At 39.2% G+C, this 71334-nt stretch overlaps 13 protein-coding genes across 13 annotated transcripts in view; 6 read left to right on the top strand and 7 right to left on the bottom strand.

Annotated features, from left to right (window-relative positions):
* Positions 1–1085, top strand: part of MRS44_008435 (uncharacterized protein) — a gene marked incomplete at both ends in the record, with an annotated part of 2037 nt that extends 952 nt beyond the window's left edge. Inside the window, one exon of the mRNA XM_065620919.1 lies at positions 1–1085. This exon is cut by the window's left edge and continues 952 nt beyond it. Coding sequence (XP_065476991.1) covers positions 1–1085 — 1085 coding nt within the window.
* Positions 1086–4431: 3346 nt separating this feature from the next.
* On the top strand, positions 4432–5554 carry MRS44_008434 (uncharacterized protein; the record flags this gene model as incomplete). The annotated part of the gene is made up of 2 exons (XM_046272467.2): positions 4432–4443; positions 4598–5554. 2 exons carry the CDS (start codon positions 4432–4434, stop codon positions 5552–5554), a joined length of 969 nt encoding a protein of 322 aa, XP_046123309.1.
* A 503-nt stretch (positions 5555–6057) lies between these two features.
* On the bottom strand, positions 6058–8686 carry MRS44_008433 (uncharacterized protein; the record flags this gene model as incomplete). Its single annotated transcript, XM_046278078.2, has 3 exons — positions 6058–7584; positions 7636–8010; positions 8120–8686. 3 exons carry the CDS (start codon positions 8684–8686, stop codon positions 6058–6060), a joined length of 2469 nt encoding a protein of 822 aa, XP_046123310.2.
* A 24599-nt stretch (positions 8687–33285) lies between these two features.
* MRS44_008432 (uncharacterized protein) lies at positions 33286–34109 on the top strand (the record flags this gene model as incomplete). Its single annotated transcript, XM_065620918.1, has 3 exons — positions 33286–33448; positions 33499–33943; positions 34091–34109. The coding sequence occupies 3 exons, from the start codon at positions 33286–33288 to the stop codon at positions 34107–34109; spliced, it is 627 nt and encodes a 208-aa protein (XP_065476990.1).
* A 1127-nt stretch (positions 34110–35236) lies between these two features.
* On the bottom strand, positions 35237–39154 carry MRS44_008431 (uncharacterized protein; the record flags this gene model as incomplete). Its single annotated transcript, XM_065620917.1, has 2 exons — positions 35237–35920; positions 35972–39154. 2 exons carry the CDS (start codon positions 39152–39154, stop codon positions 35237–35239), a joined length of 3867 nt encoding a protein of 1288 aa, XP_065476989.1.
* A 3325-nt stretch (positions 39155–42479) lies between these two features.
* On the bottom strand, positions 42480–42824 carry MRS44_008430 (uncharacterized protein; the record flags this gene model as incomplete). Its single annotated transcript, XM_046279246.2, has 2 exons — positions 42480–42577; positions 42635–42824. 2 exons carry the CDS (start codon positions 42822–42824, stop codon positions 42480–42482), a joined length of 288 nt encoding a protein of 95 aa, XP_046123260.2.
* Positions 42825–44491: 1667 nt separating this feature from the next.
* MRS44_008429 (uncharacterized protein) lies at positions 44492–46103 on the top strand (the record flags this gene model as incomplete). Its single annotated transcript, XM_065620916.1, has 4 exons — positions 44492–44546; positions 44656–44765; positions 44933–45058; positions 45111–46103. The coding sequence occupies 4 exons, from the start codon at positions 44492–44494 to the stop codon at positions 46101–46103; spliced, it is 1284 nt and encodes a 427-aa protein (XP_065476988.1).
* Positions 46104–48116: 2013 nt separating this feature from the next.
* Positions 48117–49191, bottom strand: MRS44_008428 (uncharacterized protein; the record flags this gene model as incomplete). Its single annotated transcript, XM_065620915.1, has 3 exons — positions 48117–48163; positions 48283–48376; positions 48766–49191. 3 exons carry the CDS (start codon positions 49189–49191, stop codon positions 48117–48119), a joined length of 567 nt encoding a protein of 188 aa, XP_065476987.1.
* Positions 49192–52453: 3262 nt separating this feature from the next.
* Positions 52454–55007, top strand: MRS44_008427 (uncharacterized protein; the record flags this gene model as incomplete). Its single annotated transcript, XM_046284458.1, has 3 exons — positions 52454–52474; positions 52856–53691; positions 53756–55007. The coding sequence occupies 3 exons, from the start codon at positions 52454–52456 to the stop codon at positions 55005–55007; spliced, it is 2109 nt and encodes a 702-aa protein (XP_046123257.1).
* Positions 55008–56169: 1162 nt separating this feature from the next.
* Positions 56170–57540, bottom strand: MRS44_008426 (uncharacterized protein; the record flags this gene model as incomplete). Its single annotated transcript, XM_065620914.1, has 4 exons — positions 56170–56415; positions 56462–56827; positions 57415–57456; positions 57505–57540. The coding sequence occupies 4 exons, from the start codon at positions 57538–57540 to the stop codon at positions 56170–56172; spliced, it is 690 nt and encodes a 229-aa protein (XP_065476986.1).
* Positions 57541–57816: 276 nt separating this feature from the next.
* Positions 57817–58993, bottom strand: MRS44_008425 (uncharacterized protein; the record flags this gene model as incomplete). Its single annotated transcript, XM_065620913.1, has 2 exons — positions 57817–58560; positions 58715–58993. 2 exons carry the CDS (start codon positions 58991–58993, stop codon positions 57817–57819), a joined length of 1023 nt encoding a protein of 340 aa, XP_065476985.1.
* Positions 58994–59008: 15 nt separating this feature from the next.
* Positions 59009–60969, bottom strand: MRS44_008424 (uncharacterized protein; the record flags this gene model as incomplete). The annotated part of the gene is made up of 3 exons (XM_065620912.1): positions 59009–59945; positions 59990–60765; positions 60913–60969. The coding sequence occupies 3 exons, from the start codon at positions 60967–60969 to the stop codon at positions 59009–59011; spliced, it is 1770 nt and encodes a 589-aa protein (XP_065476984.1).
* A 5685-nt stretch (positions 60970–66654) lies between these two features.
* Positions 66655–69615, top strand: MRS44_008423 (uncharacterized protein; the record flags this gene model as incomplete). The annotated part of the gene is made up of 1 exon (XM_065620911.1): positions 66655–69615. One exon carries the CDS (start codon positions 66655–66657, stop codon positions 69613–69615), a length of 2961 nt encoding a protein of 986 aa, XP_065476983.1.
* Positions 69616–71334: the final 1719 nt, after the last annotated feature.

Raw genomic sequence — 71334 nt, 5'->3', positions numbered from 1 at the left:
GCATCAACTACATCTGGTCTCCAATCGGGTCAAAGAACGCTGCGCAGCTTGTTGGTTCTCTGGCAGCAAAGAACTACAAGTACATCCTGACAACAGACGATGATGTCTCTCTCCCCGATAACTACCGCCACCCCACGCACCTCATGGACGATCAGATCAAGGCAGTCGCTTTCCCCCTCATAGGCATCGACGCCGAGGGCCACACCCCGCTAGGCATGGTCTCTTGGCAGGACTGCGAGTACCGCATGGCCGGCCTCACCAAGCTCGCCGAGTACAGAACCTGCGGCGTCAACTTCCCGCACGGCGCCGGATGGTTTGTCGACCGCGATACCTTTGTTGAGCTTCTCACAAAGTATCACCCCATGGACTTTATCGCCGAGGACGCCAACGCCGGCTTTGCCATGATGCGCCTCAACAAGCAAATTGCCTTTGACGCCCAGGTGACTCTTGCGACAGAAGTGCCCTCAACTCTGCTCGGTCCGGGCTTGAACTGGTGTAAGCAGAGAGTCAAGTCTTGGGAGATGGGTCGCCACAGTCTCATCTGGAAGCTCTTCCGCCACTTGTTCCGTATGAATGGCCAGCGCACCGTCTCGGGTATTATCGTGCAAAAGTTCCTCTTTCTCTACACTTTGACCTGTCTCGTCATCGACTGGGTGCGCATTCCCGTTCTGGTGGCCCTGGGAGCCCACAAGGGCTACTGGATCTTCTTTTGCAGTCTTGCCTTTGTGGCCGCCGTTCCGCCCGTACTCTACAACTACATTAGTTGTCGACACCGCCCGGATATGCGCATCGGCCTCGTCACCGCTGCTACCTATCCATTCTACAAGCAGCTCTACGCATTCATCTCCGTTCTGGGCGCCGTCCGCTGGGCCCTGTTCTACATCGGAGGCCACGTCCGGGCTAAACCTATCCGCACAATGCTCAAGGATGGTGATGATGCCTGCTTCTGGTTGGATCCTAGGTTCGAGACGAACCCTGGCTGGCTGGCTGATGAGAGAGAACAGCAGCTGGCCAACGAGTCGGCATCGGCAACTATTGTCGACTCAAGCCCCGCACATAACCGAGATAATTCTCCGGCACAGTAGATATATATAATATATAGCAATTCGAGTCACTCGGTAAGTACTTAAATATTAATACTATGAATATATCATATTGTATTTTTTTTTGCCCTGGTAGCCTGTGGCGACGTGTGGCATTGCAAGCACGGTTATATCTTGTGTTTGTATTGCAAATATGAAATACGACAACCATAGGCTCGCATTAGGTAATAAATACGACCTGGTTAGTAAAACCATAAATCCTTAATATATTAGAGACGTTATTAAATCAGGTGCCCAGCGAACACGTACGACACTTGATGGTGTTGTCACAATGGCGTCTACCTCACGTAGCAGCTCGGGCCGTGAACTGATATCAATGTGACCCGCAAGACACGCGCAGCCAGAACATTCACTCCCTTGTGCAACAAGGGCGTGGCGTCGACCGTCTCGTAGTTCTAGTGCAGAGGGGTTCCCTTGCAAGGGCCGATGCTCAGGCTGTGGCCGTTAAGGAAGAGCCGGTACCTTGAGTCGGCTGAGACATGGATTGTCACGGATTTCTCATCATGGGGGAGGACGAACTCGCGCCGGAAGAGGGCAAAGTTGCCAGGGTTGCGAGTATCATGGTAGTCAGGCAGCCAAATTCAGTTGGTGCCAGTTTCCTAGGGTCGTTCTATTCTCAAGATGGCCGGGTTGTGCTGTTTCCGGGTGCATATACCTTGGAGGCGTACATATGAACCAGGTATAGTGTGAGGATGGATAGGTGGCGTCAGCGAGGGTGCTTATACTTTCCTGATGCTGATTGCCGTGGCTTAGAAGGATGGCGCAGGATTGCGCTCGGGCTTAGTGCATGTTAGGGGACCTTTCAAACCCCTCTTCGGCGTGAGATATCCCGATATACGGCGCTGCAAGAGGATCGGCTTGTCAGGTTGTGAGGCCGGGTCTGATCTAATCAGGGATTTTACGCTAACTTGACGATGTTGTCCGAAGGGGCAGTGGGCCGTTAGGATTAAAGCCAGCCAAACCAGGACGCCGGTAACTTGAGTATGATCTGCTGGATTTTTGTGCGTGGGTGTCGTGGATGAAAGAAGCAATGATAACTCTCTTCTTGGCTCTTCGACTTATGGTTTGATGCCTTTTGCTAGCTCGTGGAAACTTGCTTCTGACTTGGGTGCCTTGAGCCTAAGGAACTCGACCCGGAGAATACGCTGCTTCCCCTTATTATGTGGAGCAGACTACTAGGCATAAATCTTAGCTCGGGTAATTAAAAAAGTGAACCTCGCCTCTGCGTTGGGGTGAAGCGGATGCTGCGGACACTTATCTTCAAAACCCCCTTCTCTCCTTTCACGTCGCGTTGACTATTTCTCGCTCCGTGCTATTATTGAGTCCTTTCTGTTAGATACTGTTCCCTTTAGACTTACCTATCCACCTCACCATTGGCGGCTTCACCATCGATATCATGGACGCGACGACGAGTGCCAACGTGCTGACCCTGGAGCCGGCCTTCCCGAGACCATGAACCTTTATGATCTCCGATATTCTGAAGGAGCCGGATGATGAGATGTCACTGGTCTGGTTCCTCCTTTACTCCAACTACTTCGACGTCTGAGGTCTTTGCGCTAGCACCTCGATTAGCGTATAGAATGAAACGCACCCCGAGGCTATGACCTTTTAAAAAGTAATTTTAAGAGGTTACGTTAGATATAGAATAAGGGGAGTAAAGGTAATATATAAGAGAACTAATAGCTAGCTAAGATAAGAAGGTAAATAGAGGGGTTATAAAAAGAGCTAATAAGGTAAGATTTATACCCTAGGGTATAAATTAAATAAATAGCTCTAAAGTCTTATTAAAATCTTAGAAACTTTTAACCCTAGGGTATAAGTCTGCTCAATAGGGTTTAATCTTTTATATTTTGATTTATAAAATAAAAGCTATTAATCTTTTCTTAAGATTATTTCCCTTAATAAAATAAAGCTTTTTTACCTTAAGGTATAAAATAAAGTCTTAACTCTTTTTTTATTAATATTATTATTTATTAATTTTTATTTAAGTTTATTTATTAATAACATACTTAACAAGCAAGTGTCTCAGACAAGTAAGTGTCTTAGCATACTGTGTACCTAAAAATAGGTAATTTAAAATTTCTAAGAACTATTATACAATAGCTATAAACTTAAAAAGAGTACTTTTATAAACCTAACTCTTTATTAAATCTTGTTATACTTTTTTTATATTTTTATAAAAATTCCTTTATAAAGAAATAGCTTTTTATATAGTGTGAATATACTTTTCTCTAAACTCTTTTATTAGAAATTTTTATAAAAATCTAAGAAAATTAGATATTATTTTATTTTATTTAAATAAGGTATTTAGAAAATATAACCTATTTTAAGCTCTTATTTATATTTTTAAAAAATCTTAATATAATTTTCTCAAAGGAGGATATCTTACTATAGGGTAATTTAAGACACTTGCTTATTAAGTACGTTATATAAGGTTTAAAGACTAAAAATTAAAAAAAGTAATAAACTTATTATTTAAAGCTAAATATAAAAATTAAAAATAAATACTTATATATAATAAGAGGGTAATTCCTAAGGGATAAACTAGTTATACTGGGTTTATATTAGCAGAAGGGATACTAGTATTATCTTAAATAAGGTATAAGTTATATCTAGTAATATACTTAAACATATTAAGTATAACTAAGTTATATTAATAGCTAAGGTAGCTGGTATATAAGAAAGTATAATAAGCGTATTCTATATATTTAATAATACTTATTAGACTAACTATAAGTTAGGGCCGATATTATTCCTAGAGCGTATTAGTCCTAGACCGCCGTCGTTCTAGTGGTTAGCGGTCCTCCTCTGATAGGCCCGTCGGTACTCCGAAATATAAAGGCCACGTGATGTAACCGCCAGGGTTATAACAATTTGGGGGGTAAACCGGGAAGCACAGATAGCCCAAAGCCAACGCCGATGGCAGTGAACCCATGTATTCTTCATGGACCTACAGAGTAGTGTCATCAAAATCAAGCAATTCGCTGTCACTGGAGAGAACCAATCACGTTCGCTCGGCCATCGGACTGCCTGCCCCGGAGCCCCCAACTGACCCTTGTCCAAGGCCGAAGGCCGAGCACCGAGTGGGGCGAGCACCGAACGCTTCATTTGGGACTCCATATAATAGGCTACACAACTGCTTCCTATAAGCCACCTGCTTTAGACCTTTCTCCTTGGATCCTATATTTATGTCCCATCTGCGATCTCACCGTACCTATCCTTCCCCGCCTTCGTCACGTTTGGCTTTTCTGCAGCCGTCGGTGAACGAGACGACTTGACTATAGCAGAATTACCCTTAAACTAAGGAAGAAGCCTGGGATTTGGTAAAATGTCGACTCTGGTATGTATCGCCTTGTTCTTCGGCCATATAAAGCCATCTTGTAGATGGAAAGAGTTTTTATCCGTGTTGATGAAAAGCACCTGTCAGGGTTTCTAGTATCCTCGTAATAAACGTTGCAATACTTTCATCTATATCGACTGACTGTTCGACACAGGATCTACGCGTCGGTAATAAATATCGCATTGGCCGAAAGATCGGCGGCGGATCTTTCGGCGATGTATACCTCGGCACCAACATCATCTCGGGCGAAGAGATCGCAATCAAGCTCGAAAGCGTCAAGGCCAAGCATCCGCAACTCGAATACGAGGCACGCGTTTACAAGTCACTTGCCGGCGGCGTGGGAATACCCTTTGTACGATGGTATGGCACCGAATGCGACTATAATGCCATGGTATATGACCTTCTCGGTCCCAGTTTGGAAGATCTCTTCAACTTTTGCAACCGCAAGTTTTCCCTCAAAACCGTCCTTCTCCTCGTTGACCAGTTGATCTCTCGGGTCGAATACATCCATGCCAAGTCCTTCATCCATCGGGACATCAAACCGGATAACTTCTTGATGGGTGTCGGCAAGCGAGGAAATCAGGTCAACGCAATCGACTTCGGTTTGGCCAAGAAATACCGCGACCCAAAAACCCATTTCCACATCCCATACCGCGAGAATAAAAACCTCACCGGGACCGCGCGTTACGCATCCATCAACACACATCTCGGCGTTGAACAGGCACGGCGGGATGATATGGAATCCCTCGGTTATGTTATCTTATATTTCAGTCTCGGCTCCCTGCCTTGGCAAGGTTTGAAGGCAGCGACCAAAAAACAAAAGTATGATCGCATCATGGAGAAGAAGATGACTACGCCAACGGAAGTCTTGTGTCGTTGCCTGCCCAACGAGTTCGCCATCTATCTCAATTACTGCCGATCTCTTCGCTTCGATGACAAGCCTGATTACAGCTATCTGCGAAAGATCTTTCGGGATCTCTTTGTCCGAGAGGGCTTTCAGTATGATTACGTGTTTGATTGGACTGTCTACAAATATCAGAAAAATACCGAGGCCATGGCCAAGGCTGGTGGAGGCAATGGCCCGGCTGCAGGCGACCGAACTCGACACTGAATGGAGTTGGCTTTCAGTTGTACGCCTCCCGAGATGTAAAGCGCAACCAAGAGATCTCTACAGAATTGACCTCTTATTCAGAGTGAACCAGCAGACTACGTGTTGCCCAGAACGGGCTTCTAGAGGTGAAGGTGCTTCCAGGTGCCGACTCTCTGGGAATGTCTTGCTCCAAGGCATTAATGTCATGCACACGCCAATGCCAACCCCTAGCTTCGAGTACACTGGCTGCCACGACAATGGTGGGTGGGACAAGCCATCTCTGTCTCGGACTTGGCCTTGTCTGAGCTGTTCCTAGAGTTGAGAGAGTTGGGCAGCAAGATTGCCAAGAAATCCTTGGAGAACTGCTTGGGAGTGATGAATAGTGCTGGCCTTTCCTCTATGAGAGGTGGCTAAAAGTAGCTGGTCAAAATCTGGTCATCCTTGGTAGTATTTCTCGAGATCTATAGGTCCTACTACGACCATGCTAGAATCCTTCTATGACGCCAGACGAGTCATAGCTCATGTTACATCTCAATATCACCAGCCAAGCCATTCCACACCGCCCAGTATTCCGTCATATTGTCAACTGATGGCTCTGTTAATGCCTGGCTCGCATCCCAGGAGGCATCGTTCTCCGTGAGCCACAATCCCGAGAATGCGGGGTTCGTTGACAAGGAACCTTCTGATATGGGCAGATTATCCGTAAACTCGCTGACTGATTGACTGCCGCCAGATATAAGCTGCTCGCTGAATTCTGGGAAGTTGGGTCTGATAGATGATGTCTCGAGCGACATTGCGTCGTCACCTGAGCGGCCGATCCGAGAGAAGGAGTTGGGTGTTTCCGGGAAGCTATCGGGAATAGAGTGTAGCTCGTGTCTCATGCTACTGACGGAACCTCTAATGTCTGATAGGTTCGAAGGGGCGGTATCGACTTGCCGAGGAAGCTCGGCGCTCACCCCGATACGAGTAGTTGACGGTGGAACGGCTCTGCTCTCGTCGTTGGGTCCCTGGCCATCAAAGACTAGGCCAGTCTCATGTAATCGCTTCCCCCTTTCCACAAGTTTTACGAGTGCAGACCATGGCTCACATGCCCCACGGGCTCCAAAGCTTGTGGTCCAGAGGCCCAGTACAAGTCCCAGGGCATTCCAAGACTGTCGAGCAACGTCCGTATCATGAGGTCTGAGATACAAGCTTTCCAGTAGGAAGGCGGTTGCATGCCAATGTATATAGGTGCCAAATATCCAGCCTCGGCGGTGAGGCGGCGACATCGTCTCCAACACGTGCAAGCACTCAATAGTCTCGATCGAAGCCGCCACTAGACGGTCCCGAAGGTTGTTTGAAACGGAGTGCCGCAACTCGGAAGACAAGACATGATGATAGATAAGAAGAGGTGCCGTGGCAAGGGATAGCTTTGCATTAGTAGCTGTAAGCCATTCTAGGCCGTCATCTGCGCAGTGCCGAAGATAGCGCTCTTGTATCTGCTCTCTGCGCTTTGCCACTAATTCTTCCATTCCCTCTTCGTTGGGGGGTTGAGGGCCCTTTTGCCCTCGTGCATGTGTCAACTTCTTCAACAGCAAGCTAATCTCATACTTGACTAGCATATGGGTCATGTCGGTCATGCCTGTCCTTGAAGGTGGATGCTCCCTGTACGCGGGATCAAGGTCGGAGTCGTTGATATTTAGCGGAGGTCCGACATCGATACAGTCGTCAGCTATCAACCAGTCGGTATTCAAATCCAGAGCTGTCCTCAAATCCAACATCCAGAGGCAGAGCCATAGTCTCCTTCGGGTCTCCAAGTGGAGTGGAGACTCTTGAGAATTGGGGCCCAGATGCACACCAATGCCTTGCGCCATACGCACAGCGAGTGCAGTGAGGTTCCAGGTCGACCGTGGTTGCACGTATTGCCTTAGAGAATAAATATACAAGACAAAAGCTTGCAGTGTCACTAGGTCCGCAGATGTCATGAACTCTGCTCTTGCAAGTGCCTGCTCTGAAGCACAGCGGTACTGATTGATCAGCGTCTCCTTTTCTCGACCCAAAAGCTCCCGCACCTGCTCCATGTCAGTCGAATTCGTAATAAGGATGGTGGGAAGTAAACATACCTCTTCCAGAGCCATGGAACCTACAGCAGCGAAGTAGATGGCGAAGATCAACGCTTCCTCGGGTGGGCTGAGCGAACGAACCCTACCTTGAATGCTTCTGATCGTCTTGCTCAACGTCGGAATATGGAAGAGTTTTACCAAGGGATTGACGTTTTCAATAAATGTCTGCCAGTAAAAGGGTATCTGTGACGGAGAAGGATGCTGGCTGCTGAGATTCGAGTCGCGTGAGGTATAGCACAAAACCAGAGCATGGGTACCAGGAGGAGTTGGAAAGTCTTCTAAAAACCGTTTTGCCGGATCGAAATTGCGAGCATCGGGGCCAATTGTGATTTCTCCATCCCCATCAGTTGCGACAAGCCCACCGGCCTTATGAACCTGTTGATAATGTTATTGGAGAACTGTTGAACAGGAAAGACCCCTAGACAGCTATGATTGAGGCGAAAGTTGAACAAGAAAATGTGCGTTCTGGAGGGAGTTCGCATACCAATTCGTTTAGCTTCACCAGGACTGAAGTATACTCGCAGCTGGCCTCTTCTTCGATATGAGTTCCTGGCTTCGCGTCGAACATGTAGAGTCGCCTGGGCAGCCTCTCCCCGGTGTACCACCATCGATCAATCCACTGCTCTTTAACCAGAATACCCTCATCGAGTCGAAACTGTATATCTGACTGACTCAAAGTTGGGCGTTCCTTCGAAACGAAAGCCGCTGTCTGATGGGATACGGGCCTGCCTCCTAGGCCTCTCTGGAGGATGTGCTCGGTGGCTCGAGCGCGTGGTTTCGGCCGGGCTCGACCAGGCGGTGGAAACATACATTTGGTCCCATGCCTGGCGCAGTTGGCGCACGGAATTGCCTTGTCGCATTTGACCTTCCGACGACGACATGTCACACACGACCGCACGCTCAAGAATGGCTGGCCGCTGGTTGAGGCTACTGGTGGTAGGTTTGACTCAGCGGGGCCGCAAGCAGTCGAGGGATTGTCGGATGGAGTATCGTTGGAGTCGAGATTCCTTGGGCGTGTTTCTGGTGAGGTATCGCGCAGATTAAGATCCATAGCTCTCACTTTGATAAGCAGGTTCGTGGCTCAATAGCGAGAATCATCAGCCTGACCATCTTGACGTAATAGAGACTTCAACCGGCGGCTCGGATATTCAGTTTTGCCGAAGACCACCGAACCAAGGGAGAAAAATCCAGCACAGTAATGACAGGGGGCAAGTGGCTCTGTTCCGAGATGCAGTACCCGATACCACCCACGACCACTTAATGGGCACCCCCGCTTAATGGACCAGTGGGTTCCACCAAATGGAGGGACAGCGACGACTATGTGATACCTATTGGATTGGACCCTATACAATAGCTCAGAGGGTGGTCACGTCCCTTTAATATCAGGCTAGGTAATCTCTAGATTATTAGCATATTAGGTCTAATTAAAAAGGCTATATTATAGCCTAAAAGGGAAAAAAGGGATTCTTATAAGAATATTAATATAAGTAATATATATAAGTTTAAAGATAAGTCTAATTTATTAATAATTAAGAGTCTTATATATAAATTAATAATTATTAATTATAATATTAAGTAAAAAGTATTTATTAATTACTCCTTAAATAATAATAATAAATATAAATATAAAGCTAGCCTTTAATAATAATTAAATTACTTAATTTAATATCTTTAAAATAAAAATAAAAAATTAAGATTTATAAGTTTATATTAATTTAGTAGCTAAAAATAAGCTTAATCTTATAATAATTATATATATTCCTAAGGGATAAACTAGTCATACGGGGTTTATATTAGTAAAGGAGAATATTATATTATTTTAAACGGGGTATAATTATATCTAGTAATATACTTAAGGGTATTAAGTATAACTAAGTTATATTAATAGCTAGGTAGCTAGTATATAAGAAAGTATAATAAGTATGTTTTATATACTTCTTATAATATAATAGCTCATAATAGATTATAGCTTATAGGGCCTAAGCTATTATAATCTATCTAGCTAGCTTAGAGGGAATTATAGCCTACGAGGCGTGATTTATCCTAATTAATGCGTGGTTAGCTAGTTAATATAAGTCCTTTCTATTACGTAGCCTAGGGGTTGTGACGATCGTGGGATTCCCAAGGGATAAACCGGTCGTGCTGGTTTATGTTGGCAGAGGAGAATGTTGCGTAGCCTTGAAGGGTGGTGTAAGTCACGTCTGGTAATGTGCTCACAGGTATTGAGTGTAACCAAGTTGTATTGATAGCTGAGGTAGCTGGTACATAGGAGAATGCTAATGGGCGTGTTCTATATACTTGGAATGAGTCCGGGGACCGACGTTGTCCATACTCGGTCCAGGGTAGGACCGACAGTTGTTTCGTTCGGTCCTGGGACCGGGGGGAGCGAGGCTCGGTCCCTTCGGTCCCTTCTGCTTAGTCAGTTGGTTCTGCCGGGCTTCCCCGCCTGGTCCATGTCATGGCCGTGACAGGGGTCTTCCGAGCTATAATATAATATCTCCCCTCTATTAGTCTTATCCTTAAGGCTATATCTATAACCTTAATTATTTTATGTATATATACTAATTCTAAACTTATAAAAATCTTTTATTAATATATCTAATTGTCTTGCCTTATTACTTATAAAAACTATTAGTTAAGCTATTAATTGTTTTTTTCTATAGGAGAATTTTTTTATGCTAGCAGACTATGGGGCAGCTAATAGTTTTTTTCTTAACTATAGTGGGTCTCAAAAAGTAATGATATATTTTCTTATACCCCGCTCTTACTTTAACCTCTACTAAATTCATCACTAACTTTAATTATTTATTACATAGTTAATTTACGTCTAAATGGCGCTAACTTAGTATTATTCTCCTCATATGAGAACGAGGATTATTTAGAGGTATAACTCGGGCGTATTGGCCGCCTAGATCATATGGGAAGAGGGTATCTCTCGGTATATAATTTATGGTGTGGTCTAAAGATATTATAACTAAGAGAGTGCCTGGGACTAACCTAAGTGTAGTCGGCTATGTATTATTAGAGCGAGGGAAAGAAAGAGAATTTTAAGGGTTATTGCCTAAGACCCTTATCTTTAGGTATAAGAATTGATCGAGAAAGCCGGGCTGAGCTACTATAAGGTAACTTTAATCTTATACCTTTGGAAGGAAGGGATTATATATTATAAGTCCCTTCTTTAACCTTTCCTTAGCGAGAATCATACTAGATAGCATCTATGCTTTGCCCGGCGGTATATTTATATAGCTAAGGACTTTTGGGAGAAATGGACCTTCTTTAATAAGGTTATCGTCGCTCGAGGAGAGGGCCAGAGGCATATATAGGTCTTCTATAAACTAGTATTTCTTCTTCTTATAAGTATAACTCTTCTAACTATCCCTAGCATAAGAGACTTTTTAGAGATAATATTTAGACTCGCATTACTCTGATAAGGCACTTATAGATATTCTTTAGTGCCTTTAACCTTTATAGACGCCTCCTGATAGTCCCCTTAGCCAGCGATCTAGATAGCCCTCGCGGCGGAGTAACTGCGAGGATTATTCTTAAGTGCTTATAGTAATTCCTTCCCCGGATCGTGATAAGGAATAGTTACTTTTAGTATAATAACGCTAGCACCTTTATAGCCTATATTATTAGAGACTAGATCTATAAGTAGTATAAGAATCGGAGGGCCGAGGTTATGGATTAGCCGCCTTATAGCCTGGATCTTAACCCTATAGAAAACCTATGGGCAATCCTTAAAGAGAGGATTTATAAGCGATATTTAGAGCTTATATATATGCCTAAGACCGAGGAGTTAAAGTAGGCTCTTATTGTAGCTGCGGTCGAGCTATGGGAAGAGATTAAGCCGGAAGTTATTAAAAACCTTATCTACTTAATAAAGCAAAGAATATAGGCTATTGTGTATGCCCACGGCTAGTATACTAAGTACTAGATATATCAAAAGATATAGCTCTTAATTATCTATAGATTGATATATAATAAGATGTAATTGGCCTTTATTTGGCTGTGCAATAAGGCGCTGAAGATATAGCCTCATTTAGTGGTAGTACTGATATAGCGGGGAAACCCGGGATGTGTTGTTACTTTTTGAGACCTACTGTAGCTAATAGTTTTTAAACAACAGGGTTCTAATAGGATTAGGATTACGCAAAAAGGATATATATAACTTTAAGCTACGAGGATTTTAGAAATAAAGTCTGTTTTTAAATAGCATTTTTCTAGAATTAGTTATTAATTTTTAAAAGTTATTTAAGAAATTTTTTAATAAGGTAGTTTATTCGCGGCTATTTCTTTTTAGGAAAAGTTAGGGTAGGGAATAACTCGTAAATAAGCTTAGGGTAGGAAATAAGCTAGGTATAAGAATCTAGGGTAAGAAATAAGCTAGAAATAAGAATTTAAGATAAGAAATAAGCTAGAAATAAAATTCTAGGGTAGGAAATTATTATAACTTAATAAAATACTTATTATATAACTAGGAAAGACCTTATTATTATTTATTAACTAAGATATAATTACTCTTAGAACCCTAGTAATTATAGTAATTACTTTATAATTACCTATAATTACTTATATAATTACTTTAATTAATATCTTAAGAATAATAATTAAAAAAGACCCCTTAAGTATATAAATTATATTTATTATACTTTTTTATATAATAGCTATCTTAGCTATTAATATAAATTAATTATACTTAATACCTTTAAGTATATTACTAGATATAACTTATACCTTATTTAAGAATAATATAATATTCTCCTTTATTAATATAAACCTAATATAATTAGTTTATCTCTTAGGAATATATATAATTATTATATATTAATAGCTCTTATTTAGAGGATTACTTATATTACCTTAAATAATATTAAATATAATAATTACTTAGGTAACTCTTATAAATAATAACTAATAAGTCTTATTTATTAATTACTTATTTATTATATTTACCTAGGCTACCTTAATTAATAAAAATATAAAAAATAATAATAATAATAAAAAAGATATTAAGTAATTTTATATTTAAATTATTACTATAAGTACTAAAATAAATAAAATATATAACCTTATTAAAAAAATAAATAAAACCTAATATATTTAAAATATAATTTACTTAAATAATATTTAAAATATTAATAATATAATAGCTATTTATTATAGCTAAATAATAGACCAGGCGGTCTAATAAGGTAAAACCTTACTATATAATTAGTTTACCGCTAAAGTAAGTAAGACTTATTATAGAAAGAGTAAATACTCTTAGGCAATGCTTACTTATAATAACCTTATCTAAGTAAGTAAGTAAATACTATAGGTTTTATACCGGTAAGTACTCTAAGTATATAAAATATACTTATTATATTTTCTTATATAATAACTACCTTAGCTATTAATATAACTTAGTTATATTTAATACCTTTAAGTATATTACTAGATATAATAACCCTTTTTATTTAAATATAGTATAATTAATCTTTTTGCTAATATAAACCTAGTATAATTAATTTATCTCTTAGGAATATATATAATTATTATATATTAATAGCTCTTATTTAATAAATTACTTATATTACCTTAAATAATATTAAATATAATAATTATTTAAGTAACTCCTATTAATAATTATTAATAGGTTTTACTTATTAATTACTTACTTATTATATCTATATAGGCTACTTTAATTAATAAAAATATAAAAGATAAAGATAATAATAAGAAAGATATTAAATAATTTTATATATAAATTATTACTATAAGTATTAAAATAAATATTATATATAAACTTATTAAAAGAATAAATAAAATATAAAAGGTATAAAATGCCTAATATATAAATAATATCTAAGAAGTTAATAATATAATAATTATTATTATAAGAGGTAAGGATATAAGAGAAATCTTAAAGTTAGACTTCTTAGAGAAATTTAATAAAATTACCTATAAGCTATTTATATTCCTTATATAGCTATATGCCTTTATAACTTATTATTTAATATAGTTCAACTTAGTATTTAGTAAGGTTTAATATACTATTTAATAACTTACTAAGTATATTATAGCCTAATTTAAATTTATTATAAAAAAATATATTATTATTATTTTCGCTAAATTTTTACTTAAGACTATTAACCTTTACTTAAGCTTTAAGACCTTTAAGGTTATACTTTAATAAGTATTTAAAATAATTAATAAAAAGGTATAAGCTAAAAGAGAAATTAAGGTATTTTAATAAACCTACTTAGCCTTTAAATATAAAATAAAATACTTCTAATTTACCTTAAAGCTTAATTAAGATTAAAAACCCCTAATATTTTTTTTTTTATAATCTTAAAAAGAAAGTCTAAATAAAATTATATAAGGAGAATTAACTTAATAACCTAGTTAATTATATTAATAAAGTAATTAAGATTAATAATTAATAATTCTTATAAAAGAAACTATAAAACCCTAAGTTTAATAATAATAAGGCTAATAACTTATAATTTAATATTAACTAAGGTAAGAAAAAAAATAATAATACCTCTTATAATATTAAAGCTAATCTTATAATATTAAGAGCTATATAAAAAGGTAAATAAGATTATTATAGCCTTAAATATTATTATTATTATAAAATAAATTATATTAAGAAGGTTTATTATAAGAAATAATAAGATATTAAGAAAGGATATTATTAACCTAATTAATAGTAATTCCTCTTAGAAGGTAAGAAATATATTAATATAGCTTATTAAGCCTAATAGAAAGATAAAAAGCCCTAAACTATAATTTAATTAATTAAAGTTATTATAATATTATAAAATAGATATAATATATTAATAAGATAAGGTTAAAATAAATATAAATAAGAACTAAATAAAGAAATAACTTATAATTAAGTAAGATATACTAAGAAATAACCTAAGGAAACCTAGGATATATAATAGTAATTACTCTTAGAATTAATAAGATAAGGGACCTCTATGCTATATATAATAAATAATAAGAAGGTTATTATTATAATTACTTAGAAGCTTAAATAAAAAGAAGAAATAATACTAGCGGGATAAGAATAATAAATACCCCTAATATTAGCTAAGTAAATAAATTATAAAGAAGTTATTATAAAAGGCTTTTATTATAAGAAATAAGTTATAAGATATAATAAATATTTCTTATTATTATTTATTATATATTATAGAGATTATTAATAAGATAACCTTATATAATATAATTATAACTTATACTTATAATATTAAATTAAAGTATTATAAGAATATAATAAAACTTATAAATAATAGGAATAAGCCCGCGATAATAAAAAACCCTAATAAATAAATTAGCTTACCTAAGTAAATAGCGCTAATATCTATAAAACTAGGTTTAAATATAAAATAAAGAAATTATAGAGGGAGCTATATAAATTATATACTTAATACTAAAAGGTAAGAAAAAATAATAAAGAATTATAAAAAGAAAAAAATTACCTTTATTTATATAATAAAAATAATAACTAATATTAAAATAACCTATAAAAGAGATATATTTAAATTATATAAAAATATATAGATATAATAAATATATAAGAAATTTATATTTAAGCTTACTATAAGGAATTAGTTAAAAACCTATAATACTAGGAAGTATTATTTAACCTATAAGATAATATAAGGATATATCTTATATATAAGAAATACCTTAGTATTTCTTAGATATCTTATTAATATTACTAGTATAAGAAATATAAAAAGGAGAAATAAAAATAAGAATATTTTCTTATTATTTTATTAGCTTAATTAAATAATAAACCTTATATATAATATAAAATAAAAGGCTATTAAGTATTTTATTAATATAATACTATTAGTATTATATATATATAATACTATAAAAACCTATACTAAGCTATTTAGAAATATAAATAAACTATTTATAAGTATAATAATTATATATATTCCTAAGGGATAAACTAGTTATACTAGTTTATATTAATAATAGAGAATATTATATTATCTTAAACGGGGTATAAGTTATATCTAGTAATATACTTAAAGGTATTAAGTATAACTAAGTTATATTAATAGCTAAGGTAACTATTATATAAGAGAGTGCAATAAGTATATCTTATATATTTCCTATAATATAATAACTTATAATAGATTATACCTTATAGGGCCTAAGCTATTATAATCTATCTAGCTAGCTTAGAGAGAATTATAGCCTGCGAGGTATAATTTATTCTAATCTATATATAATTAGTTAACTAATATAAGTCCTTCCTATTATATAGCCTAAGGTTATCTTAGGCTATAATATAATATCTCCCCTTTATTAGTCTTATCCTTAAGGCTATATTTATAACCCTAATTATTTTATATATATATATTAATCTTAAACCTATAAAAATCTTTTATTAATATATTTAATTATTTTATTTTTTTTAAGAAATAATTAATTATTATTAAACTAAGTAATATTATTAATTATTTTAAATTTAAAATTATGCTTTATTTATCTTATTATTTTTATAGCTTATATTATATAGCCTTACTTAAAAAATTAGATTATTATAGGGAATATACTTATTATAGCCTTTCTTATAATATATTAATAAATATTTTTAATACTTATTTATATATTCTTACCTATAGGTTTTTTTATTTTATTAATAATTTTCTTAATAAATTATATTTATTAAAAGTGTAATTATTTAGATTTTAAAAAAATATATATTAAAGAGGACTTTTTATATTTATAATAAGAGGCCTAAGAGGCTTAAGTAAGGGTAAATAAGGTTTTAGCTTATTTAACTTACCTTTATTACTAAAAGTATTAATTATATACTAAAGGTATTAAGATAGCTATTTATAGCTTTTATTCCCTAGATAAATTAAAAGAGATAGAAAAGGCAGAGTTAAAGGCTATAATTACTACGTAGTTTATAGATATTATAGATATTATTAATTAAAGTATTATTAGCCTTAAGTTTATATCTCTTTTTTAATATTATTAGTAAAAGTCCTTTAGAAGGCATTATATACTAATAAGGTATTTTAGGGGTTTTTATATATTTTCTAAGTCTAGGTAGTTTTTTTATTTAATAAAATATATTATTTTATTATTAATTTTATTTATATTAAGGATAGCTTCTATAATATATTCTTTTAGTTTATTAGCTTTTATATTAGGCTTATTGCTTAACTTAACTTAAATAATATCTTATATTAATTTAAATAATAAAATATAAAAGATTAAATAAAGCTTAACCTTAGGGGGTAAGTCTAGTTTATAGTTATATTTTAAGATTTTTTACTTAATTTTATAGGGTCTAATATATTTATAGTTAAGTTTTTTATTTTTATATTTTTTATTTTAATATTTTTTATTGCGAGATAAATTATATCTCTCTCTGCGAAGATTAATCCCTTAATTCTTTTCTTATTAGCATAGCTTATTATCTTATTTCTAATAAACTTAAGTTTTATTCTTATTGCCTTATATAGGTTCTTTAATTAATTATTAGTAAGGATTACTTTAGGGTTAATAATAATATCTTATATTTATTAATATATATTTAATATAAATCTAAAATTAATATAAGCTAATATAATCTTTATGCTTTTATTTATAGCTATATTATAGGCTAGCTATATAATTAATAGCTTTTTAACTTAGTTAATTTATTTATAATTAATATAATATTAAAAGTTTATTTATTTATTTATATATTTTATTTATTTATTTCTCCTTATAGTATATAATAGAGAGTTTATAGTTAATTCTTAAGTATCTTATAAGGCTTTACTAAAATTTTAAAGCAAATAATAATCCTTAATTTATAATAATTTTAAGTAATATATTATATATCTTAGTAATATAAAAATAAAAGAGGTAAATAAACTTTTTTATTATTATTAATTCTCTATAAGGTATAAAATAAGAAAATTTTATAAGTTTATTTATAATAATAAAAATATTATTATAAAAGTTTCTAGTAATTAGTTTTTTTAATAAGGGTAATTTAGTAATAAAATCTATAGTAATAAAGTCTTATAGTTATTATATAACTAAGAGTAATTATAGTTTTTTATAAGGTTTATAGTATTATGCCTTAGTTTTCGCATAAAGGTTATATTAATTAATAATTATTATAATAATTTACTTTATTCTAAGAAAAGTAAATATTACTTTAATTTATTCTAGGGTTTTATTAATTTCTTAATATCTATATAGCTAATAATTATATATCTTATATATAAGTCTATATTATAGTTTATTTAAGACTTATTATTTATTTATCTTTTTAGTATCTAAGAGTTACTTATTATATTTTAGGATTTGCTCTAAGAGTAAATTATTTTATTTTACTATATAAGTAGCTTTATTAGTCTAGCATAGTATTTTAATAACTCTAGACTATTTATAGAGTTTTAATTTCTTTTATTATTCCTAAATCTATTAATTAATTTATTTATAGTATTTCTTATAATAAAATATATATCTTTATATTTTATATAAGAGTTTATAGTTATTATAGTATTATTATATAGCTTAGGTTATTTCTTTTAGATTTTTATAATATATAGCTTAATAATAATAATAATTAAAGATATTTTAAAATATTTTATTAGGAATAAAGAGCTTTTTTTATAAATCTAAAGTCTATCCTTTTATTATTAATAGCCTCGCGCATAGCTAATAAAATCTATAACTTATTACCTATATTTCTTAATAAGTGTAAGGTATTTTAATAAGGGTACTAGTTTCTTTATTTACTTAATAAACTTTTATTTAAGGTATCTTTTTAATATAAAATATAATAATTATTTCTTAGCTTTAATCTTTCTAGTATCTAGGTTAAGTTATTAGCTAATAATATTAACTTAGCTATTTTTTATTTCTTTAATATAAATAATAATATAATTAAATTCTAAAAAGTATTTAGTATATTATAATTATTATCTACTAAGTTTTTAGGTTTTTATAAAATAAGTAATATTCTTATAATTTATATAAACCTTAATCTAATAAATACTCCAAAGGAGGTAATATTAAAATTCTTTAAAGGTATTAATAATTATAAGGAATTCTTTATTATAAATAAGATAATTAAGCTCTACTTTATATAACTTATAAGAGTAAAATATAATTAGATATAAAAGTCTTTTATTATCTTATTATTTAAGCTAGGCTCTTAGTATAAAGTCTAATATATTTATTTTAAGTTTTATTAGTTAAGATAAATTAAATATCTTAAGTACTAGTTTACTTAAGATAAGTTCCCTAATTATATAGAAGGCTTCCCGTGCTTTATTCCTAAATATAAATATCTTATTCTTCTTTATAAGATCTATTAATAGTATTATAACTTTTCTAAATTATTTAAGGAATTTATAATAGTAATTAATAATACTAAGGAAGGCTTATACTTCCTTAATATTAGTTAGTTCCTTTTAATCCTTAACTACTAAGACCTTCTTAGGGTTTATATATATCTTATTATAAGAGATAATATATTTAAGAAATTCTACCTTTAAGGCATAAAACTTATTTTTCTTAGGTTTTATTAATAAGTTAATATCTTATAGTATTTATAATACTTTATAGATATATTTTATATATTTTTTTCTATTTTAGAGAAAATAAAGATATTATTTAAATAATATATAATAAATATAACTATTTAGATATTCTTATAGTATATTATTAATTATTTATTAATATAATAAGTATATTAATAAATCTAAAAGGTATAATAAAGTACTTAAATAGTCTATACTTAGTATAAAAAGCGGTTTTTTATTTATATCTTTTTTTAACCTAAATAAGGTTATAGGCTTCTTTAAGGTTAAGTACTATAAAATACTTTATTTTAAAAAGTTAATTTTTTAACTTACTAATAAGAGGTAATAATATATAGTCCTTAATTATAATAATATTAAGTATTTTAAAGTTAATATAAAGATAAAGTTTTTTATTTTTCTTTAAGATAAATATAATAAGGTATTTAATAGATAATTTACTTTCCTTAATATATTCTTTTTATAGTATTTCTTTAATATATTCTTTTAATACTAATAATTATATTATATTAAGTAGGTAAAGTTTATTAAAGCTAGGTTATTTCTTATTAATAAATTTAATTTCTAAATTATAATATATATATATATAATAAACCTATTTTAAGTTCTTTTATAAAGAGTTTCTTATAGATATAATACTTTATTAATATATTCTTAAGGTATTCTTCTTTAGGTATTTTCTTAATTTACTTAAAGTCCTTTTTTAATTACTAGAATTATTATATAATATATATAATTATTTATTAATTTTATTACTTTTATTTATTATAATATTTATATTATATCTCTTTAGGTAAAGAGGTATCTTATATTTGCCTTTACTTAACTTCTTTAATATTTTTAATAAAAGTTTAAAATCTTATATTATTTTTTAAGTTATTATTTATTATAAAAGGTATTTTCTTATTAAAAAAGAGTACTTAGCTAATTCTCTAATTAAAATATAAATTAAATTAATATAACTATAGGTACTTAAGTATTAAGTTATAGCCTTTTATAGGTATAATATTAAATAAGATTCCTTAGTTTTTTCTTTTAATAAAAACTTTAAGGTAATTAATCTCGCTATTAATAACTCTATTATTATAATTAAATTACTTCTCTTTAAGGTTAATTATAATATAGGGTTTTATTTTATACCTCTATAATAACTTAAGCTTATTTACTATCCTTAGGTTAAATAGGTTTTACTTAGCTCTATTATTTATTAAAGTATATAATTATTTTCTTTTAACTTATATTAATATTTTAAAATATCTTTATATTAATTCTCCTTTAATAATATATAGGGCCTTTTATAATATTATAAGTTATTTTTTTACTTATAGCTCTTTTATAGGTAAGCTTATTAGTTTTTTAATAATATATAGCTAATATAATTATATTTATATTTATTATTATTATATACTTTATAATTATATATATTATCTTAGCTATATAGCTAGTCTTAGTATTATTATTTTTATTCTCGCCCTAGGTTTATTTTATCTTTTAACTAGGTTATTAATTCTTATTCTTTTAATGCTTTTTTTTAATTAACTTACTTTTATTAATCTTTTACCTTATAAATAATTTATTTATATTTCTAGATAGCTTAATATAAGTCTTTATAGTATTATATATATATAATATATATATATAATACTAATAATATTATATTAATAAAATACTTAATAGCCTTTTATTTTATATTATATATAGGGTTTATTATTTAATTAAGCTAATAAAGTAATAAGAAAATAGTCTTATTCTTATTTCTCTTTCTTATATTTTTTATACTAATAGTATTAATAAGATATCTAAGAGATATTAGGGTATTTCTTATATATTAGGTATATTCTTATATTATCTTATAAATTAAATAATACTTCCTAGTATTATAAGTTTTTAGCTAGTTCCTTATAATAGGCTTAGATATAAATTTCTTATATATTTACTATATCTATATATTCTCGCGTAGTCTAGATATATCTTTTTTATAAGTTATTTTAATACTTATTATTATTCTTATTATATAACTAAGGGTAATTCTCTTCTTTTTATAGCTCTTTATTACTCTTCCTTACTTTTTATTATTAAGTATATAATTTATATAGCTCTCTTTATAGTTTCTTTATCCTATATTTAAACCTAATTTAATTAATATTAGTATTACTTACTTTAATAAGCTAATTTATTTATTAAGGTTTTCTATTATTATATATCTATTCCTTTTATTTATAGTTTTTATTATATTCCCTTAATACTTTAATTTAATATTATAGATATAAGTTATAGCTATACCGCGTAGGGTTATCTTACTAATAATCCCTATAATATAAAATAAATAATAGTAAGGATTATTTATTATATCTTATAACCTATTTTTTATAATTAAACCCTTTTATAATAACTTCCTTATAATTTAATTACTTAGCTAATATTAAGGGTATTTATTATCTCTATCCTAGGGTCGCTTTTTTATTTTATATAAGCTTCTTAGTAACTATAATAATAACCTTCTTACTATTTATTATATATAGCATAGGGTCCCCTTATTTTATTAATTCTAAGAGTAGTTACTATTATATATCTTAGGTTCCCTTTAGTTATTTCTTATTATATCTTACCTAATTATAAGCTACTCTTTTATTTAATTCTTATTTATATTTATCTTAACTCCTTCTAGGTATATTATATCTACTTTATAATATTATAATAAGCTTAGTTAATTAAGTCGCGGTTTAGGATTTCTTATCTTCTTATTAGGCTTATTAAGCTATATTAATATATTTCTTACCTTCCGGGAGGGATTATTATTAATTAAGTTAATAATATCTTTCCTTAATATCTCGCTATTTCTTATAATAAACTTTCTTAATATAATTTATCTTATAATAATAATAATATTTAAGGCTATAATAGTTTTATTTATTTTTCTATATAGCTCTAAGTATTATAAGACTAGCTTTAATATTATAAGAGGTATTATTATTTTTTTTCTTACCTTAGTTAATATTAAATTATAGGTTATTAATCTTATTACTATTAAACTTAGGGTTTTATAGTTTTTTTTATAAGAATTATTAATTATTAATCTTAATTACTTAGCTAATATAATTAATTAGGTTATTAAGTTAATTTCTTTTATATAATTTTACTTAGACTTTTTTTTTAAGATTATTAAAAAAAAATAATATTAGGGGTTTTTAATCTTAATTAAGTTTAAGGTAAATTAAAGGTATTTAGTTTTATATTTAAAGGCTAAGTAAGTTTATTAAAATATCTTAATTTTTCTTTTAGCTTATATTTTTTTATTAATTATTTTAAATACTTATTAAAATATAACCTTAAAAGTCTTAAAGCTTAAGTAAAAGTTAATAGTCCTAGGTAAAAGTTTAATAAAGGGGGTAATAAAATATTCTTTTATAATAGGTTTAAATTATATTATAGTATACTTAGTAAGTTACCCCGCGTATTAAACCTTATTAAATACTAGGTTAAATTATATTAAATAATAAGTTATAAAAGTATATAGCTATATAAGGAATATAAGCAGCTTATAAGTAGTTTTATTAAATTTCTCTAGGGGGTTTAGCTTTAAGATTTCTTTTATATCCTTACCTCTTATAGTAATAATTATTATATTATTAACTTCTTAGATATTATTTATATATTAGGTATTTTATACCCTTTATATTTTATTAATCCTTTTAATAAAATTATAAAGTCTATTTATCTTAGTACTTATAGTAATAATCTAAGCTTAGAGCTATTTAACTTCTTTATTATTAAAATTATTTATATTATTTATATCCTTATCTTAGTTAGCTAAGATAAGTATAAGTAAGTAATTAATAGGTAAGACCTACTAGTAGTTATTAATAGGGGTTACTTAAGTAGCTATTATATTTAATATTATTTAAGGTAATATAAGTAATTTATTAAATAAGAGCTATTAATATATATTAATTATATATATTCCTAAGAGATAAATTAGTTATATTAATTTATATTAATAATAAAAAATATTATATTATCTTAAATAAGGTATAAGTTATATCTAGTAATATACTTAAAGGTATTAAGTATAACTAAGTTATATTAATAACTAAGGTAATTATTATATAAGAGAATATAATAAGTATATTTTATATACTTCTTATAATATAATAGCTTATAATAGATTATACCTTATAGGGCCTAAGCTATTATAATCTATCTAGTTAGCTCAGAGAGGATCATAGCCTACGAGGTATAATCCGTTTTAATCTATATATAATTAGTTAACTAATAGAGGTCTTTCTTATTACGTGGCCTAAGGTTGTCTTAGGTTATAATAATAAGGTAAAAAATTAATAAAAATAAGTTAGCTAAAAGGAAGTACTAAAAGAATAAAAATTAATAACTTAGTTAAAAAATAAAAAAAACCTAAGATAAAAATAAAAATAATAATACTAAGATTAATTATATAGCTAAGATAATATATATAACTATAAAGTATATAATAATAATAAATATAAATATAACTATATTAGCTATATATTATTAAAAAACTAAGAAACCTACCTATAAAAAGGCTATAAGTAAAAAAATAAGCTATAATACTATAAAAGGCCTTATATATTATTAAAAGAGGATTAATATAAAGATATTTTAAAATACTAATATAAATTAAGGGAAAATAATTATATACTTTAATAGATAATAAAGCTAAGTAAAATCTATTTAACCTAAGGATAATAAATAAGCTTAAGTTATTATAAAAGTATAAGGCAAAGCCTTATATAATAATTAACCTTAAAAAGAAAATATTTAATTATAATAATAGAGTTATTAATAATAAGATTAATTACCTTAAAGTTTTTATTAAAAGAAAAAACTAAGGAATCTTATTTAATATTATACTTATAGAGGGCTATAACCTAGTACTTAGGTACTTATAGTTATGCTAATATAACTTATATTTTAACTAAAGGACTAATTAAGTATTTTCTTTTAATAATAAGGTATCTTTTATAATAAATAATAACTTAGAAGCTAATATAAGATCTTAAACTTTATTAAAAATATTAGAGAAGTTAAGTAAAAGTAAATATAAGATATTTTTTTACTTAAAGGAATATAATATAAATATTATAATAAATAAAAATAATAGAATTAATAAATAATTATATATATTATATAATAATTCTATAAATTAAAAAAAGACCTTAAATAAATTAAGAAGATATTAAAAATAAAATAACTTAAAAATATTTTATTATAATATTATATTTATAAGAAACTCTTTATAAAAGAACTTAAAATAGGCTTATTAAAATATATATATTATAACCTAGAAATTAAGTTTATTAATAAGAAATAACCTAGCTTTAATAAGCTTTATTTATTTAATATAATATAATTACTAATATTAAAGGAATATATTAAAGAGATATTATAAAAAAGATATATTAGGGAAAGTAAGTTATTTATTAAATACCTTATTATATTTATCTTAAAGAAAAATAAAAAACTTTAATTTTATATTAATTTTAAAATATTTAATATTATTATAATTAAGAATTATATATTATTACCTCTTATTAATAAATTAAAGAATTATTTTTTTAAAATAAAATATTTTATAATATTTAACCTTAAAGGAGCTTATAATCTTATTTAAATTAAGGAAAGATATAAATAAAAAATTACTTTTTATATTATATATAAATTATTTAAGTACTTTATTATACCTTTTAAACTTATAAATATACTTATTATATTTTAATAATTAATTAATAATATATTATAAAAATATCTAGATATATTTATTATATATTACTTAGATAATATTTTTATTTTTTTTAAAATAAAAAAGAAATATATAAAATATATTTATAAGGTATTATAAATACTATAAGATATTAACTTATTAATAAAACCTAAGAAAAATAAGTTTTATGCCTTAAAGTAAAATTCCTTAGATATATTATCTCTTATAATAAGATATATATAAACTCTAAGAAAGTTTTAGTAATTAAGGATTAAAAAGAATTAATTAATATTAAGGAAATATAAGCCTTTCTTAGTTTTATTAATTATTACTATAAATTCTTTAAATAATTTATAAAGATTATAATACTATTAATTAATCTTATAAAGAAAAATAAGATATTTATATTTAAAAATAAGGCATAAGAAGCCTTTTATATAATTAAGGAACTTATCTTAAGTAAGCTAATACTTAAGATATTTAACCTATTTTAATTAATAAAACTTAAAATAGATATATTAGACTTTACGCTAAGAGCTTAAATTAGTTAATAAAATAATAAAAGACTCTTATACCTAATTATATTTTATTTCTATAAGTTATATAAAATAGAATTTAATTACTTTATTTATAATAAAGAATTTCTTATAATTATTAATACTTAAAGTTCCCTAAGGAATTTTAATATTATCTCTTTAAAAATAAATACTAAATTAAGATATATATAAATTATAAGAATATTACTTATTTTATAAAAATATAAGAACTTAATAAATAATAATTATAATATATTAAATACCTCTTAGAATTTAATTATATTATTATTTATATTAAAAGAATAGAAAATAACTAAGTTAATGCTATTAATTAATAACTTAACCTAGATACTAGAAAGATTAAAGCTAAAAAATAATTATTATATTTTACCTTAGAGGGATACCTTAAATAAAAGTCTATTAAGTAAAAATAGAAATTAGTACCCCTATTAACGTATTTTAAGCTTATTAAAGATTATAAAGAATAAATTATTAATTTTATTAATTATACCTAAGGATATAACTATTAGGAAAATAGACTCCTTACCTTTAAAGGAAAGATTATTATACCTAATAAAGTTTTTAGATAAATCTTTAATTATTATTATAATTAATTCCCTTATAATAAGAATTACTAATTAATATTTAAAACTATAAACTAGATTTATAATAATTACTTATTTAAGGAATAAATCTAAGGTAAAATCTAATATTACCTAGAATATAGAAACTATAAAAGACCTAAAATCTATAAATAAAATAGAGTTATAGGGATACCTTATTAAATTAATAGAGTAGCTTATATAATAAAATAAGATAACCTACTCTTATAATAAATCCTAGAATATAATAAATAACTCTTAGATAATAAAAAAATAAATAAACTATAAGTATTAGATAAGCTATAATATAATCTTATATATGAAATCTATAGCTATTAGCTATATAGATACTAGGGGATTAATAAAACCCTTAAATAAGTTAAGATAATATTTACTTTTCCTAGATAAAAAAGATTATTTTATAAATTATTAATTAATACTACTTTTATATAAAAACTAAGGCATAATACTATAAACCCTATAAAAAACTATAATAACTCTTAGTTATATAATAATTATAAGATTTTATTATTATAAATTTTATTATTAAATTACCCCTATTAAAAGAATTAATTATTAGAAACTTTTATAATAATATTCTTATTATTATAAATAGACTTATAAAATTTTCTTATTTTATACCTTATAGAAAATTAATAATAATAAAAGAATTTACTTATTTTTTTTACTTTTATATTATTAAAATATATAATATATTACTTAAAATTATTATAAATTAAGGATTATTATTTGCCTTAAAATTCTAATAAAGCCTTATAAGATACTTAGAAATTAATTATAAGCTCTTTATTATATATTATAAAGAGATAAATAAATAAATAAAATATATAAATTAAATACTAAAATAATACCTTTAATATTATATTAATTATAAATAAACTAATTAGGTTAAAAAGCTATTAGCTATATAGCTAGCTTATAATATAGCTATAAATAAAAGCATAAAGATTATATTAATTTATATTAATTTTAGATTTATACTAAATATATATTATTAAATATAAGATATTATTATTAACCTAAAAGTAATTCTTATTAGTAATTAATTAAAAAACCTATATAAAGAAATAAAAATAAAACTTAAATTTATTAAGAATAAAATAATAAATTATATTAATAAAAAAAGAATTAAGGGATTAATCTTAGAGGGAAATATAATTTACCTTATAATAAAAAATATTAAAATAAAATAATAAAATAAAAAACTTAACTATAAATATATTAGACCTTATTAAATTAAGTAAAAAATCTTAAAATATAACTATAAACTAGACTTATTACCTAAGGTTAAGCTTTATTTAATCTTTTATATTTTATTACTTAAATTAATAAAAAATATTATTTAAGTAAAAATAAGTAATAAATTAGAAATAGAGATTAATAAACTAGAAAAATATATTATAAAAGCTATTCTTAATATAAATAAAATTAATAATAAAATAATATATTTTATTAAATAAAAGAATTACTTAGACTTAGAAAATATATAAGAACCCCTAGAATACCTTATTAATATATAATGCCTTTTAAAGGATTTCTATTAGTAGCTTTAGAGGAAGATAAAAAAAAATTATCTAGACCTAATAAACTCTAATTAATAAGATTAGAATATACTAGGGATTATATATTTATTATGGCCTTAGACTTTATAAATATTTCTAGCTTATTTAGGTTATTTATTAACTTAAGGTTTTAATAAGTTATTTTAATTTCTTTTAAGATTAAGGAATAATACTAAGTATATAAATAAGATAAATAAGCTAAGAATTCTTTTAGCTCTTATTAATAAATTAATATTTCTCTCTATACCTATGCTAGGGACTTATATTAAGACTAAAAAAGCTCTTTTATTATTAGCTCCTTAGTATTAATTTACTTTACCTTAGAAATAATCCTTAATACTAAAAAATTAGCTAATACTTAATTAATAATTATAAAGAATATATATAAGAATTTAAAAAGACCCTTATTATATTATAAGGATAGCCTAAATAAGTATATAAATTATATTTCTTATTACCCTTAACTATCTTATAAATAGCTCTATAAGCCTAATAATAAATATAAAGTATTATTTTAAAACTAATATACTTAATAAATTCTATAAAAATATAATAATAATAAATTAAATTAATAATTTTAATATTATTAGATTTCTTTTATTTTTTTAAAAATATAACTAAATATTATATTAAAATATATTAATAGAAAATTTTATTATTAAAATTACTATTAAAATTACTATTATTCGCATATTCATATAAGCTAAGATATACGCATTATACATTTAACCGGATAGGTTTAATTAATTAAACCTATAGACTTCTATTTGCCGCCGAGTCTAGCGCTAAGCCCCGGCGCTGACACTTTTTAGGTTTAAACTCCGACGCCGACTCTAAGAACTAATCCCTCCGAAACCTATAACGCCGATAACCTCTATTTCCCAACATAATTGCGCCTATAGCTATATAGCCAGATCCTAGCTAGCCATAAGACTTCTTTGATTTTCTTATTTAGCGTTGCGGAAGGTATTAACGCTAATGACGAGAGTTATAAGCTATGCCTTGTACGGGTGCGTATTATTATTGTCTCTTAAGCCATTGAGGAAACTAATTTCCTTCTAGGCGAGATGCCTACGTTTCTTTAGCTTCCTTTTAAGGGCCTTTAATAAAGAAAGCTCTTCTCTAATAAAGTTAAATCGACTATCTATATTATAACTAGGTAGAAAGAGGCTAAGCAGAAGAAGAAGAAGGTTATAGCTAAAGATCGCGAGTTTAACCTAAACCTTTTATTTAGTAGGCCGCGTGCCTACCGCAACGCTCCAAATAGCTCCATATAATATTATCTCTCATAGCCTATTATAGGTGCTTTTTGCGCCCCTATGAAGCTTATAGACCTCTTCGGTAAGGTTATCTTAGTTATATAGGAAGGCATGCCGATAGGCATTAGCCGCGCTGCTTTGATCCGCTGGTTAAAGGTCTTTGCGGAAAGCTATTGCGATCTCGTTGGTGTATTATTAATCAGTTGGCCGGTCGCAGATTGGTTGACTGGTTAGTTATGGTTGTTGTTGGTTATGGTTGAACCTCCTCTCACGAGGATAATAGAAGCGATTTTAACCTCTTTAAGTGATTGAGAATTGCAAGGATAATTGGAAGGTTAACGTCAGAGGGGAGCTACTACGCGAAGGGGATTTTAACCACTTTAGCTAGTTAAGATATAAGCTATTTATTATAAATAGAGCTAGTTTTAGCGCGTTATTAAAGCTATTAATAATTATGTGGATAAATCTTATTAATTTAAGCCTATTAAGACCTTAGGCTTTAGGTATAGAGCCTTTATTATTGAAATTACTAAGATATTAATTAAGATACTTTGATCCCTATTTTAGGTAGCATAAAGTAATAAAATAATTAATAGAAAATTAAGAGAATAAGATAAGGGGACTAACTAAGTTAAGGATAATAACTACTTATATAGCCTTAAGGATAAGATTAATAAAGGGGAGATATTATATTATAGCTAAATAATAGACTAGGCGGTTTAATAAGGTAGAACCCTATTATATAATTAATTTGCTATTAAAGTAAGTAAGACTTATTATAAAAAAATAAATACTCTTAGGCGATACTTACTTATAATAACCTTATCTAAGTAAGTAAGTAAGTATTATAGGTTTTATATTAGTAAGTACTTTAAGTATATAAAATATACTTATTATACTTTTTTATATAATAGCTACCTTAGTTATTAATATAACTTAGTTATACTTAATACCTTTAAGTATATTACTAGATATAATAACCCCCTTTATTTAAGTATAGCGTGATTAATCTTTCTATTAATATAAACCTAGTATAACTAGCTTATCCCTTAGGAATATATATAATTATTATATTATTATTATAAATAAAAGGGATATAAAAGATCTCTTAAAATTAGATCTCTTAGAACCTTTTAATAAGATTATTTATAAGTTATTTATATTCTTTACTTAGCTAAGGGTATTTATAATATATTACTTAATATAGTTTACTTTACTTATTAATAAGGTTTAATATATTATAAAAAGACTTAAGAATTATATTATTATATAATTTAAACTTATTATAAAGAAATACTATATAGCCCTAGCTAGCTAATATTTTCCTTATATTTATTACTTTTACTTAGATTATAAAGCCTTTAAAGTAATATTTTAATAAGCTTTTAAAACTATTAATAAAAAGATATATATTAAAAAAGAAATTAAAATACTTTAATAAACTTAATTTACCTTAGAGTATAAAATAAAATATTATTAATTTACTTTAAAGCTTAATTAAAATTAAAAACCTTTAATATCCTTATTTTTTAATAAATTTAAAAAAAAAATAAATAAAACTTTATAAAAAAAATAATTTAATAACCTTATTTAATATATTAGTAAGGTAATTAAGATTAATAATTAATAATTTTTATAAAAAAAACTATAAAACTCTAAGTTTAGTAATAATAAAGTTAATAACTTATAATTTAATATTAACTAAGGTAAGAAAAAGAATAATAATACCTTTTATAGTATTAAAGCTAGCCTTATAGTACTTAGAGCTATATAAAAAAGTAAATAAGATTATTATAGCCTTAAATATTATTATTATTATAAGATAAATTATATTAAAAAGGTTTATTATAAGAAATAATAAGATATTAGGGAAAGATATTATTAATTTAATTAATAGTAATTATCCCTAGAAGATAAGAAATATATTAATATAGCTTATTAAGCCTAATAAAAAGATAAAAAACCCTAAACTATAACTTAATTAACTAAGTTTATTATAATATTATAAAGTAAATATAATATACCTAAAAGAAATTAAGATAAATATAAATAAAAACTAGATAAAAGAGTAGCTTATAACTAGGTAAGATATATTAAAAAGTAACCTAAGGAAACCTAGAATATATAGTAATAATTACTCTTAGAATTAATAAAGTAAAGAAATCCTATATTAAATATAATAAATAAAAGAAGAATTATTATTATAGTTATTAAAAAACTTAAATAAAAGAAAATAATAATATTATTTAAACTAAAATAATAATTACTCTTAATATTAGCTAAGTAAATAAATTATAAGGAAGTTATTATAAAAGGCTTTAATTATAAGAAATAAATTATAAGATATAATAAATAGTCTTTATTATTATTTAGTATATATTAAAGGGATTACTAATAGGATAACTTTATATAATATAATTATAACCTATATTTATAATATTAAATTAAAGTATTAAAAGAATTTAATAAAACCTATAAATAAAAAGAATAAGTATATAATAATAAAAAACCTTAATAAATAAATTAACTTATTAAAGTAAGTAATACTAATATTAATTAAACTAGGTTTAAATATAAAGTAAAGAAATTATAAAAGGAATTATATAAAGTATATATTAAATAATAAAAGGAGAAAAAGAGTAATAAGGAATTATAAGAAGAAGAAAATTATTCTTATTTATATAATAAAAATAATAATTAATATTAAAATAATATATAAGAAAATATATCTAAACTATATAAAAGTATATAAATATAGTAAATATATAAGAAATCTATATCTAAGTCTATTATAAGGAATTAATTAAAAACCTATAATACTAAGAAGTATTATTTAACTTATAAGATAATATAAAAATATACCTAATATATTAAGAGTATCTTAGTATCTCTTAGATATCTTATTAATATTATTAATATAAAAAATATAAGAGAGAAAAATAAATATAAAACTATTTTCTTATTACCTTATTAGCTTAATTAAATAATAAACCTTATATATAATATAAAATAAAAAGTTATTAAATATTTTATTAATATAATATTATTAGTATTATAGTCTACTAGCGTAAAAAATTTCCCCTATATAAAAAAAACGTCGGTAGCTCAGCCGACGTTTTTCATAGATGATAGGGTCGCTCATTCACGCATGCAGCATCGGCACTCTACCTCGTCGATGATCAGCAGGTACTTCTCCTGCCAGTCTATTCGAGACTGGCCGTTGATGGAACGCTCCACTAGATTCGACGATCTGACCCCGTCAATGCCCCTCTCCAGGTCTGTGCGCCACTACTGGTCCTTCGAAAAGCCCCAGGCTGAGTGGATTGTGATGCCGTTGATCCGCGCTGCCGCAGTTCCTGACGTGGCCGTTCCCAGGAGACGATTCGAAATAAGCCCCCCTCTTCTACTCTTCCTCGGGATCTAGACCGTCTGATAAGCGGTCTAGAACGATTATGAGGCCATTGTACGATACGCTGCGTTTGGATGCGGACGTGCTGGCCTGACACGCATACTCGTTGGCCAGAATTTTCCCAATTTTCAGTTGAGGATTGCAACCTGGCCGCGACCGTCCCATGGTGTTACGCCACGTGCTACCATCCGGCAAAGGCCGCCTACATCTGTTCGTGAGTAGAAGCATGGTCTAGACCGCGCTAGGACGTTCCAAACTTTCTGCTTACATCACGCGACGGAACCAGGCACCACAGCTTAGAGCTCAATTCGTTTGTTATTTAAAGAAAGCTTTGGGCTATAAAGCCCACGCCCGGTCTGGGATCAGCTCCTGGAGGTAAGAAGTTCCTAAGAGTTAGACGCTATGAACACGATTCTTAATCGCAAATAGAACGTTAGGGGCTGAGACTTGAATTTAAACTGTATACCGCCGATGTATTAACAGTGACCCACGTTGGCGGGAACGGGTTCAGAATGAGAAGTTGAAAATCGCTCTAGTCCCGTATCCGGCATGGACCAAGCCTCACCGTTCACATGGCGCAGCGCTATCGGCTAAACTATCGACAGAGGCCTAGAGTGGCGCTATGCTATTGAGTAAACTACTATGGTATTAATTGAGGCTTTCATATCACGGTGACAAACTAATGTACTGTCTATCAACCGGTCTAGAACTGCCGAAATAGGACGAAACGTCCTGCCACTCCAATGGTACCCTTTGACTCATGTGGGGCTAGAGCCTCAGGCGAGCCAACCTAGCAAGCTAGGTTGGCCACAAAATTATGATCAGTAACAAAATGTGAGACAGCCCCTCACATCGTGACGTCTTCAAATTATATGCAATCACCACCTAATTTAAGCCTTTCTTACGACATCAATCAGTAAAAAACACTACTCTTACGTCCATCTCAAGTCAACCTTCATAATGCCAAGCGAAGCGAATCTCAAGGCCGCCCGGGAAGTCGTGGACGGAGGTCGGATATCTTACCTAAATGGTGACTTGGACAAGAAACAGCACATTACTCGCCTAAATCTAGAAGACTTTCGCCATGCGCTGGGGTGGTGCTCAGAACCCAAGTTCTATGCAGGTAAGACCGGTTTCAGTGTCCCTCGCATCAGTATATTCTTACTGGCATAGGTTGCTTGACAGGTTCGAAGCTAGTAGACCAACCCCCCGTCAGTCACTCGAGGCTTCCCAAGCCTCACGCCGGGTATGTCCTCGTCAATACATCCGTTTCTGAAGGAAATATTATCTTCAACGGCCCGACCTTCGACTTGGGTGCTAAAGACAAGCCTGTCCAAGTATCTCGCAGTGGCTACATCCCATTGCTCCAGTGGATGGCCACCAAGTTCGTGCTCCTATGGGACGAGGGCGACAAACGAGGCTGGCCCATCAACGGCACGAGTGCTCTATTGCATGTCGTATGGGCATCTTTAGCGCATGACAAAAATGATGATTTCTCATCTGCGTTTCTTTTCGAAGGCCTGCAAGAATTGGACAAGATAGACAAGGCCAACTCTGCCATTCACATGTTGATCAACCGCAGCAACCTAGACCTCAAGCTGTACCGCGAGCAAGACGGGTATCTTCTCCTCGAGAGCCGGATTGAATATTTTTGCAAAACATGTTGGAGAAACTCATCGACCATCAGGCGTTGCTTTCGACAGCAGATGAGCGCATGTACATCGTAGTCAATGAAGAGTTGAAAGATTGCTTAATAATTCCGTAGCCGCAAGTTTCAGCAGTAACGAAATGAATAATTGAAGCAGTATATCCGACACTCTATGAGTAAGCCTGAGGGCTTAGGATAAGGAAAAAACACACCAGAGGTTTGTCTCGATGTCTTGTTGGCATTGAGCCCCTGACAGGGGCCAGGCGGTAGGGCGTTTGAAACCCAACCAGCGTGCACGGATAAAAAGGATGTAATTATGAAGATAATCGTGGCGGGGGTCGACGCACGGACAAAACGTGTGGAATTTAGTAAATTACAAGCTGCCCTTGGTACAGTAGGGATCTAATGCTTCTGGGCGGATTGGTTCTGGGACAGGCCGTTATCTGTGACATCTAGTATGGCTTCAACAACTTCATCCTCATATAAGACACTTGAGGCATTTTTAAGGCAGTTATGGAAGGCTTGTGGAGAGAAACATTCGAATGAGCGTCGGGGAGGCTGGGTGGCGAAGGAGACGTTTTGAGAAATTTTACATTACTGCCATGTAACCATACTGCATGCGTGATCAAAAAATTAATGCGATAATATCAAACGGCATGAAATTCTCAATAAAACAGGCATTGCTCCATGCCAATAACTTCAATCTTGGCCTAACACCGTGTAAGTGAAATTGGGCATTTTGTATAGGGATTTTTTTTTTTTTTGCTTTCCTGTAGGTGGGTGCTGCATGGTATTCACATACGTTAAGCATTTTATTTGACATAGACAATCCTTAATAGCAACGTGGACATACGCCCCACCCCCCGCATTTGCGTGACGGCATTGGAAAAACCCAGTGGGAAAACCAGTGCTGGGGAAGAAACAAATTGCGAATACGAGGGCTACACCTCAATAGACCGAAAGGGTCAGCGCATGCAAAGCGCGGCAAACAGCAAAAGAAAAGAGAAAAAAATACAATAAAGGCCCACAGGAACCGTACATAGGACACAAAGAGATAGGGTCGCTAGACCCTGAAGAAAACAGCCGTTAATCTCCACCACCACGAGGCTTGCCTGCATTTTGGCGTGTAGTTGATTTGAAAGCTTTCCTAAGTCATTTGACGAATACAATTGCAGATCTTGGCTTGTTGCTTGTCCACTATGGCCACCCTGTAGACGCACTTATTCATCCTCGAGTAAGCGCTGTTGCCTGGCCGTGCTGGTGCTATGTCGGCTTTATGCTTGTGGCCAGCATTGTGCGTGTTCTTGTGGTCAGAGTGGTACTACTGGCCTTTGATGTGCTGGTCAGAGTGGTGCTGCTGACCTTTGACGTGCTGGTCACAGTGGTGCTGCTGGCCTTTGATGTGCTGGTCAGAGTGGTGCTGCTGACCTTTGACGTGCTAGTCAGAGTAGTGCTGCTGGCCTTTGATGTGCTGGCCTTTGATGTGCTGCTGGCCTTTGACGTGCTGGTCAGAGTGGTCGTGGTCTTTGACGTGCTGGTCACAGTGGTGCTGCTAGCCTTTGATGTGCTGCTGGCCTTTGACGTGCTAGTTAGAGTGGTGCTACTGGCCTTTGATGTGCTGGCCTTTGATGTGCTGCTGGCCTTTGACGTGCTGGTCACAGTGGTGCTGCTGGCCTTTGATGTGCTGCTAGCCTTTGACGTGCTGCTGGCCTTTGATGTGCTGCTGGCCTTTGATGTGCTAGTCAGAGTGGTGCTGCTGACCTTTGATGTGCTGGTGGCCTTTGATGTGCTGGTGGCCTTTGACGTGCTGGTCACAGTGGTGCTAGTGGTCTTTGACGTGCTGGTCACAGTGGTGCTGCTAGCCTTTGATGTGCTGCTGGCCTTTGACGTGCTGGTCACAGTGGTGCTGCTGGCCTTTGATGTGCTGGTCACAGTGGTGCTAGTGGCCTTTGATGTGCTGGTCACAGTGGTGCTGCTGGCCTTTGATGTGCTGCTGACCTTTGACGTGCTGGTCACAGTGGTGCTAGTGGCCTTTGATGTGCTGCTGGCCTTTGATGTGCTGCTGGCCTTTGATGTGCTGCTGGCCTTTGATGTGCTGCTGGCCTTTGACGTGCTGGTCAGAGTGGTCGTGGTCTTTGACGTGCTGGTCACAGTGGTGCTGCTAGCCTTTGATGTGCTGCTGGCCTTTGACGTGCTGGTCACAGTGGTGCTGCTAGCCTTTGATGTGCTGCTGGCCTTTGACGTGCTGGTCACAGTGGTGCTGCTGACCTTTGACGTGCTAGTCAGAGTAGTGCTGCTGGCCTTTGATGTGCTGGCCTTTGATGTGCTGCTGGCCTTTGACGTGCTGGTCAGAGTGGTCGTGGTCTTTGACGTGCTGGTCACAGTGGTGCTGCTAGCCTTTGATGTGCTGCTGGCCTTTGACGTGCTAGTTAGAGTGGTGCTACTGGCCTTTGACGTGCTGGTCAGAGTGGTGCTGCTGGCCTTTGTTGTGCTGCTGACCTTTGATGTGCTACTGGCCTTTGACGTGCTAGTCAGAGTGGTGCTGCTGGCCTTTGACGTGCTGGTCACAGTGGTGCTGCTGGCCTTTGATGTGCTGCTGACCTTTGATGTGCTGGTCACAGTGGTGCTGCTGGCCTTTGATGTGCTGCTGACCTTTGATGTGCTGCTGACCTTTGATGTGCTACTGGCCTTTGACGTGCTAGTCAGAGTGGTGCTGCTGGCCTTTGACGTGCTGGTCACAGTGGTGCTGCTGGCCTTTGATGTGCTGCTGACCTTTGATGTGCTGGTCACAGTGGTGCTGCTGGCCTTTGATGTGCTGCTGACCTTTGATGTGCTGCTGACCTTTGACGTGCTGGTCACAGTGGTGCTGCTGGCCTTTGATGTGCTGGTCAGAGTGGTGCTGCTGACCTTTGACGTGCTAGTCAGAGTAGTGCTGCTGGCCTTTGATGTGCTGGTGGCCTTTGTTGTGCTGCTGACCTTTGATGTGCTACTGGCCTTTGACGTGCTGGTCAGAGTGGTGCTGCTGGCCTTTGTTGTGCTGCTGACCTTTGATGTGCTACTGGCCTTTGACGTGCTGGTCAGAGTGGTCGTGGTCTTTGACGTGCTGGTCACAGTGGTGCTGCTAGCCTTTGATGTGCTGCTAGCCTTTGACGTGCTGCTGACCTTTGACGTGCTAGTTAGAGTGGTGCTACTGGCCTTTGATGTGCTGGTCACAGTGGTGCTGCTGGCCTTTGATGTGCTGCTGACCTTTGATGTGCTGCTGGCCTTTGATGTGCTGCTGGCCTTTGACGTGCTGGTCAGAGTGGTGCTACTGGCCTTTGACGTGCTAGTCAGAGTAGTGCTGCTGGCCTTTGATGTGCTGCTGACCTTTGATGTGCTGCTGACCTTTGATGTGCTGCTGACCTTTGATGTGCTGCTGGCCTTTGATGTGCTGCTGGCCTTTGACGTGCTGGTCAGAGTGGTGCTACTGGCCTTTGACGTGCTAGTCAGAGTAGTGCTGCTGGCCTTTGACGTGCTACTGGCCTTTGACGTGCTAGTCAGAGTGGTGCTGCTGGCCTTTGATGTGCTGGTGGCCTTTGTTGTGCTGCTGACCTTTGATGTGCTACTGGCCTTTGACGTGCTGGTCAGAGTGGTCGTGGTCTTTGACGTGCTGGTCAGAGTGGTGCTAGTGGCCTTTGTTGTGCTGCTGACCTTTGATGTGCTGCTGGCCTTTGATGTGCTGCTAGCCTTTGATGTGCTGCTGGCCTTTGATGTGCTGGTCAGAGTGGTGCTGCTGACCTTTGATGTGCTGCTGGCCTTTGATGTGCTAGTGGCCTTTGATGTGCTGGTCAGAGTGGTGCTGCTGGCCTTTGATGTGCTGGTCAGAGTGGTCGTAGTCTTTGACGTGCTGGTCACAGTGGTGCTGCTGACCTTTGATGTGCTGCTGGCCTTTGATGTGCTGCTGGCCTTTGATGTGCTGCTGACCTTTGATGTGCTGGTGGCCTTTGACGTGCTGGTCAGAGTGGTGCTGCTGACCTTTGATGTGCTGCTGGCCTTTGATGTGCTGCTGGCCTTTGTTGTGCTGCTGACCTTTGATGTGCTGCTGACCTTTGATGTGCTGCTGGCCTTTGACGTGCTGGTCAGAGTGGTGCTGCTGACCTTTGATGTGCTGCTGGCCTTTGATGTGCTGGTCACAGTGGTGCTGCTGGCCTTTGTTGTGCTGCTGACCTTTGATGTGCTACTGGCCTTTGATGTGCTGGTCAGAGTGGTGCTGCTGGCCTTTGATGTGCTGGTCAGAGTGGTGCTGCTGGCCTTTGTTGTGCTGCTGACCTTTGATGTGCTGCTGGCCTTTGACGTGCTGGTCAGAGTGGTGCTGCTGACCTTTGATGTGCTGCTGGCCTTTGATGTGCTGCTGGCCTTTGATGTGCTGCTGACCTTTGATGTGCTGGTGGCCTTTGACGTGCTGGTCAGAGTGGTGCTGCTGACCTTTGATGTGCTGCTGGCCTTTGATGTGCTGCTGGCCTTTGTTGTGCTGCTGACCTTTGATGTGCTGCTGACCTTTGATGTGCTGCTGGCCTTTGACGTGCTGGTCAGAGTGGTGCTGCTGACCTTTGATGTGCTGCTGGCCTTTGATGTGCTGGTCACAGTGGTGCTGCTGGCCTTTGTTGTGCTGCTGACCTTTGATGTGCTACTGGCCTTTGATGTGCTGGTCAGAGTGGTGCTGCTGGCCTTTGATGTGCTGGTCAGAGTGGTGCTGCTGGCCTTTGTTGTGCTGCTGACCTTTGATGTGCTGCTGGCCTTTGACGTGCTGGTCAGAGTGGTCGTGGTCTTTGTCCTGCTTGTAGTTGTCGTCTTTGTGCTCCCACTTGTAGTAGCTCGGACCTGGCACTTCTTATGCTTGCGATTCCAAGTCTGGCCATGAGGGCATTTGCACTTCTTGTCCCCTCCATGCCATATCTGGCCATTGGGACATTTGCATTTCTTGGTGGTCCGGTTGAACTCCTGGCCTCTCTTCTTGCAGAGGCAGTCGCCGTGCATTAAGAAGGCCTCCCTGCCACAATGGCCGTCTGCTACCCAGGGACCGGCAGCATCATTATTGTCATCCCTGGCCTCAAGTCCGTAATTCCCGGTGTCAAATACAGGGATGGAAGTGACTGCTGTTAAGCCAAGAAGTGCATGAAATAGGACGTGTTTGAGGCGCATGATAGGCGAGTGGTGCGGTCCTTACAAGGGAAGTCTGTGATAGGTAGGCGGATGTAGGCTTTCTTTACTTACCAATCTAGAATCACAAGCAAGTGCGGGAAAATTACTACGACCATGGTTAGGGAAGATTCAAAAAAAGGGGACTAGACAGGGCAAAGAGCTGGGATTATGTAGGCCATTGGGCTTCACTCATGCGAAACTCCCTGTCTGCAAGGTAAACGGGCGCATCATCTCCGTCCCCATTCAGAGGGTAATCTAGTCTTCCCTCCTTCTCATCAAACACGAGTTCCTAACTCTAAAACCAACCCTCTTCTAACCTTTTCAGTTTATGCATGCCTTCTTCTAGCTATATGAAACGCTCACCACATGATGCTACCTTCTAAAAGCCAGCCGTACCAATCAGATACTAGCCTCGAGAAGCCCGCTGATGCACTGAGAGGTATTCCCAGCAGGATGACTCAATACTGACGAAAGGCATCTACTGAGAATACCCCTTCAAGAAGGGGAGCGGCATAATCATCATGCTCCGGAACAAGAGCTCCAGCCATGTAGTTCCATTGGTTCCTTATGGCACGGCGCCACTCGAATAACTGGCAAGTAAATGCTTAGATGGGCTAAGACGGAAGAGTATTCTGGTTAAATGGTGTTGCAATGCATCCATCGGTCGGGAGGGGAGGGGTGGTTACAGCTGAGTTGGCGCCAGGGCAAGGTCTGTCTAGTGTAACCATCACAGACCCTCCAAGCCGTTGAATCCCAAACAACCAGCCATAAGGAACTGTGTCCGGCCCATCCCTAACACTAACTTTGTTGGTGTTCTAGATCGTATCTTACTTGGCCAAATAGAAAATAGACCGTTACATCGATAACAGCTACTTCCGCCCTAGGGTCATTGCGCAAGAACCGTGATTTTGTCGGGCGCAACTTCCAGAGAATTGTTGTAACCCTCGGTCTTCTGTTCTCATATCTGGCTGTTTACTCCCTCAACTGCCGTTGGCATGGATGACTGCCGGGTCAGTTCTCATCAGAGCAACCCCACCAAAGCAGACATGCGGTGATGGTGGCCCCAACCGTTGGATATGCAAAGCGCGCGCAACAGGGCGGGCCGTCGTATTGCGTCCCCTCTAGTCATCCACATGTTACCAATGTCGAAGAGCAATGATTTACCGATGGCGTATAGGTCATCGGTGGCAAAACCACTCCCGGTGAAATATCAGAAAACTGAACATTTCAGATTCAACATAGAGGCCACCCACTTGTTAGGTGTGGAGAACTTAGAGCCAGTCCAATAGCCCCTCCGGCGTCCATGATTTGGCCATCAGTGGGGAATACAGGAAGCTACAGTGGGCACAACTACGCTGAGCACATTTCACCACCTTGCGAATATCCATTTGTATTTTAAGACTCCGCCACTCATTTTTAGCCTCATCATGTGCCCCTTGTTTACGGCGCGATATAAAAAAGCTAACCGCCACAAGGGGAAATATCTCACATGCCACTACTCCGCTCCAATGCGCCTTATGAGAGAGCGAAATCATTTCTTCATAAGCAAGGTATAGTAGGCGCACAGACAGGGGCTTCCCTGACGCACGGCTGAAAAGGCTAGTTTTCACTCCAACCCAATCTTTTCCCGGATGTCTCCGTTTGTTAGTTTCTCTGGGAGTGTTTTTTCGAAAAATGCTGGCTGAGTTTCTACGAGGGGCGTATGTTAAGTTCTATGCAACGCAAGGAGGGAGATCCGCAGCCGACTAAGTCCCTTACTACAACCAGCTAAGCCCTATTTAGACCATTACCAAGGCAGGGGGATCAGTCTGGGGAGGGGGCTATTGTGGTAACTCGGAACAATTGCGCCTCGAGACAAGAGTGGGCTGGGGACATTGAGCACCAACGACGTAGTAATCATTACCGGCTCTTGTAAATAGACATTGATAAGGTTGAAGTTTCATCGGTTAATCGGAACCAAGCGAACAAAAGCTGGGTTTGGGATGCAAGCCATGCGACCGCCCCTTTGTCGTGGCTTAGCGCTGTTGGGGTCCTAGGCGCCACTTAGGTTACATCGTACTGTGCTCCGTACTTTCCAATTAGCAGATACCAAGCCCAGAATGGATTGCTATGAAAGTTTTAGTCCCTCAATATGGCTAATGTAACGGCCAGAGCTGACGCGGTCCTAGTCAGGTCGCAGAGCATGGCTACCGATGATCCGTGCGAGGGAGGGCCGGCTTATCGGCTAATCCTGCCGGAAAATAAACGTTATGAGCTTTAACCTTTGGCAACTAAGGCGACTCTTCATCCCTGCTAATCAATGGAGGACGCTGGTCCCCGTTTCTGTCGTTGACTTTGGACCTATGGAATATTGTTCACTGGCAGATTCGGCATCGGGGTTTCCCAGTCTGCTAGTTTTATGAGGTGGTCGCTTTTTCGCCTCATAAGGTGGTTCTAGTTTGGGCTTGCCATCTGTGTCGATGGCACCAATTCTCCTTATGACGAGTCTATTTTAGAATCCATCTTATTGTAGGACTTATAAGTAGCCAGTTTACCTGTGGAATTCTTGCCGTTGTTAAACAAGACGTCTCATGTTTTCTTTCCACCGCCAAGGTATCTATTCTTGGTAAATCTCGGGAACCCACGATCCGATCGGGGACCCGGCCGCTGGGAACGACAGAAGACCTGGCTAGTGGAGCGTCCCAAGACACGGCAATGTGCCGGATCAGCCGGGGCTGGTGTCATAGTTACAAGGAGGCAGTTGAGTTTTTTAACCTTCCCGAACTTCAGCCTCGTCGCCCCAACTGTCACCAACATCTCAATTTACGCCGAGTTTCACAAGTGGGTGAAGGGAAAGACCGCCGGCCCGAAGAGGCAATTGTACCTGATCAACGAGGGAGAAGAAGGTCCTATTCAGTACTACATCAACCTCAGGCCAATAGAAAGGTGTGAATTCACCTTCCTAGGGTCTTTTAATAACAGCGTAAAAGGAGTGTAAAAATGAAAGTAGCCGCACTCTAGCCCTACGTCGCCGCACCACCAAAACCGTTTGAATAGGGAGGCATCATCTTCCCGACACCGCCAACACTTTTAATTTCCCACCTTCTGCTTCGCCTTGTTGATGTTGATGTTGATGGTGACAGGCATGTTGGAGTCGATCTCACCAATGCAAATTTGGAACTAGGCAACTTGTGAGCCAGGGGATGGGGCTGAGAGGCCGAGTCACTTATAGCGCCGCTATTGTTGCAGCAAATGATCTTTGCATCGCTGTTGCAAGAGTTTGAGAAGGAACAGACGTTACCTGTGGGATGTTTGAGACTTCCTGGGCGGTCAAAAGGTATTTGGATTACCTACCGCCCTTGCCATCACCGGTACAGCAGTATGAGCTTCCTGAAGAGCAGAGCGCTGTCTGTTCGGTCGACGAGCAACCGGCCCCCAGACCCTCTGCAAGTGCAATCTCCCGTTAGACTGGTCATCTGAATGTTTTCATTATCAACTTACTGCGCTTCATAGCTGGGAGTTTCGGGAAGGGTACGTCCCCAAAAACCGGACCCCTAGGTTCAATGTCTCGAGTCTCAAGGCCCTCGGGCTCGATGGCCCGAGGCTCAACGTCCACAGAAGAGTCACCAATCGGAGACGCCATAGCGCCCTGCAGGAAGACGAGGCCGTAGAGGATAGTAGAAGCGTGCATGCTTGTGATGTTTAGCGCTAGCGCAGGGGAGTACACAGAGGTGGGTGTCACGTGTGGGTCAAGGATCTTAAGATTAAAAGCAGGTCCTTCAGGGGCAGATACTTAAAAAAAAACGCGAACACAACACGAATACACTGATTCAACCAATGGACCGAATACACGTACTGTCTGACAGAAGTGGGGTGGCCGGTTTCATGACGGTCGCTCGAAAGCAATCTGATCCTCCCCTGTCGCCGCTCCAAATGTCTCCTCGAATCCGGACCATCTTGTCTGAGAACTGTTGGTATGCAGAACATGTCTACAGGTACCGGTACAGTTAGTGCACCAAAGTCAATCGAGGATCACAACGACAATTTAGTTGTCTTATACTAAGGCCAATTACATCCTTGTAAGATAGTGGGCCTCAATAGCTAGATTAGGGTGAAATCATAGATGAAAAGGTAGGTCTTTATTATATGTAAGACTTCATGTCGCAGGGTAGGCATGATCTTCACGGCCTTATGAAACAACTGCGTTAGTAATCTAGCCGTATGCTTTAAATAACTCTGCGGGATGGAATACCTCGCATAAGAGATAACCTCAGATAACAATTAATCAACACATTGCTGCTGCTCATTATCGTTTACCTGACCCTTGATCCTTTTAGCACGCTCAGTGCGACACATCGTCAGGTTCCCCGCATGTACCTATCATTTGGCAGGGGCGATGTGGGGCGGAATACCTTCTGGAGCCTTAACACAATCGAGGGGATAGCAACGCCTCGCATCGTCCGGAAAATCGGGGGCCTGGGTAGAATAGTTAGGCACCGCCGGCCGGCTATGATTTTCCTTGATAAAGCTCTTGTTATCATGGGCCTTGCCTACCTGTATCTTATCCAGAATTAGAGTTCAAGTCACTGGTATTTTCAAAATCAATCTGTATGGCATTTTGGCTGTGAAGGCTTTCAAATTGAAACTTTTCATACCCCGCTCGTCTCTCGTCATTACAGGGGCGATGTGGGAGGAAGGGGGGTGCGACTTGGAGGTCCTTGACGGCTTAAGAGATACTTTAAAGTTGCCGAGTGAGGCCATAGCGCTGTAACCTAAGACTGTGCTTGTAAGCTTGCAGAGCGTGTGGTGAATGGGCCAATCGCGCTCGGAGGTTCGCAGATGCCGCGCCCGGGCGCGCAATTTTATGTTGGCGCCCACTCTCGAACTTGCCAAACTAGCCCGTTTAACCCTCTTTCTCGTTCCCTGTCGAATAAAACAAGGGCGTTGTTATCTTTTCAAAGGATTTCAGTTTCGATTTCCTTCAAGGTCTTTATTAGCCGCTTTGATACAGATTCATCCTCTCCCCTGCTACCAATTCCTTGGTTTTGAAATTGATCTGCTATCAAGCTCAACAAAGCCGCAAGCCTTGTCAAGCCAGGCCTTGAAAAAGCCGTCACACTTAGTGTCAATTCTCAGGCTCAGAAACCACCCACGTGCAGCGCCAACTGTCTCTCTTTCGTGCCCCAGAGGATTTCGATCCCATCCACAAGATCCTGGCGGCTATTTCCTGCACCGCGTCCGTTTTCTACTACCGCGCTTCTCAAGGTCCCATTGTCGGGCTTTTTCTTTTACCAGCATATTATTTTCTGCCTTTTTAAAGGGGACCCCTGTTTTTCCCACCTGCCCTCCCCACCCACCATGTCCGAAGGCGAGACACTACCGCTTTACAATACATTGGCCACCGACCCAACTGGTACGCATATGGCTCCCAGCACGAGTCTGAAGTGAAACCCAGGATTGCGGTTGATTCTGCTTTGCTGGAGCTTCGTCTGGGTCCATTTCAACTGACCCGTGCTTGACAGAGAAAAACGTCTCTGAGTGCATCTCCGAAGATGCTCTCGTCCACCTCAAGTTGTATAAGTACTCGAGTGTCGACCTATCCCCGGTCTCGAAATACGTCCTCGGCCCCTTTGTACGTCTCCTCGATACCTAGAGTTGCTCTTTCTTGCTTCTCCTCAGCTCACTACAGCTTCTGCTATGCAGAGAGCAGGGGAACTAGCGATTCAAGAGCGAATTTACCTCTCGCCCACTGACATACGAAGCTCATGACAGCTAACACTTGTCTTGGTCGTCATACAGTGGAATGCCTCCGTGAGCCTCCTGCCACTATGGATCGCACCAAACATGGTAACCCTCTTGGGTTTCTGCTTTATTCTGGCAAATGTCGCGCTGTGCGAGATATATATGCCTGATCTTGTTGGACCGGTACGTTGACGCCTACGGTATAGCTGGATGCTGATCAAGGACAATGGTGCAGGGGCCTTCATGGATCTACTTCAGCTTTGCCTTTGGCCTCTTCATGTACCAGACCATGGACAACCTCGACGGCAAGCAGGCTAGACGGACAGGAACCTCGAGCGGCCTCGGCGAGCTTTTCGACCACGGCATCGACTCCCTTAACTGCACAATCGCCAGTGTGCTCGAGACCGCCGCCATGGGCCTGGGCACTTCCCCCGCTGGTATCTTTACTGCGCTGTGCCCTTGCTTACCCATGTTCTTCTCGACCTGGGAGACCTACCACACGCACACCCTCTACCTGGGCGTTATCAACGGCCCTACCGAGGGTATTCTCATCGCCTGCGCCATTATGATCGTCTCTGGCATCTACGGTCCTGGTATCTGGACCCAGCCCCTGAGTCACGCCGTGAGCGACTACTTCTCCGGCCTTGCTGATCTCCTCGGCGAGACCACCTTCCGGGACATCTGGATCAGCCTCATTGTCAGCTCATCGGTCTTCACGCAGATCTCCTTCTCTGTGGTCAACGTCGTCAAGGCCCGCAAGGCGAACGGCCTCCCCATCGTGCCTGTCTTCCTCGAATGGATTCCCATGGCCGTCTACACCATCTCCATCGCTGCGTGGGTCTTCTCTCCCTACAGCACACTGATGGCGGAGAACCACCTCATCCTCTTTTGCTTTACCATGTCATTTGTCTTCGGCCGCCTGACGACCAAGATGATTCTCGCCCACTTGACGCGCCAACCCTTCCCCTACTGGACTGTTATGCTCTACCCTCTCGCTGGCGGCGCCGTCCTCGGAAACCTGCCCCGACTTGGATTCCCCGAGGTCAGCGCCGAGCTGGAGCTTTACTATCTGTGGGCCTACCTCCTCTTCTCCATGGTTGTGTACTTCCGCTGGGCCTGGCTCGTGGTGACAAGCATCTGCAACTACCTCGGCATTTACGTTCTCACCATCCCCAAGGAGAAGCAGCTCGCCAACAAGCAGGCCCTATATGCTACCAAGATGCACTAAACAAGCCGAAACCCACAGGCCACGTCCAATTCATATGTGTCTATACTAGCAGGAAGCAAGCTGTATGGGCTATCGACAGACCGAAACGACGCATATGTAAACACATTCAACATCAGCCTATCTTTCTAGCGGCCTAAAGACCGTTCCGTACCCCGCCACATTGTTATACCTCTAACTACTAGTTCCTGCTACAGTAAGATTTAGAGAGCACGACTGTTATAACCTATTATTTGTCTACTTGCTCCTGAGCAAGGAGCTGGTAATAAAATAAATATCATCACTAACGTGGGCTCTGATTGGACAAGCCCTGTCGTGACCGTCGCGAAGTCCTGGGGCAGCTGAAGGAATAAGCCCTCCACCCCGGATTCCGCCACCCCCGAATCCCCCCACCTTTTCTACAACACCGCTGAATTCAAGCTTCATGAACACTATTAATTAAATTAATAGAACAAGATCATGAGAAGATTAAATATGATATCCTTATAGGCTCCAACTGGTGCCCTATACAGACATGTTCCATTTTTTAATTACTTGACTCGTTCTGACCTCTTCGTTGGCAGGAGAACCTTATGCATCTACTCCCGCACATTCGCGATATCGGGAACCTCTGTAAACCCGCTTGTTTGGTCATAGGCGGGCTTTTTCCACCCCTTAGACTTCATTTGCTATCTATCGTGCTTGAAAACCATATTTTGCCTTTCCTGGCCCATCAAAATGACGTTTTAATGGCCCAATCCCTTGCCAGCTGTCCCAAGAAATTGCCAAAGCGTTCCATCGATCTTTGGGGTTGAAGGGATGCTGGTGAAAGAATCTCGAAGCTGCTGGGATGGCTGAAGGGTCTAAAAAGTCTCAAGGATTGCGTTGAGGTCGACTTTGGCGGGGTTTTGACACGTTTGGCAATGTACTTTTCATCGGATTCCTCAGGGGCTTGGGCTTCGCCATGCATGCTGACAACAATCTGGATGACTTTCGACCTGCGAGGATGGTTTTTAAAGTTATTCCAGCTTTCTTTGCTAGACAATACTAGCTTAGAAAAGTGACCATTCCATCAGGGGTCAGGATGTCAGCGGTAAGAGACCTTATTGAGGCGTCTGCTTCCAGCCCTAGCTCTTGAATGAAGCTATTAAGCTCAGACTGTTTAATCAAGGCGCGTTCAATCGTCATATAGGTCAAATTCCATCTCGTATCGTTATTCTGTATGACTTCAGCTCGGCCGTTGATTCTGCTGCAAGCTCATAAATGTCTGCCTCCTTCGACTCCCTAGAATGTGCCTTGATATGCTTCGCTACGTTTCGGGAAGGCTCGGATCAACCTGACGATGTTATGACGCTTTCAAACTGGGCCCTTTGTTTGCCAGTGTTCGAGGTTTTTTCAACCCGCTCTAGCATGCTATACGTCTTAGCCTGAAGTTTTAAAGAAGTTGCACTATCATCACATCACAGAGGAAAGGTTAGGGAATAAGGTTTAGAATATTCCCGAAACATCGCATCATTCGTGTCTCCGTATCCGCTCGAGTCATCGAGGCATCGCGAGCTATATAGAGGTTTCGCAAACAAACATCTTTACTAGCCACATTATCGCAGGTCGAGGCCCCAAGCTTTGAATCGATCCCCCAATCACTGTTGTTGAATTGCGCAGTGATGCTGGGTATGTTTGATAAAATCAAGGTTATTATTATTATTGTCATAGTGAGAGCTCCCTAGGGGTTTATATCCCATGCGATTCCATCTAGGACTTTTAACTTTTAATCTAGGACTTTGTGATGTGACCCTGAAGTGAGGGGGAAGCTCCCAATTATTCCAACAATCACGGACGACATTCCTTATCGCTTCAAATGTCGAGGACCTCCCGCCAGGCCACGGCAGGGGGAAACAGCCAATTAAAATGCATCGGATCAAAGGGACCTAATCCCCCACCTATTTGAGCCTATGATAGAAGTCCCAGAAGTCTCTCAAGCTACAAATTGCTACATTACACTGCTCACATCCCCAAATTGATTGACCTCTCCTTTTATTACGACTGACCGGCGCCAACGGCTTCCTTGAGCTTCTTGACCTTGGCTGCCCTAATTGAAGCCCTTGACAAGCGAGGTATTCTGAATTTTTCCCTCTTCGGACGAAATTATGCTGTGCAATAGGCGTAATTTCGTCCCCGGCTCGAAAAAGCTTCCATGACTGACTTTGAAGATGGAAGGCCTTGAAGACCTCGTTGTAGAGGCGTTCCCTCCACTTCTTCTGGTTTTCATAACGATTCCCATCTGGCTGGCCGTGTAGCTGTAAGAGAAAGCTATTCACAAGGGCCACATCTAGTAAGAAGGTCCAAGCAATAGCCTGCCAAAGCACCCCGGCGGATAGGATGATCATAGCCAAGATATAACCTTCTTTGGTCGCCCCGGTCAACATGATTCATTTCGTTGTTGTAAGAAGCAGCGATTGTAGGATCGATATAAGCTTGACAGGCTCACTACCAAAAAAGCGCTGTATTGGCCGTGCCGTTGGGGTCTTCGTTGATGGTCTATTCCTCCAACGCTCAACCGTCTCATCGCCGGCGAACACGGTTGAAAGGGACAATACGAGGGCTTTATCCTTCCACGCGATTTGGTTAACCTAGGAAGAAGAAGACTAGTCAGCAGCTAGATAAGAAAAAGGTTAGATTATCTTACCTGATTATCCGCCGTTGGGATCACCTTGATCTCATTGAATTGTAACCCTGACTCCCCTGCCTTATCGGCCTTTTTGACCTTTGCAAGACCTTTGTAGATACCACAGTTAGGCCGGGCTGTGCCGGTTGCACCGTGGCCGTGCTGACGAAGAGAGTGGAAGAGGTCCGGCGACGAGAAGAGGTTATCCACGAAGACGTGATATGTCGACTCTGGCAATAGGTTGATAAGGGCAATAACGGCGCTTTGAGTCGAGTTTAGGGCTGTAATCTTAACCCCTGCTTCTGTGGCCACGTAGATAACTTCCTCAACCTCGTCAGCCTTATTATCCTTACTAGGAGCCTTGCCTTTCCCTTGCTTTTCTTCCTTTGTAATGCCGGCTTCTTCTGAACGCCAACAGGGCCGTATTTTGCGCCGGGCTGGTGCCATATCCACCTTATGAAGAGGCCTAGCCGGGCGGCTATCCACACCTTGAAGCCTGTGTCGATAGGCTTATTGGGGACGTATGCAACTTGCTTATTCCTTCCTGTATATTGGATCATAGCCTCGTCGACGGCAAGATGCGAGCCCGGCTCACAGAGCTCTGTTGTTGCAAGGTGAACGTGCTGAGACCATGACTCAACGCATTAGAAGACGATAGAGAAGTCGTCGCCGCCGCCGTCGGTGAATTTGGTATGGTCGAAGATGCGGATATGACGATAAAGAAGCTGAAATCGATTGTAAGTTATAAACTTGATTATCGAGTGTTCAGGCCGCTGATCCTCTAGTTGAGAGGTTTTCCAATGGTCTTCCACCGTTATTTCGCTATGGGCTTCCATATAAATAAGGATCCCAAGCCAGATGTATACCTCTGCAGCCGTGGTTGGTTTCCAGGCGTGGAGGCGTGACTGTTCTGTTATTTCGTGTTCTTGGCTATCAATAACGCCGCTTTGAATGAGGTTGCTAACCCAGTCATTGACTAGGGAAATGGGTATAAAGTGTTGGAAAAGTAACAGCGGGTTCTGGGGCAGCTTATTGATGAGAAGCTCTCGTCGCGGCACGTCGAAGGGTTGAAAATTGAAGCCTCAGTCGTCGGTAGCCGGAAAAACCGGTCTCTGGGTGCTATCACCATAGAGCTATTATCATCGTACGGGTTGATTGCCACTATAGGTAGTAATAAAGGTATCGATTGAGAAGTCATCGTTCAATTGAGAATTAGTTTGTATGAGGATTTAGATGATGATGATTAATGACGCATCGTGTGGTTCCTCTCATGTACCTTCTTGATGACAGGGATGGTGTGGGGCACGGTACGGCCGGGAGGTCCTCGACAATTCAAGGGATAGTGTACGCGATATTCTCGCTGGCATGAGACCCGATCTGTTTACGGTAAGCAAGCAGCCGGTTTTGGTATAAGTTGCTCTGTTCAATAAAGTGAACAAAGATCGAAATAAAAGCTATCCTGTTCCGAGGGGTCCAGAGATCGAAGCTGATATATATCTGGATAACAGACTTGTCGAGTTCCTCCTTGACAGCCGCTTTCTTTAAAGAGAGTATATCCTCGGAATCATTCTTAGCTATAGTTCGACCCCAGGGAATCTGTATATAAAGATCAGGGTCCAACTGTTTGAACGGCTCTTGCAAAAAAGTACTCTTGAGGGTAGTAAGGGGGAGATTAGAATCAATACTATAACCAACTAAGAGCTATCTAGTCCGTACCTTGTAAGGATGGGCTTATTCTCAATTCTTACAGGAACCAGTCATGGTTTCGCATCCACCTTCGCCGGCTCCTACATCGTCATATCTAAGAGGCTTGCAATAACGAAGCGTCCTTGGCCCTAATTAAGTCTTCTAAAGGTCGTCAATGAAGAATCATTAGTGGAGGGCCCAAGGCCAAAGCTGCATCATATTGTTTGGCGATGCTTTCGGGCTGGAATCCGAGACGAGGAAATGCGGATGGTGGCTGTGACGACGCGCTGCCAGCAAGGCTGTCTTTTCAAGCGGTCTCGGACATTTTGGGCTTTCCCGTCGATTGTCGAAAGGCTCCGACGCAGTAACTCCAGGGAATTAAGCCAATCACAGCCATACCATTAGGCTATACTTCTTTCAGCACTGCTTTTCGCTCGATCAGCAAGTCGTCAAACGATAAGATCATAACAGATACGCACGCTATCGCCGCTTACAAACCTCTGCAGCAATAGTATTGTAACACTGGAGCAAGTTAGTTCGCGGAGCCTTTCGACAATTGATGGGATAATTAGCAGAAGGTGTGGATTAAACAGCCAAGACAAGTTTCTGACGATCCAAGGGTGGTGTATGTTCAGCTGGCTAACGCTACATCGTGATGGAGCGAAAGTAAAAAAATGGGGGAATATTCTTTTCGATTTGCCTCTGGCCAGGACCCAGGCAACCAATGGCTACGGACCAATCAGCTGGGCTGACCCCTGGAACACCCATGCTTCTCGGGAGAGAGCCTCACTCTCTGGAGCCGGGAGCATATACATGACCCGGCTGTTCTAAGCTGTTCTAAGAGCTCGATTCCTTGCTCCATCCACCGAGTTATTGTTTCCACTGGCGTGTGAATTTTTGCCTAACCTTACTGGAACCTCTGAGTGCCGTCATGTGGTGACAGGAGGCCATCTCAGAGTGCTAAATCAACTCTAAGACGTGTATCCGTTCTCTTTGCTGGTTGAATCTCTCCATAGGTACCAAAGCGTCCGTTCTTGCAACCACTGGATCCCCCCCCAAGTACGTCTGAGATATAGTTGGCTTGACATGATCTCCCTTATTCGCTACCTCATTATTCTACTTTTCATGTGTATGTGGCCATGCGTATGAGTGTGGGTTATTCGATTTTTTCTGTATGGAGGCTTCGTCCGAGTTAATCATCAAACTTGTTGATTAGCTTGACACCCACTCCAACTTTAAACAGCCGTGCCTCCATCAATTCTTCAACTTCCAAGAGCTACGCTAGCGCCCATTGTAGGCTAACTTTAACTTTGTCTTCGTCAAGATTCGATTGCTCCATTCCTTTCCATTTGCGCTTGAAACGAGTCTTAACAACGCGACGTACAATCAGTTCCGACACGCCCTTGTCGATGCCATCTATGAGGACACTCCATGAGATCAGCCGAATTTTGTGAACCATGCCTATAATGTATCGTTTTCATACCTTCAAAAGTATAGGAGGGCATCCAGACAGGAATTTATTCTATACCATATACCGTGCCTTCCTTGACGAAGCGATCCCTGATCCTCACGACCGCGTCGTGTGACGTGTTGAAGTCGCCCGCGAGGCGCGCAAGGACACCCGCATCCAATTGCACTAACATAGCCCTTTTTGCCTCAGAAGAAACCTCATGGCATTTTTGGCCATTTTCGGATATTTTTGCGCCAAGAGTACGTTTTTCAGACATCGTTGTGGCGTGCAGTAGTTGATGCAAGAAGAATGTGGTGTCGCGACCGTGGTGGTGGACCTAGACGCGGTCGCGTTGGGAGGAGAGAGACTTTTGGAAGCTAGGCGTAAATGCCTGCAAGCCATCAATGACGCTATTGCCCGTCACCGCACCTGGCCGCTGGTAAGAGAAACGGTGGCCCGAATTGTCATGGCTGACCATGACCGTGGCTTGAATTCAAGGGCCGATGCCGGTTTCGGTGGTCGAGAACAGACTGCGGAAATGCAACCCAAAAAGCAGCCAAAGGGAGAACGACAATGACGATGCCAATTGAACAGGTAAGCCGATTGCAACGTTGTTAGACAGTCAGAGCGCAGCAAAAACTTAATGCCCCAGCCCTGCTCTCCCAACAAAACATTGCTGCGATGCGCCACAGTGCTTTGGTACCACTCGCCCTCAACCAGTCACACTCTCCCCACAGGCTCCAATCGCCCATGTGTCGCATACCCGCCCGTCGAATATAAAGCAGGTTCAACAGCAGCGCGACCCTCGGCGGGAAACAATATCGAGCCACGTCGATACCGCACTGCTTCTCAAGGGCGCGATTGCTGGAGATGGCCGGCTGTCAAAACGGAAGCGGAATAGAAAGGCCGCGCAGTCGAGTATTTCGCCCATCCGTAAAAGCTGGTCCTTACTCAAGCTAACTAGTCCGCTAACAGCCTCCTCCATTCTCCATCCGACTCCTAAAGCACCACGGCGGCCGAGACGTAGGAGGGTCACAACTTGACGACCACCAGCTTTGGCTGCTCTTGACCGCGACGTATTGCACTAAGTCCGATGACTTGGTTGCGCCCAACCGTCATGTCATCGCCTGCATAAAGACAGAACTAGACCTGCACAGGCTGACCAGGGTTTCCGGCTGGCTGTGGGTCGCGGGTCGTCTCGTGCCTCCTCGCCCGCTGCATCACCACCTCCTGCTTAACCGGGATGTCTTCGTCACGGAGCAGATGGACATGCATCTCGTCTGGACGACGGGCCGCATATTCGTCAAACCCATCCCGCGCTTCCTGCTCGAGCCGTGCTTCTGGACCGAATATCTCTGTTGCGGACAAGGATGCGGCTGCTCTAATGGCGAAGTTCATCCCCGAGGAAGCGTTCAGGAATGCGAACGTCGAAAGCTGTGGAAATGCGCGATTGGGTTTTTATTCTCTTATACTGCGCTTATCCGCCACGAGAGCGACTTTCTATTGGCTAAAGAGAAACACTTGCTCCCGGAAGAGGTCAAATGGCCGGACTGGATGTCCTTCGTCGAACAACTTGACACGGAGCACATTTACCAAGACATCCACCCGCGATTCTATCGTGGAGAGCTTCGTTTGAGTCGGTTAAACAAGATATACCGCCTATATCAGACTCCTTTACGCCGTTACATGGCGCACTGGGGCCAATACGCGACCTTTTTTCGAGATAATTTTGCCTGGCTTGCCAGGACGACAGTCTACATCGCAGTTGTCACGCCCAAGGGGCGGAACAGAGTCCGCCCTGATGGTCCTTGGTACGCGCGCCAATGGCTTACTGCCAATGCCACTATTCCCACTCCAATGCTAACGTGACCGCAGGCAAGTCCAGGCCATGTCGACTTTGCCTTTGAAGGCTATCTCTAGGCTTTGGGGCAAATTCAATGAGCTGACTATCCCTTACTATCTTCGAGTTCCCTGCTTCAAGCTTTATTCTTGGGCTTTTGGCGTCAAGTTCCTCACCCAAATTTCTTTCCCTGATGGAAGTATACTGATCGCATACAGGCTTGATGAAGTCGCCGAGCCAGACCTCCACGTTTATCCTAATCTCGCCTCATTCTTCTATCGAACCCTCAAGCCCGGCGCTCGGCCCCTCGATCCCGATCCTCATACTCTGCTCTGCCCGTCCGACGGCAAGGTCCTCCAGTTTGGCCAGATTGAAGGCGGTGACATTGAGCAGGTCAAAGGCATGACTTACAGCATCGACGCTCTCCTTGGCAAGAACACACCTACCCCTAGCATCTCGAGCGGTTCATCTTCGAAGAGCGACCATGTCACTGAGCTCGCCGGAGATGAGGAGCTTGTGAAGCAAGACGAGGAATTTGCTCAAGTCAATGGCATTTCGTACACTCTTCCCGACCTTCTCTCTGGTGCCGGAAACCGTGCTCCTCCGGCAGAAGATCAATCTATGCCAGCCTCTCCCGGTACGCCCTCTGCACTTCGTGCTGAGCTTGCTGTTGGTGAGCGGTCCTGGTACGATCTCCTGGCTCCTGATAAGACGACCTCTCTATATTACGCAGTCATCTACCTGGCCCCCGGCGACTACCATCGTTTCCACTCTCCTACCAACTGGGTTGTCGATCGCCGCCGTCACTTTCCAGGAGAGCTCTACAGTGTGTCTCCTTATCTTCAGCGAACTCTCCCCGGGCTCTTCACTCTCAATGAGCGCGTGGTGTTGCTCGGCCGCTGGCGATGGGGCTTCTTCAGCTACGTTCCCGTCGGTGCGACCAATGTTGGTTCAATTGCGGTAAATTTTGACAGGGAGCTCCGGACCAATAGTCGGTTGACCGACACCGCTGCCTACCAGGCGGTAGAGGACGCGACCAAGGGAGGTGAGCCCTACCAAGGCTTTGTCGAGGCAACTTATGAGGCCTCTAGCCCTGTTTTGCGAGGCCACGCACTCCGACGTGGTGAGGAGATGGGCGGCTTCCAGCTCGGCAGCACGATTGTGCTTGTATTTGAGGCGCCGGCAGAGAAGACTGGCGAGAATAATGAGCGCTTGGGATGGGCCTGGGCTGTAGAGAAGGGCCAGAGCATCAAGATGGGTCAGGCTCTGGGCCGAGTAATTGAGTGAGGCATTGTATAAACAGAACTAAAAGACGATATAGCCACAGCATTTTGGATACCAAAGAGAGGTGTAAATGTTCAACCTGATCAAGCACTACTTTGGTTTCTCTGGATACGGCCGTCACGTTTTGTAGCAGCACATGGTCAAGGTTACGATTTTACTATTTGGATTCAGTCTAAGTATGGACTAAGCTATGCTGGCTCTGAAGTCCTTCGATCTTCAAACTCCGGTCAAACGCAGAATCCCAAAATTGCAAAAGCCATTCCGTCATGACTGTGTTATGGATATATTCGATGTTGGTTAAGAACCTACTGGCTCAAACTCGGGATGAGCCTTCCCAAGAACATGAATTTCCTCGATGGTAAACATGCTAAAGTGATTGAGACTAGCAGACTCTCTGATCAAAGCGTCGTATGCTATTGCAGCGAGTTGATGCCTTGACTTTATATCCCGAGATGTTGAAAAAAGATGGGGTTTCATGACGCATTGGATGAACCTCGGCGTCCCGACGGAACTAAATTCTCACTACTGTCCCGCTAGAGGACCAATTGCAAACACTACGGTAGCGGTCAAGGTGGGCTGGAGTCTGGCATACTACCCGTTGGCTCATGTGGGGCTAGGGCCCCAGGCGAGCCAACCTAGCAAGCTAGGTTGGCCACAAAATTATGATAGTGTCGCAGGGTAGGCATGATCTTCATGGCCTCATGAAACAACTACGTTAGTAATCTAGCCGTATGCTATAAGTAACTCTGCGGGATGGAGTACCCCGCACAAGAGATAACCTCAGATAATAATCAATCAACACACTGCTACTGCTCATTATTCTTTACCTGACCCTTAATCCTTTTAGCACGCTCAGTGCGACATACAGTAACAAATGTGAGACAGCCCCTCGCATCGTGACGTCTTCAAATTATATGCAGTCACCACCTAATTTAAGCCTTTTTTACGACATCAATCAGTAAAAAACACTACTCTTACGTCCATCTCAAGTCAACCTTCATAATGCCAAGCGAAGCGAATCTCAAGGCCGCCCGGGAAGTCGTGCAGTCACGTGCTCGATATGCCCGGGGCCTCCATCGCCCCAACCAAACCTCTCTCAATTCGTGATGTGGCTGCCCGTTATCCCGGCTCTTCTTCTGCCTCTGTTCAACGACTCGTGAAGTTGTTAGAGACCGGTGATACGCCTCGTCAAGTCGGCCGGCCGCGGCTCCTCACAGACGAAGAAGAAGAAGCTATCATCGCCTTCGTCATCTGGATGGATGTTGTTGGATTGCGCAGGAATGCTGAGTGCACTTGATAACAAATTGTTATTATTGTTGTTGACTCCCTGTAGTCGAAGGACCTTTGAGGCCTTATATCTTCGACTGGTCCCTTCTAGGACTTGAGTCTTAGAAGGTCCTATATGAAAGTCCTACGATCTAAGTTCAGGACTTCAGTGCTCCAGAGGAGACGATCACCTTCTTCAGTTGGGCTTGGACTAACTCGAATTGCTTCAAGAGACCATGGCTGGCAGCATCCAATGGCTTCGCGAGACCATCTGCTATTTGCTCATGGGTACTGACGTATTGTACGTCAATGTTTCCGGCTTCAATTTCTTCCCGGATATGGTGTTCGACGAATGGAATGTGCTTCGTTTGTTGGTGAAGCTCGGGGTTTCTGCAAAGTTTCAGAGAACCCTGATTGTCGCCGTTCAGAAGAATTGGTACGTTGAGAGGGAGTTGTAATTCGGAGAAGAGGTTTCTGATCCAGGCTAATTCTCTGGCGCCTTGAGAAAGAGCAGTGTACTCGGCTTCAATAGTCGAGAGAGCCACAGTCTCGTGTCTCTTGGCTCTCCAGGAGACTGTAGAATCTTCGAGTTGAACTAGCCAGCCGAAGGTCGATCTTCCAGTCCGAATCAGCCCAGGCAACAACGTTCCAAACAGTGTCTTTGGATTTCTTGACGTCCCCAAGCACCAGACCGTACTTCCTTGTCTTCTGCAAACAGCGAAGTCCTCTCTTGGTGTTGGAATAATTAGGAGCTTCCCCCTCACTTCAGGGTCACATCATAAAGTCCTAGATTAAAAGTTAAAAGTCCTAGATAGAATCACATGGGATATAAACCCCTAGGGAGCTCTCACTATGACAATAATAATAATAACCTTGATTTTATTAATCACACCCAGCATCACTGCGTAATTCAACAACACTTAGCAAGCCTTGAATGAACAAGTGAAGGGTTTGCCATATATCTTAAAAGGACTAAAAGAAGAAAGGCTAGATCAGGCCTAGTCTGTGTCATTCCGTACATAAGAGAACCAGTCTTTGAATCGTAATCCTCCCGTTCGCTCGGGGAGGCAGAATCCGTGTCGTCTTATGGTAGCAGTATGGAGAGCACATTTCGCTCCATGGGAGTATTAACAGGTCGGCATACCTCAAGGCCAAATTTCTCGAGGATTCTTATAAAGTAGGCATCCTAGGAGAGGTAAATTAGTCGAGAGTTCCTATCGCGGGTGATTCTTACGCCGAGGAAATATTTAACAGGACCGAGATCAGTCATTATGAAGATCTCTCCCAGGCGGGCTTTATACCCTTAGATTACTTCCTTATTGCTGCCCATAAGAAGAAAGTCATCCACGTATATAATGATAACTACTCCTATTTTAGGATTATAGTATACGGCCGTATCAGACATCATTTATCTAAAGCCAAGGGATTCTAAGGCCTTCTTCAATTTCTTTTGCCATTGCCGAGGAGCCTGCTTGAGCCCATAAAGCGATTTAGTTAGCTTACAGATTCTCTCTGTTGAGAAACCTGGCGAGCGGTCTTCTAGGTGTTAATCGAAATATTCAAGTAGTCCTTCCGGCATCTCGATGAAGACTTCCTCGTCGAGGTCCCCTTCCAGGAAAGCCGTGGACACGTCCATTTGTTCGATCTCCCAGTCGAGACAGGCAGCAACGGTGAGGAGGATTCTCCATGTTGCTACTCTAGCAACAGAAGCAAAGGTCTGGTTATAGTCGAATCCAGGCTGTTGTTCAAAGCCTCTGACTACCAGCCGTGCCTTGAACTTGTCTAGGCCGCCATCCTCATTCTTCTTGACCTTGAACACCCACTTGACTGTGAGTGGCCTATGGCGAGCTTGGTTTCGGTCCAATATGCGCCAGACTCCTTTCGTGAGGAGACTGCGTAGCTCACTGTGTATTGCTCTGAGCCAATGCTCCCTTTGTGGACCTTGAAGCGCTTTAGTCATTGTTTTGGGCTCAGTGATCACCTCTTTTCGGGGATCAGGCAGCTGAACTGATGTCTTTGATGTTGTCGTCTGTTCATGTTGAGGATTATGCACCCCAGCATGCTGAAGAGTATTCACTTCAGATTGATATAAACTTGGAGTCTTAATTTGCTCCAGGACAGACTGTGGCCGACTTGAAATGGGAGCTCCGTTCGTGCGGATTATCGGCTTAACATCATGCTCAGTTTCGGTCAGATGTTCTGTTTCTCCGATCTTCTCATAGAATGTGACTTGTGCAGAGCGGACCAATTGATGTCCCTTTCTGCGAGAGGGCACCCAGCAGGTGTATATCTGTGAACCTTCCATGCATAGGTAGATTCCAGTTTCTCTCTTAGACCAAACTTGAAGGATCTTAATCTTCGTTCTTATGGTATGTGAATCGTGACTTGTGAGCCATAGATCCGTTCTCCGGAGATATCTGGCTTGTTATCTTGCCCGGGAAGACCTCATTGAGAAAACTCTCAAGAGGAGTAAGTCCGTCGACTGCCCTGGTGGCAGTTACATTTGTCTTGCGCACCATGTCTTTTAGGACTAATAGCCATAGTTCCATTGGCACTTGTTCTGATTCGATGGTTGTTCTGACTTTGTCAAAGATGATGCGATTTGATCGTTCAGCAACACCGTTGAATTCGGGAGTATGTGGCGTTGTCTTAATAATCCTTACTCCGTGTGAAGACTCGAGACGCTTGACAGACGCTCCATAGAGTTCGGAGCCGCCATCCATCTGGATTGCATAAACTCAGATCCCATTGTGAGTCTGGAGCATTGAGATGAGCTGGCTTAGAAGTTCTGAAGCCATGCCCTTTCTTGCAAACGTATAGGCCCATCTCATTCGGTGCCTGTCATCTGTGACAATCATTCCCCATTGCTGGCCGTTAATCCCTAGAGGATTGACCTTGAAGGTGTCAACATAGAGGAATCCGGCCTTCTTGGCCCTTCTTCGCTTGTTTCGGGGAGACCATCTTAGGGCCTTCGAGACGTCGCAGGCGAGACAGTAGTTGAAGGGTTTGTGATTATGGCGCTTATCGCAAAACATTCCTTTGGTGATCTTTGCAGTTTGAGATACCTGATATGGATTGATATGGCCGAGCCTTCGATGCCAAAGGTCGGTATTCAGGCACTGCGTTGACGAGATGGTGTAATTCTGAGGTTCTGGCTGGTGTCGCTGGACGGCATGTTCTGACAAAACAGTCTCTCTAGAGTTCACGTAGAGGCCATTGCTTCCAATGTATAGATGGGCAACGAGGTCTCCCGTGGGATCATAGAGATCGTTGCCGTCTATCCAACCACCATTCTTGTAGAGCCTGAGTCCAGACATGACGTTGACTGGAAATTCAGGAATTAATAGAGTGTCTTTGAGGTTAATAGTGACTTCTTCTTGCCACTTGTTGACAAAGGCAACCTCGACTGTTCCTCTGCCAGATGGGAAAACCTTCCCGCCACCGGTAATGAGGACTGTTCGTGCTGCAGATTGGAGTTCGCTAAAGAGACTCCGGTTATTGCAAATGTGAACTGAAGAACCAGTGTCGAAGAGCCATTTCATATGTGCATTGACGTTGTCCAGTGAGGCTCTGCACGTCTCCATGGTTTCATTCGAAACTTCGTCTTCTAGGATCATGAATGACCTTTCGACCGTCCTGTGGTTCGACTCCTTAATGTGAAGATTCTTGACGTCGCTGTGTTGATTGTCGTATTCCATAAATTCCTTGGCGAGTCAGACGGCCCAGTCAGGTCGTTTGTCCTGGTGGGTGAACCAGCAATCATTTTCGTGGTGACCCTTCTTTCTGCAGTTTGTGCAGATATGATCCTTATGCTTGTTGATCCGGTGACTGGCTTCTTGCGAGTTGTATTGGTTTTGGAATTCTTGGAAAATTCTTTGTGACGGTTGCTAGCCTTGTGGTTCCTTGCATTGGAGCCCTTCTTGCCACTCTTCTTTCCGTGGACCCAGTATGCAGAGGCTGATCCAGGTTTGTCTTCATCGTCCGATGATCGGTTTTCGTCGATGAGATCTTGCTGCATTGATAGAATCGTAGGCGGATGCTCGGACCGAAGAAGAGCCCGTTGGCTAGCGGTCCAATCGGGGTACTCGTTCTCACAGGCAGCTAGGTAGACTACCTTCTTGAGGGTGTCTGAAATTGGTTCCTTCTGTTCGAGCAGAAGTTTGACAAGCCGTTCAAAGTCAACATTGAATTGCGGGATTGTTTCGTATGAGTTGGTCTTAATCCGGATGAACTGATACAAGGTTGTTTGTAGAAGGACTGGACCGGTGCCGACACAGTAGGCTTGGAGAATGTTGAACATCTCCTGAGGATCTTCGATCCCAACCTGTTGGCTGAGAGCCTCTCCGGTGCAGTTGCCTCCGATGGAGACGGCAGCTTTCGCTGCTCTAATCTTCTGATCCATAGTCCGTTGTTCTTCCGAAGGATAATCGCCGAAGGCAGCATCTTCAAGGCCATTGATCCGAAGGATGGCCTTTTGAGCCGGCGAGTATTGCTCCTAGTTGGAAGGGCCTCCAAGTTTTAGCTCTTGAGGGAGAAAAAGAGTATTTTTGTCGGAACTAGTCATGGTGCTATCATAACTTGAAGGTAGAGCATGCTGTTGATCTGAAACACTCGATTGCGATGATTCAGATTCAGGCGATACTCTTATCGTGTTATGACGTGTTCGCATGGTAAATCGTGGAACTTGCCGTGAAGGCATCTTGGGAGGAGGAAGGTTAAAGTTCGGTTCTTTAATTCAGAAGAGAAACCCGGTGTTCGCCAGCCGGGCTCATAACCTGCTGTTGTGTCACGCAGGGATGCTGAGTGCACTTGACAAAAGGTAGTTCTTGTTGTAGTGATTGTAATTATTCTTAGTTAAGTTTTCATAATCTCAATAAGAGGTCCTTTGGGGCCTTATATCTTTAAATAATCCCATCTAGGACTTTGAACCTTACCCAGGGGGCTGACTAATAATAGGCCGCCCCTCTGTTCATCACAGAGGGGGCATCACAACCTGTAACTGCGTCGGCAAATATCCTCGACAATCTTTACAATCTTTTTGAGGGACATAGAGGTCAATGCGACCATTGGCGTAGTATTGCGAAATAGACGCGACTACTAATGAGATCCTAGTGCGAGGTAGAGATTTAATCACCGTGGCGAATTGGTCCTTAAGACCTATAAAGCTAATTATGTCGGAAAGTAACCACTAGGCCAAAAAGCATGGCGCGCCACTTTAGTTAGTGGTGCTTCCTTTATTGCCTACTATGCTGCCAATTCAACAAATTATAAAACTATAAGAAAGGCTATAAGTAATTAAGAAAAGAAATAATATAATAAAGAGGAATAGGCTATAATAGCCGCGGGATAATAAAAATAAAGGCGAGACTAGATTAATTAATAAGGCTAGAGAATTATAAATAATAAAAGGCATAATAAGTAACTATGCGTTGCTTATATAGATTATATTCTAAGTAATACTCTAGAGATATTAACTTATTTAATAAGTAAGTAAAGAAAGATACTAAAGAGGCTCTAAGATATATAAATAAAAAACTAATAAATAGTAACGCAAATAATAAGGAAATAACTAGAGATAATATATTAATTCTAGTAGGAAATCTAAATAATTAAGGCCTAGGTAGCTGAGGAATTAAAGAAGGCAAATAAGCTTAGACGCTCGCATAAATAAGCCACTAGGTAGCTAAGGATAATATGAGAGCAGATAAACGAGCAGCTTAAAGCTATATATAAATAGGCTATAAGAGACCTTAAGTAGATATAAGAGCAAGTTATAAAAGAGTTAAGAAGAACATAACCCTAGATAGTAAAAGAGTTAAAATAAATAAAAGAAAAAATAAAATAAATAAAGAAATAACTAAATATAATAGCTAATAATATCTCTAGTAGTGCTTAGATAAGCCTATAGCTATTATATATAGATATAGCCCATACCTTGCCTATAAGCCAGCTAAGCAATATCCGCATATTATTATTTATATATATAACTCTATCCTTATTTATAGATATTTTATTTTATATTATTAATACCTCGTGGGTTAGCGAAGAGGATAGAGGCAAGGTATAAATTAGAGAAGTTTATTAAGTAATTAAAGAGAAGATATATATCATAACCTAATATATACCTAACCTCTATAATATATATAACTGCCCTATACCTAAATACTAGCACTAATTAGAGAAGGATTACTATTAGTATTAGATTACTATAATTTATAGATTATTATAATCCTGTCACGGCCCATGCCGCGATCGAATGCGTGTCGCCACACGGCACGGATCAACGTATTCCGCTCACTCGCACCGAGTGAGCGGGACCCATTTTCTCACTCCGGGCAAGTGAGAATGTAACACTATCTCACGATGGGCATCGTGAGATGCTCCCCAGACCCTGCCTATAAAAAACCACACAATATCCCTTAGACAGACACTCTCGCTACCTCAGCTTTCAATACAACTTGATTACTCAAGAATACTTCTTGACATTATCAGACGTGATTCGCCACCCTACGCTCAGTACTACGCCCCGTTACAACTGCCAACATAAACCAATTAGGTTACGGTTTACTACGTTGGGAACCTTGACCGTCACAAATCCCTAGATTATTATAATCCCGAAATAACTATAATCCCCTTATAACTAACTTAGTATATAATATATACTTATATATACTCTTTTATATAATAGCTACCTTAGTTATTAATATAACTTAGTTATACTTAATACCTTTAAGTATATTATTAGATATAATACCCCTATTATTTAAGCATAGCGCGATTAATTTATCTACTAATATAAACCTAGCATGACTGATTTATCCCTTGGGAATATATATGATCGTCATAGTTAGGTTATCCTAGGTCGTGATATTTAGCAGGCAGAAAAGCTGGTCTCTGAGTGCTATCACGCTTATGCTCTTAAAGGCTATTATCTTTATTAATAAAGCTGCTGTTATTATACGCGTTGAGCGCCTCCGCCGAGATCTCTATAGGTACCGATTGGGAAGTCATTGATCAATCCGAAAGAATTTCTATGAGGATGTACCCAGGGGGGGGTCAGGTGATACGTAACCCCTCTGTTCATCACGGAGGGGGCATCACAACCTGTAACTGCGTCGCTCCTATAACCACTGTTAACCTATAGAAAATTGGCTGTCTGACAAAATAACCCTGTAAAATCACCCTTTGGAAAAGTGGGCTAAAAGTTTAACTTTTTTTTAATCGCTTATTTTTGTTAGATAGCCAATTTTCTATAGGTTAACCAATGGTTATAGGAGTGACGCAGTTATAGGTTTTAATGCCCCCTCTATGAGGAATGAATAGAGGGGCACTTCGATAGAATATGCCCCCCGGGTAGGTGGAATCAATCAATGACGCATCATAAGGTTCCCCTCATGTACCTCTCAGAAGTTAGGGCAGATGTAGGGCTCAGTACGGCCGAGAGGTTTTCCACAGCTCAAGAGATAGCTCGAGGAGAAAGACAACGCTTCCAAGTACTGAAAGGGTTCCCGCACGGACTACTATGTGGCGCAAGTGTGGTTGTACCGTGCGGAGCAACAAAGCAGTTGTACATCTGAGGTGAGGGGCATAACAGAGTGATGGGCAAAAGCCAAAACTAGAGGGGCAAAAATGTTAGTGCTACCTGACAGCAGTACGTCGTGTAAATTTGGATTCGCACTGCATGCGCCACAATAGGCAAGAGTGGCCCGTGCGGAAACTCTTTCAATACAGGAGGGACCGATCCGGCAAGCGGCCCGCCAAAGGAAGCCTGGAGGAACTGTGCGAGTGTTGTGTGTAGTTAGGCTGGCGAAGTGCTCCTTGACAGGTGCCACGTGGATGGGGTCTAGGAGACCGTAGAGTCTGGGAGACGTGGCCGGCGTTTCTCTGAGGTGCCTCCAGAGTATGGAAATATCATGTCTCGGATCTAGGGCTCGTCGCATTCGTCCAAAGCGTCAATAAAACACATGACAGATGGCTCTCCAAGGCCCCGTACAGCTTCCATAAAGAGCGGCCCTAATAACACACGTTCAATATCCTCAAGAAGACGCACTTCACTTCTCTCTAGCCCGCCCGAACTCCGGTGCTGTTCCTGGCAAGCGAGCGCCGAGCAGCCAGTCTCCTCTGGCGAGCTTCAAACCATGTAAGCCTCCGTCCTGATTGGTCACGCCCAGAATCCCACAATACGGCCGCAGGGAGCTGGGAGTTGTCGATGATTCGCTTAGTCTACAATCCCAGTGGGTCCTCAGCACAGAGACGCGGCGGGGCATGAACACTGCAGGACTTGTTTCTCAATGGCCGATTCCAGAATCCCAACTGTTCTTTTGGCTATAACGGAGAGGTTGCGAGAAGGCTGCGGGAAGTGAATCTTGAGATGATTTCCCTGGGGCCAAAATTCTCATTGACCACCTCCATGTACTACCAATCAGGTCGACTACTACTCAGACAGACGCTTACGCTAACCGCAGGAGTTTGAGGAGCAATATCACGCTGTCAACCGTTCGCCCATAGCAAACGTGGATGCCCCGTTTTCGACCAAGAGACCCATCAAGACCACCGTTCGACTGCCCAAGGGAGGTGAGACCGCGTGTCGGGGATTGTGCAGTGCTCGTCTGGGGGCGAGGATGCCTTCTTCCTCTGGAGCGTCTTGTTAGCCATGTTAGGGCAGCCTGAAATGATGAGGCCGTGGCGTACCGCAACGACGTCGCTGCTCGCGGCGACGTCTCCAGCATTTCCAAAGGGTGTACATCGCTGGAGGAAGTCCCGCTACGAGTGCGACGACAGCGATGATCGCCTCGATCGTCATTTGCATCTTGTTGGACAATCTTGGATTCCGGCGGAGTTGTTAGGCCAAGAGAAGATTGATAGTGGTCTGCCGCCTTTACGGAGGTGTGTTGGGTTGTCTTGACTATTGTAGCTATATCCACATATGAAGAGTGTAATCGTTAGAAGGAGCTCGTCGTCGGCTTTGAGAACTTGTGCGTGGAGGAATGGCATGGAAGGTTTTATAGTGGCTGTTAAGGGATGTAGACCACACTGCGGGGTCCGATTCAAGGGTCTTGGACAGCATTGGGATTCTGGCATGAACGAATCGGGTTTCTTAGTCTGCCCTTGAGAAGTAGCGGTATTTTCTTAGGTGAGGCAGTGTCCTTTTCCGCCGCTTAGGCCGCGAAGAACAGCTGGGATTCTGGAATCGGCCACTAAGAGCTAGGTCCCGTAGTGTCGATAGGGCGGGCTTGTTTGGTGTGTGCCTTGCCGCTGCGTGTCTGTGCTCAGGACCCACTGGGATTGTGGACTAAGCAAATCATCAATCATCAACAACTCCTAGCTCCATGCGGGCCATATTGTGGGATTCTGGGCGTGACCAATCAGGACAGAGCCTTTATATGTCTACTGGGGCTGAGACTTTTAAGTAGCGGCGGAATTCCTTCATTTGCTGCGACTTCTCATCTGTCTATCCTCACCATTCTGACCCATTGCCCTTGCCACAAGCAGTCTTTCTCTCCCCTCTGCGTTTGCCCAGCAAGTCTCGTCTGGCTTCTAAAGTGCGCCTGAGACGGCTGATACCTTACTTATACTGCTTTCTAGCTAGCAGGAACACTTGGACATCCTCAGCGACAAGCCCCACCCTCGCCTCCATACGGCTTTCATTTACCACCTCTCCACCCTGCACCATCGGGGTTGCCATGACGATGTCTCTTATATCTGAGGAGTGGGAGCGATGGAGGAACGTTATCCATACCCTCTATATCCTTGAGGATCTTCCCTTGTGCGGGCCCTCGGGGGTAATCGAGAAGATGAAACTTCGCTACGGCTTCCGTGCAAGGCAAGCTCCTATAATTCCCCAGCAGAAAGCTTTCTAACTAACAGTATCTTAGCAAACGCCAGTACGAATATCGATTTCAGCAATGGGGTTTTGAGAAGAATATGCCTGGGGGGAACTACCCGATCATCATGTCAAGACTCGGTAAACGAAAACTGGAAGGAAAGGAAACCAACGTATTCTGGAGGGGAGAGCTAGTACCTGCCGCAAAGGTCCGGAAAGAATCATCCCGTCATGGCTACATGACAAGCTTAGAGAGGTTGCACATGGCGAGAGGTAATTATTGCTGAAGAAGGTCGTTCCCAGTTGTCACTTCAGCTTAACAACTCTGCAGAACCTGATGCGGCAACATCGCCCGCGACACCTGCGGACGTCCAGATCTGCACCCCTCCTCCCTATCCTGTGTTCCGGAGAGTGTTCCAGGAGCTACCTATTCTCCAATTTCTACGGTCCACGACGATCTTTTTTGGTAAGATAGCAATTCGGATATCGCTTGAGGGATCCACCTGCTGACCCCACCAATTTTGAAGAACCCCCCCGCCGTTCACGTCAAGTGTTTCTACAATGGGTTCCATCCTGTGCGGAGATCGCGAGAGCTCGACGTCTGATCGCATCCTTGTTGCGGCTAGGTCACTCCTACCAATCTCGGCATTTGAAAAGGAGGTGCCTGGCTCAAGCATTACCCTCGACAATATCTACCACAGTACATCCACTCAGATACTCAAGGTGATGGCCTACGCGATCTCCAACAACTTCCCAGGTCATGGCAACCGGAAGGAAATCTACAGATGGCTTAGGAGTCTGGGTACATTTAGCCCAGACATTATCCGACTGCTCCAAGATCAATCAAACCAAGCACTTCTCCAAGGTCTACTTCGGCTAGCCGTCGAAGAAGGGGACGTTCTTTTGGCGAGTACTCTTCTCGATGCAAGAGCAGATCCGAACGCGAACACTTGCGTGCATAAAGAATGTCCAATTCCTCTCCGGCCTTTACAATACTCGTGTCTCAATGGCAACTTGGAATTGGTCAAAGAACTGCTGCGAGCTAAAGCGCAAATTGACCATGCGGAATTTGGATGGTCTTGCAGTCCGTTACTTTTCGCTATCTACGGTTGGTTTGCGGAGTTTTGGAGTCGTCGTCTTGCCGAGGAGGCCACCATTGAAGCTGTTGGGACCGGCGCCAGGGACGTTTCGGACAGCAACGACGGCGACAACGACGACAACGACGACGATAATACCACAAAATTGGGTACTGAACAGAAAGGATGTCAAGTGGAAGCATTACTGACGCTGATTCATGAACTTCTGAACGCCGGTGCGGACGTTAACGCAATTGCGGCGGACCCCGACAGCACGGAATATTCCTTGAAAGAATGGCGCAAGACAGCAGAGCCCCACTACCGTTGGTATCATTTCATATGTGAGAAGCACTCAGCTCTGACCTTGGGATCATCATTCCGATGTCCGGAGCTGGTCGACTTCCTCATTAGCAACGGCGCTGAGATTAGCTTCCATATCGACGATGCTCGGTCAGCACTTCGAGAATGCCTCTACGTCTCATCAGAGCGTTTCCTTTCGGTGGCCTATGGGAATTGCATGTGCGAAACACTAGCGGATCGTTTGGGATGGCGTGAAGATCCGAGGGAAGTCTCGAGGGAAGTCTCGAGGGTACTTGAAACCGCGAAGAGGCTCATCATGGCTGAAGTGGACGTCAATGATCACAAGCCTTGCCATCCTTACGACGGCTATTGCGAGGAGCATTGGGACCTTGAATGTTACTCGGCATTTGATCTTGGTATCCTCGCCCAAGACAGGGACCTGATCGACGCCCTGTGGTCCGCAGGTGCCAAACCAACGCGTTACTCATTCGACACCGCCATCGAAGCACGGGACTATGACACATTCTGTCAACTTTTGGAATCAGAAGCTGACTTTCCAGAATGGGCTGTCACTCCCGACGAATGGCCAACGACAGACGATGAGCTTTGGTATATGGAATCCCGAAGGTCAACGGAGACACAGAAGAGGAGGGCTATGATCTTGGCTGCAATACGGCTAGGAGCGTGTGCCGGCCTCAAAAGTCTTACCAGATCATACGATTGCTCAAACATCGTCGGAGACTGTAGCGCCCTACGAGAGGCGATTGAAAAGTGCTGCGCCGGAGGCTGTCAGGATACGCTTGTCTGCTTGCTTCAAAGCAACATCTTGCCTCAAGGTTCTCTTGCATCGGTCCTTGGTTCTTCGATTGAAGTTGCAATTCGTCGGGGCCACCTGGAGACGGTAGATGTGCTTCTAATAGCTGGCGCTGATGTGAACGCTGATGTGAACGCGGAGGACACACCACTACAGCTTGCCATCGAAGGCAAAAGCAGAGAACTCGTCCAAAAACTACTGGACCGCGGAGCAAAAGTCGAAACTCCGAAGAAAGGAAATCTCCTCGTCAAAGCAATCCATTGCGGAGATCACGATATTATCCAGCTCCTCATGGCACATGCCTCTCGAGACAGCTTGGGGCTCCGCAGCTTTCCCGACAGGTGGTGCTCTCCCCTTGCTGCTGCTATTTTCAAAGAACAGTGGGCGATTGTCGACCAATTACTGCAACTCGGAGCATCGGTAAACCCCAGCAGCCAGCACGACAGACGACTGCCATACGAAACGCCTCTCTGGGCTTCTGTACAACGGAAAAAGATTTCGACTGCTGAGTGGCTTATCGAACAAGGAGCTGAAGCAAACGATGAGCTTGCTCTAAAGGCAGCTGCGGCTGATGAAGATTCAGTCTTGCTCAGGCTGCTCGTGGAGAAACTATCAACCGAGGAGCGAAGAGGCAAAAGAAATGCCTTGCACGTGGCTCTCCAAACGGCTGTGGATAGAGGCCACTTGAAGAATTTCCGTCTGATCTTACAGAGTAACATTGTTGACGTACGCGCCTTCTCAAACAGCTTACATCACGCTCTTAAGTCATCTGTAGCTCACCGTCAGGAGTTCTTGCGATCACTCCTTAACGCTGGCGCAAGCCCCGACACCATTACCGAAGACTACCGCCGCGGTCCATATACAACTCTTCTAGAAGCAATCCATCAGCGAGATCCTGAGTGTGTGAGGATCATCCTCGAGACGCGAGCAAGGACGAATGAAGAACTGCCGCCAGAAACAGCTTACTGGCCATTGCAACTGGCAGCTTTTGAAGGGAACCCGGAAACCGTCCGAATTCTCCTGAGCCATGGCCAGGATCCGGATACCGTCTCGTCTTGCGCAGAGACTTACCAGTGGTATTCCGGGAACCTACGCACAAATCACCCCATTGGAACTAGTGTGCAGAACGCGACAATGGAGAAGAACTGTGAAATTCTCAAGGCGCTCCTGCAACATGGAGCAAACCCAAACGCAACAACAAGGCACTGTCCGCACGGTCCCTTGCAGATTGCGTGTCGAGATGGCTCCTTGGAGCTTGTGGAAGTCCTCCTCGAGTACGGCGCAAATGTTCAGTTGCCGCCAGCAAAGAATTTTGGCGCTACGGCACTTTAATTTGCTGTAATTGGTGGCTATGTCGGTATAGCGCATATCCTGCTAGAAAAGGGAGCCGACGTCAATGCAGAACCGGCGGAAAATGAAGGACGCACGGCATTAGAAGGTGCCGCAGAGCATGGAAGGATTGATATGGTGCAGCTACTGAAGAATGCCGGCGCAGATATTTCCGAGTCTGGGCAAGGTCAGTATGAGCGTGCTTTGCGAAGGGCATCGAATAATGGCCATTTTGCCACCGCAAAATTACTTAGGTCTTTCTTATCGTAGAGCAAGGCGGATAGCTTCTTCAGATAGAGATTCAATCCTTAGGCTAGTCATTCGGTCTATTTGACATCCTCGATGCAAATTTAGCCACTGTCCCCTATTATATATTATAATTAGGGGTTAGCTAACCTAAGGTTCTTAGGGTTAGGGTTATGGTTGGGGTTAGTATTTACTATCTAAGCTATTTTGCCCGGAGGGTTTCTTTTAGCTAAAGATATAGCTTATAGACTAAAGAGAGGAGATTTTTCTAAGATATAAAGAGATAAGAAAAAGGGAAAATAAGAGTATAAAAGAGATATAAGAGATATAGCTAAGAAAGAATGATATAGCTAAGAAAGGAAGATATAACTAAGGAAAAGAGATATAACTAGGAGAAAGAGATATAACTAAGAAAGAGAAAGAGATAAGAGATAGGGTTATGGTTGGGGTTAGTATTTACTATCTAAGCTAGTCTGCCCGGGGGGTTTCTTCTAGCTAAAGGTATAGCTTATAAGGTAAAGAGAGGAGATCTTTCTAAGATAAGGAAAAATAAGAGATATAAGAGTAAGAGGATATAACTAAGAAAAAAGAGATATAACTAAGAGAAAGAGATATAGCTAAGAGAGAGAGGTATAGCTAGAAAAAAAGAGATATAAGAGATAAGAGATAAGGGATAAATAAGAGATAAGAGATAGGAGATAAGAGATGAATAAGAGATAAGAGATAATAGATAAATAAGAGAAGAATTTAGCCTTAGGAAGACCTTCTAGAGGTATTCCAATAAGACCTAGCTAGGTTACTAGGGGTATCTCGGGCTATAGAAGCCGCAGAGGTCGCCCTAGTCCTCATCAGGGCAAGGCTAATAGAGGAGTCTAGCTGGTTAGCCGCAAGGGGGCCGATAAGGTCCTGGAGCTTCTGATAGGGTTATGGTTGGGGTTAGTATTTACTATCTAAGCTATTTTGCCTAGAGGGTTTCTTCTAGCTAAAGATATAGCTTATAAGGTAAAGAGAGGAGATTTTTCTAGAAAATAAAGGTAAAAGAGATATAAAAGTAAAAAGATATAGCTAGAAAGAGAGAGATATAAGTAAGAGAGAGATATAGCTAAGAAAGAAGGGATATAACTAAGAGAAAGAGAAATAAAGCTAAGAAAAGAGAAATATAACTAAGAGAAAGAAATATAGCTAGAGAAGAGATATAAGAGATATAAGAGATATAAGAGATAAGAGATAAGAGATAAGAGATAATAAAAGACGAAATAGCCTTAAGAAGCCCTAGAAGTATTCCAGATTGACCTAGCTAGGTTACTAGGGGTATCTCGGGCTATAGAAGCCGCAGAAGTAGCCCTAGTCCTCATGAGAGCAAGGCTTATAGAGGAATCTAGCTGGTTAGCCGCAAAGGGGCCAATAAGGTCCTGGAGCTTCTGATAGGTCTTAGCGGTCTCTAGGTCTATAAGGCCACCTGCTGAGATGATAAGA

Source organism: Fusarium solani (assembly GCF_023522795.1).
Source record: "Fusarium solani strain SB1 chromosome Unknown bctg00000005, whole genome shotgun sequence".
NCBI lineage: Eukaryota > Fungi > Ascomycota > Sordariomycetes > Hypocreales > Nectriaceae > Fusarium > Fusarium solani.
This window is presented reverse-complemented; position numbering and strand designations above follow the sequence as displayed.